Raw genomic sequence first — 71,258 nt, 5'->3', positions numbered from 1 at the left:
ATGAACAAGCATATGGTGTATTATAGACACAAAATAAAATAATATGTTTTTAAAACTCTCCTATAATTTAATTTCTGTAGCTAAAGAGGGGAGGAAATCACTCTGCATTAGGCTAGGGTGGAGTTTCTAGGCATTACTCTTAGGGAGCACTAACAAAAATGACAGGAGTTGTGCCAATGATTGCAATTTTAAAAGATGCTTGGTGTTTTCATGTTGTGGAAGGTGAAAGGATTAAGAAAGAGTGAGAAGAAGAAAGGAAGGAACTCTGCAAATATTTTCCATCATTAGTTTGTGTTCTGTGGTGGAACACATTGTTCCTCAACCATGTTGTCCACATTGTATTTGGCAAGTAGTGATTTCTTTGTAGCTTGTTTACAATAAAGCATGAAATCAATACATTTTGCAGGTGTCTTGCTAATAATTTTTACCCCTTTCCAAGTATGTACAATGATAAGCAATTGAATATACTTAAATTCTCATACCTCTGAGTAGGACATTCCCTCAAGTGGCTTGGACAGGTGTTCTGATATCTAAATTGCTGGGGGAATGAAACTTGTGGCTTTGGTTTGTCCATTTATGTGGGCACGGCTAAGGGAGGAGTTTTGGCTAGAACAGGCAAGTTGTCAGTATACTGGGCATTTTAGTGCCATGAATGTTGAAGCTTTTAACTAATTTTGCAAGGGCTGTGTTCTCATATGCAGTAGTGCCTCCTAAGTTTGCAGTCTCAAGGTGCCTGGCTTAGGAAAACCCCAGCAAAACTGGGTCAGACTGTGGGGAGAAGAGGATTATTGGATTTGCATGTAATATGAAAAAGGATTGTTTATTTTTCTTTCTTTTTTTTTTCTTTTTCTCTATAAGTAATTCCAGTTTTTCTGTATTAGATCTGATCTGAGATAAGCTAAAATGGAAGGCCTTGGCATTCCTAGGATGAAGAGGAAGAAAGCTTATCTACTGAGAAGAAAACAACTATCGATGAAATCTCTACGCCGTCTTTCAACTTGAGCAGAAGCCAAATGCCTTATTAAAACTGGAAACCATCAGAAGCGCTGTGATTGATCATATCCTTGATGTCGCAGAGAGTTGTCTGGCAACCTGCAAGACTTGTGTGCTGTTCTGCAGCAAAAATAAGCAAGCCTGAAACAAATAGGAATATTTTTTAATATTCCTCCCTCCGTTACACGGTTGGTAGAAGCAAAGGAATACAGTCTTTCTTTTCCCTTCTGCTCTCTACTTTTGTTTCTTACAAGGTCTTTGTTGTTTCCTCCCTTTCTTTCTAGCTAATTTTTGTTCTGTTTAGTTTTGTTTCTTTAGGTCAGATTTTAACAACACAACATAGAGTCACTATGTTTATTTGCATGGATCCAAATTAAAATCAGCACTGAGGGCAAATGCTAGACTCACAAATATACAGCCCTCAAATTTTACTTAATATTTATGACTACTTCAGAGAGATAATGTGTAAAGCAGTGGTTGACTGGAAGAGCCTCAGATGCTGTTTTTCCGTCGGCAGTTTCCTACTGGTTGTGTGCTAGTTTCTTGCAAAATATTAGACCAGAACAATATTGTTCTTGAAGGGGGTTCCAGCTGAGTGTTTATTTCCTCATCTCCCAGTTTCCTCTCCTATTCTGGCCCTTTGTACTGGGATGCAAGCCACAAAGGCCAAGGAGCTGGCTGCCCTGTTTTCCTTGCCTACACCAGGGACTTACCAGTCCCTCAGCTCTCTGTAGTTGAGGCAGATGCAAACTCTCCTCTAGTCAATTCAGCATTGCCTAGGATTTAATTTTATCCTCTGAAATTTGTTCTGAATTTGTTCTCTGTGATAACCTCATGAAGTTCAACAAGGCCAAGTGCAAGGTCCTGCACGTGGGTTGGGGCAATCCCAAGCACAAGTACAGGCTGGGTGGAAAATGGATTGAGAGCAGCTCGGAGGAAAAGGACTTGGGAGTGCTGGTGGATGAGAAGCTCAACATGAGCTGGCAATGTGCGCTGGCAGCCCAGAAGCTAAACCGTATCCTGGGCTGCATCCAAAGAAGTGTGGCCAGCAGGTCAAGGGAGGTGATTCTGCCCTTCTGCTCCGCTCCTTGTGAGACCCCACCTGGAATACTGTGTGCAGCTCTGGAGTCCCCAACACAAGAAAGACCGGAGCTGCTGGAACGGGTCCAGAGGAGGGCCACGAAGATGATCCAAGGGCTGGAGCACCTCTCCTATGAAGACAGGCTGAGAGAGTTGGGGCTGTTCAGCCTGGAGAAGAGAAGGCTCCAGGGTGATCTTATTGCAGCCTTCCAATAACCTAAAGGGGCCTACAGGAAAGCTGGAGAGGGACTTTTTACAAGGGCGTGTAGTGATAGGAACAAGGGGTAATGGCTTTAAACTGAAGAGGGGTAGATTTAGATTGGATATAGGGAAGAAATTTTTCACTCAGAGGGTGGTGAGGCAGTGGAACAGGTTGCCCAGAGAAGTTGTGGATGCCCCATCCCTGGAAGTGTTCAAGGCCAGGTTGGATGATGCTTTGAGCAACCTAGTGTAGTGGAGGGTGTCCCTGCCCATGGCAGGGGGGTTGGAACTAGATGATCCTTTGAGGTCCCTTCCAACTCTAAGCATTCTATGATTCTATGAAACACACCTGTGCCTCCAGTGCTCCGAAAGGCAGCCAAGGGCAATTCTATACCTCGAGTGGGGAGCATCTGGGTCAGACTTGGCTATAAAATGGTATTTTTTTGTTTTGGCTGGCGGAAGGCTTGGCCATGAGCTGGCACGGAGCACAGCCATGTCATACAAAAGGCAGTATCTATGTGAACTGCTGTCTGCTCCCCGCCGCTATCCTGGCTACATTCACAAAAAGAGGTGGAATAAGATGACTGGAAATATTCTCAGTCCAAATATTCTCAATGAGTAAGTATCTTTCCTGTATTTGTCTTCTGCTTTTTTCTTTTGATGCAAGAAACTCATGATAAATTCTCATTGTGCCATTTACTCCACATCTGGGGGAAAAAAAAAAAAAAACCCCAAACATGAAACATTGTCGTTCTTTATAAAGTTTGGAGGTAGACCTGCTTTAAGCAGGTTGTGCATGTGTATTTCCAAATGAGCATCTGTTTTCCTTCGGCAGATCACCCCACATTTCTCACCACACTTTCCCCCACCCTGAAGCCTAGGGAAGTTGCCTCTTCTGCTAACAGCCTGAGGGGCAGGTGGGTCTGACCCAGTGAGATCACTTCTGCAGTTGACTTCTAGACGATAGTGTCTGTACAGTGACTTGCTAGGGCAGCTTTTTGTTGCCCACAAGCAAGAGGAAGTTAGAATACCAGCAATGGCAACCAGGGGGGGATGATAAGAGGCTGGGAGGAAGTAGTCCTTCCCAGAGGCATTTACGTTGATGCTTTTCCTGAGATGAGCACAGATAGGAGGGGCCGAGTTGATGGTGAATATTTAAGAAAGCTATAGCAAGGTGCCTATCAATGAAGTCAGAAGAAAACCAAGAACAGCAGAGAGGTAATTAGGAGAAGCAAGTTTGGAAAGACCAAGACTGGTGGGTCTGGCACTAGTGACGGTGGTAGTGTTACTGGGGAAGGACTCCTTTCCTAACAGCTGGGGAGTGTGTGTTCTAATTACACACCAAACGAACATTTCCCATTGGTACTTGGACAGCAAGGGTCCGGCTTATTTCTGTGCCAAAAACGTGCAAGTTACTGTGTATCAGCTGAGTTTCACTGACTCTACTGTTGGTTCATGTAAACACCGTATCCTATAATCTCATTCTAAGCTAAATGCTATCACTTTGCTTCCCAGTGCTCTGAGATCACTCTGTAGATGGCTTACACCAGGCCAAGGAACGACAGGAACTTGTTCCTTGCCAGGGATTCTCCTGCCGCTACCTCCCCTTGGCCCTGTGGCCTGGTTACACGCAGATGTTGTGCTGATATAAGTGCCATTTAGCTGGGTAATCTTTTACCAGACTAAATATATTGGTACAATCTCTAGTACTACTGTATTATGTTGATTTAAAGCTATCATACGTTAGCGTAACACATCTTCTTCCTTAGAACAGGCATAAGTTATCTATATCCCCTCCTAATGCCAATTTAATTAACTCTTTGACAAGGCTTTATTATTTTAGACACACCTGCATAGTCAGAATGGTGGTAAGACTCTCATGCGTAGACAGCCTCTAGTACAGTGTTTAACATGTCAATGGCTATCAGTTTTAATTGTATCAATACCCCATTGCTGCAAATAAATTTCACAAGTACTCTTGAGTGAAATCTACTGAACTAGCTGGCCTGTAAACAGAGGAGATGGACAAGCAAACCCAGCTATTGTTCAGAATCCCCTTCTGACACTATATTTTAGGGTGTCTTGTTTAGTGCTTTCAGAGGTAAGTCGAGAGGTTCAGACACCCTCTACTGCCTGGCACAGCTACATCAGACAGGCTTTGCCCTCCCTGTTGCCCATGTGTTCTGTCCTCTTTAGAAGAGCGTATCCATTGCAATAAAGGCATTACAGTGGAGAATTGTGCTATTTTTCTCAGACTCATTCTAAAGTCTATATGGAATAAGCAGTCATGTCCATGTCATGTTTGAACTTACAATATAAATTACATCACATGCACTAGTATATTGGAAAAGCTTTTTGATTGTCTCATAAACATCTGCAAGGCCATTTATAACCACAAACCACATTGTAGGGTGTGAGTGGTGCTGGACTATTGTTGCTTCTTTGCAGTTGGCAGCCCAAACTTTGTGAGCCTACATGTGTGAGTGGCAGCAATAGCTCAGCACCACAAGCAGCTTCTGGCTGACTATTACCTCATCATGAAGCCATGCTGTCTATCGTTCCATTTCCTTCATTTTTTATATTTACAGTGAAGGAGTTGTGCACTTTGGATTGATCTACACGAGGTGGTTACTGTGAAACAATCTGAAGTGGGGAATTGAAAGCCCAGCAGCTATCCTGCACCACTTACTCAAGTAGATGCTCTTATTTTCCGTAATGGATGCCTTTGTTTGCTTTTAACATAGTTCCCTTCTCATGTGTATTAAGTGAAACCGCATAAACCCTTACTTACTGCAAAAAAGGGTCCCCTCGGGGAGCTGTTGCAGAACAGATACTCTACAGGAGCTGTTTGGAGCTCTTTCCTGTGTAGACAAGTCCTATGGTGTAGATCATTGCTTTGTCTGCTCTTAATGACTTCATGTGAGGTTTATTCATGATAATAGGCAGCCAAAAGAGCTAAGGCCAAGGACAAGCTGAAGTGTATGTTACTTAATTAGACATGCTCTCAGGCATCTGATTGAGTCTCTGGTTTCCACCTGTGGCTTGATTCCTTCTTTCTGACTACAAATTCTAAAACATTTGGGTTTATATTTTAATTACCTTGTGATCACTACTGTTGGATATTAGTGTACCTTCTGTGGCGGGAAGAGTGGTAAGAATCTCTTAGTTAAATTATTACAAAATTCATTGTTCTGACCTTAGGATATGTCGGTACAGCATATTCCTAAGGAGGTTTGTAATGCCTCCTGTCTTAGCCCAGCTTGTGATGTGGAACTCTACCACATACACTTGCTGTGATTTCAAGTAAGCATTTCCATGCTGTACTGTGCTGTGCTCCCTCACTTCGTTAGCACAGTTAAGCAAGAAACAAAAAGTCTTTTTATCATTATTTATTTTCTCAGGAAGTTTTCACGTTACTTAAATAAAATAATATTTAAAAAAAAATTGCCTCTGTGCATTGAGAGCATGGTAGCTGGGCTTGCTGGTGCAGTTCTGCTGATGACACTCTGATTACAGATCTGTTGTGTATATCTGGGGTCCACTCAGAATTGACATTTCAAGGGAGTGCATAAGCAACTCTCTCTACCTGTAGCGCTACCTACTTTTTCAGAGCATGTTGTCTTTCACACCTGCAAGAGTCCAGGCATTTATATACTGACCTCCAGTCAGACCAGTCTCAGCAACTACAAAATTAGTTTCTCACTAAGCACAGGAAACAGAAAGGCATGCAAATTTCAAGTGAGAGCATGCTGCATTGTCTTGATAGTGAGATATGACTGGGTCAGATGCAGAAGATGAAGTTGCTTCCGTTTTTGTGCTTATTTAAAATAGACAGAGTCAACAAGCAGTCTGTAGTATCTATAATTGAGCAGCTTCAGATGGCAAATAATAGAGGATGGTAAGGAAGTGCAGGAGGCCCTTGATTGTTTGAACTTCAGTGCTCCACTAACAGAAAGCATCTCTTAAGTTTGTAATTCTGTCTGAAATTTATTCCAGTGCTGGTGGCTTTATGTATGTACATTGTTCTCCACAAATTAGTACTGCCTTAAACTTCAGTTTTGCTTTTGCAAAGTACTGCCTATCAAAACAAATCACCTCTTTTTCAAAATACAGCATCTATTATTTTAAGAGCAGTTAGTATCCATCATGGGAAAGAGTAAGGGGCTAGGAACAAGCCTGTGATGGTCTCAGTGTTGCAGATTTCTTGCAACTGTGTAAAGAAAAGCAAAATAGTCTATCTGTTCTTTCCAGGTAACATCCCCAGTATATGCTGTAACCATTCTATTCATACGGATAAAGTGCTTTCATTTATTTGCATCATTTTTCTTCAGCCGCTCTACTGCATCCCCAGCCTTGCATCAGCAAGTCAGCTCTGTGACTCTAGTCCAGCATTTACTGATGGCATTGCAAAAGGAACGTTTCAGTAGGTGCTGCTTCAAGGGCTGATTTAGCACAACAACTTCCTTGGAAAGACAGTGATTTATTAATACGTAATCCTTTAATCAGTTTGAAATATCTGCATTTTGTAGAGGCAACATTTCAGCTGGTGAGAAAGCTTCCCAAATCTATGTTCACCAGCATTTGCTGTGGTTCTTCTGTTGCTCTTGCACATATGCACAGCAAGCAAACTGTGCACATTGCTATGGAACAGCTAGTCTGCAATCCCACATCTGCTCCCTGCTGCTACTCCACAGCTGTCCTGGAGGAACTTAAACAGCTTCTGCCTCTTGTTCAAATGTTCAGTAAAATCTTTTGGAAGCCAAGGAAGCAAATAGTAAGTTGGATCTTTAGAACATCATACCGCCACCAATGTGACTAGCAGCCATGAAATCATAAGCAGGAAGGTAACCATGACTGTCCCAAAAGCAGCTTGAGAAGCTGTTCTTTTTTATCAGAAATACTGGCAGGTTAAGAGAGTCCTTTCCAATATCTTTGGTAAGGGATTTTAATATTCTAATGAATGTCATCTTACATACCTACTCAATTTAAGTTCAAACTTTTTGAACTTTATCATGTAGTCGTCATTCATCCTAAAAATACATTTGCAAACTTCAACATGGATCTTGTGTGTCTGCCATGGGATAAAGAAAAACAAAGTCTCTTTATTCAAACCTCAAACTATATTTAAGCAGCTAGTATTGAATGCTTATGTTACTACCTTTATTCCCCAGGCCCACTTACTTCCCTCTAAACAAATACAACATCCTCTTAATGGAGGCACTAATCTTCATGACAGCAGCTCTGACTGCCAATCTACTGGCAGCAAATAAATTAGTCACTAGAAAGCAATGAGCACAATTAAATTCCTGAAGGAGACTTGAGTGACTGGAACCGTTCTTGAGGGAAGCTGCTGTTCACCTTTGAAATTCTTTGGCCACTGCGTGCCATTCTGTTCTTGGGACTGTCTCATCCTGAGTGAAGAATCACAAAGAGATGGCATGCTGGTTTTGGCTAGGATAGAGTTAATTTTCTTCACAGTAGCTATATGGGGCTATGTTTTGGATTTGTGCTGAAAACAGCATTGATAACGCAGGGATGTTTTGGTTGTTGCTGAGCAGTGCTTACACAGCATCAAGGCCTTTTCTGCTTCTCACCCCATCCCACCAGCAAGGAGGCTGGAGGTGCACAAGAAGCTGCGAGGGGACACAGCTGGGACAGCTGACCCCACTGACCAAAGGGATATTCCAGACCATGTGATGTCATGCTCAGCATATAAAGCTGGGGGACATTTGGAGTGATGGCATTTGTCTTCTCTAGTAACTATTACGCGTGATGGAGCCCTGCTTTCCTGGAGATGGCTGAACACTGGCCTACCCATGGGGATTAGTGATTCTGCCCTTCTACTCTGCTCTCGTGACACCCCACCTGGAATACTGCATACAGCTCTGGAGTCCTCAACACAAGAAGGACATGGAGCTGCTGGAGTGAGTCCAGAGGAGGGCCACGAAGAAGATCCAAGGGCTGGAGCACCTCTCCTGTGACATGCTGAGAGAGTTGGGGCTGTTCAGCCTGGAGAAGAGAAGCCTCCGGGGTGATCTTATTGCAGCCTTCCAGTACTTAAAGGGGGCCTGCAGGAAAGCTGGAGAGGGACTTTTTACAAGGGTGTGTAGAGATAAGACAAGGGGCAATGGCTTTAAACTGAAAGAGGGGAGATTTAGATTAGATATAAGGAAGAAATTTTTCACTCAGAGGGTGGTGAGGCAGTGGAACAGGTTGCCCAGAGAAGTTGTGGATGCCCCATCCCTGGAAGTGTTCAAGGCCAGGCTGGATGAGGCTTTGAGCAACCTGGTGTAGTGGAGGGTGTCCATGTCAATGGCAGGGGGGTTGGAACTAGATGATCTTTAAGGTGCCTTCCAACCTAACCATTCTATGATTCTATGAATTCTTTGTTTTGCTTTGCTTCCCTTTGTGGCTTTTGCTTTCCCTATGAAACTGTCTTTATCTCAAACCACGAGTTTTCTCACTTTTACTCTTCTGCTTTTCTCTTCCATCCCAGTGGAGAGGGAAGGAGTGAGCAGTTGTGTGGGGCTTAGTTGCCAGCTGGGGTTAAACCATGGCAGACACCATACAGAAACAGCTGCTTTCATGATCTCTCTTCTCCAGTGCTGTCCATGTTATATTGCAGTGGCCAGGCTGGTGGCATCTTCCAGCTTTTCAGTGTCATCCACAAAGATGAGGGCCAATACACCTGAAGAACTGTCCATTATTAGTGGTTTCAGAAAGATAGTGCACAGCATTGTGAAAATGGTGCGTAGAGTGTTAGCAGCATATTGACTGTGGAGCACCGAACACGGAAAAATGGTACATTGTTAATTTGAACTCAATCCTTAGTATTCCAGTAGGCTGTAAACTGCATCCTATTGGCCAGTGGAAGAGTATATCATTGCAGCATAGTGCATCAGCTGTGAGGTTTTTTGCAGTTACGTGGGAAAAAAACAAACGTCACCTTCCAGGCATCAGTGCCGTTCTGAAAGGGGAAAAACAGATCGCAGCAATCTGCTGTTAAAACACAAGAGCCCTGGGGTCCCTTTAGCCATGAAACTCTCGGAAGATCCGATAGGAGGATGGCACAAGGGTGATTGACTCCTCACAAGACAAAGGCACTGTTGACACCATAGACAACCAGGTGTGCCTAGAGATCTCCCGTGGTTCTCCATCATTTTCTCCTGGTAGGTGCCTGCTCAGCCAGTGCGGGTGCAGCCACGCCATCTGCTGGGGGGTGACAGGGTTGGGTGCAGGCCACTACCTGACTCCCAGGCTGGAGTGCCATCTACTGAATAACCACCACCATTGCCTATGGCAATTTGATTAGGGTCTGTAGACTAAGCCACGGTATTCGAAATAAGAGCGGGTACACATGAGGTATTTTAATTATGTATTATGTCTAACAAGATGTTTAAATCCTTAAACTATATCTTGAACTGCCTCTGAAGGAGTGAAATCAGCTGTAAGCCAACAAATAATTGAAAAAAGGTAGGTTTAGGTTTTTTTCACCTAAATTGAGGTGATAGCGTGTATTTTCTAAATACACACAGTGATGTGCAGAATACTGACAGGCATGAGACCTGTGGGTCTGTGACAACTAAAGAAACAACAGAATTTCAAAGAGAAGCCCAAAAATTCTGCTTTTTATCTAAGGACTACCATGTATTATTCTATAAAAGCAAAAGATTTAAGTACCTCCACTTGGATCATTAATACTTCTGTAGTTATCTAGTTTAAATTAGCTTTTGGATGTCATAAGTGAAGGGAAAAACACTAACTTTCTAGCATCAGTTACAGAATACTTAGAAATTTGCAACTCAATCTATTAGGACAGACATCACTGAGAATTGTATTGAAAATGAAAATTTGTAATTCCTAACTTGTTAAAGAAGCAAGTCCTCTTTATTCACCTTAACATGTATCTCAGGTATATCTTTGTAGTATCTTTTTCCTGAAATCTTCTCATCTGTAGAGTTGCACTGACCTATTTCTTTGTCAGATTTTATATTGTAGTTAGAGCAATGAAGCAGCTGCCAAATACAAAATCCTGAATTCAGAGAGATGCGCTTAGTAGAAATCAACCATGCTGTGCCTTATCAAAATCAAGAAATGTTCACCAACAGCATCCAAAACTTTAGATGAATCAGATACAACAGATTTCACTCTCATACAGAATCATACAGAATAACCAGAAATGCTGCTTAGTAAAAGCCAGTGATGCTCCAGCAACAATTGTAGAATGTCTGTGACAACAAGGTGAGATGCTGTTTCTCCACCGAATGTCTGATTTTACTGCCTTAACAGGATTTATGGCTTAGTGCAACAATTGGAGTATCGAGTTTCAAGGTTCAGCGTATAAAGTGGTTGCTTTCCTTGCCCTGGTGAAAAATATCTCCTTCTAGTGTCACAGGTATTTGCCTGTTTATTCCAATTAATCAAATAAATGGAAATTAACTGAAAACTCAGGCTGCAACTCTGCTCATATAATTCAAAACAAATTACTTAATAAAAGTACTATTTCTTAGTTATGCAAAGAGGCTTCTTTTGTGTAACTACGATTTCACCAATATACGCTTTTCTGAAATATTAAGAGTTCATGCATATCTGCTGAGGTTTTTTTGATTCAGGTCAATTGTTTCAAATGATGGTAAACAATCCACCGAACTCCAAGGCCTGAATTATAGTGCAGTCATCTGCTGGTCTGACAGAATCGTTAGACCTCATCTGATTCTTTGTAACAGCTCCTTTACTGTGGAGATGTAAAACTGGTATGCAATTCCATGCGTAAAAAACTGGTATGCAATTCCATGCGTAAAACTCATTCAATGCCTGGAAAAAGTACCGAGAAGATCCTGGTGGTGCTATTGAAACACATTTAAAGAACAATGCCACAATCAGGCACAGTCAACATGAGTTCACAATAGGAAAATTCCGTTTAAACTAACCTGATATCCTTCTAGATGAGGTCACCGGCCTAGTGAGTGAAGGGATGGTGGTGGATGCAGTTTTTCTGGGTTTTAGTAAGACATTAGGCACTGTTCCTCACAGCATCCTTCTGGACACATTGCCCAACTGTGAGATGAACAGATACACAGTGCTCTGGGTGAAGAACTGGCTCAAAGGGTGGCAGTAAAAGGGGCTACATATGGCTGGTGATTGATCACTAGCACCTCTCCCCAGCTGCTGGCACGAGGGCCACCTTCATGGAGCAGGAGCAGCAGGAACCTGGCCAAAATGGCCCAAAGGAGCCCTGGCAAGGAGCTGTGCTCAGTGCTGCAGAGAAAGGCAAAAAACCCCTGGAGACACTTGCTAGCCCACCATGGGGGAAAAAAGCCTTCCTCTCCCCAGCTGCAGAGCACGAGAGGCCACCTTCATGGTGCAGGGGCAGCTGGCAGTGACTCAGCCAAGAGGGAGTGGAGGAGCCCTGACCAGTGGTCATGCTGGATGCTGCAGAGGAAGGCAAAAAACCCCTGGGGACCAGGGCCCGTGTGCCCCAGGGGAAAATTCCTTCCTGACCCCAGCGTGTGAGCAAGACCTGCCTCCTCGTCCCACCTCCCAGGAGACACTAGCACTGCCCATCTCCTTTCCTCCTTCAGCCCAGAGGCATTTCAGGAGCTCCCAAGAGTAGCAAAATGCGCCTGGCCTGATGGACCCTGGGGGCAGGAATCCTCCCTGTGCCTGGCAAGACACCAGTGGGAGCTCCAAAGTACTGGGGGAGGGCGCTGGAGCTGCTGCCTCTTGCAACATCTGTGCATCCTGTTTCTTACGGCTGCTGCCACTGGCTCCGCAGGGGATGGGGATGGCAGCTCTGCAGGGCTCCTCAAGTGCCAAGAATGCGTCCCCTTGGTCTTGCCACTGCTATCCAGCTGAAAAAGCCTAATAGCCTCAGACACCCCCAGGGGTTGGTGGTTCTACTTATCTCTTGAGGAGCCTGCTGTGAGCAGGAGTCTGTTCCAAAGGCTGATGCGGGATTTCAGTCCATCAGATGCGCTTTGAATGTGGCCCCATTGGGAGCTGGATTTGCGGTGGAGAATCTGCAGCAGCCTCGTCCAGCCTCAAATCTTCCTCCCTCAGCCCCCTCCAAGTGATTCCACCAGCAACTCAGGAGTTCCTCCACCTGTCCCGATGGCGAAGCCGGGCAGTCTGGCAGCTAGACGCAAGAGAATACCCCCTTTACTCTGCCCTGGGGTATTGTGACCGCTGCATTGCCAGATGGTGACACTGTGACATGGGAGTGATCGGACCTCCCACAACAGCCCCACCTGCCACAGCCCTGGCCATCACCCCTCCGCCCAATGTCCTTCAGAGGAAGGCCTTTGGGGTCCTGGCCCCAAGGCAGCCCCTGGGCCTCCTGTCCCTGCCCTTGGTAGCCACGAACTGGGCACAGCTGCTGGGCATTCCTGTAAATTAATCTGTACTTTCAGACTATGTCAATAAGAGCATGTTGTGATTTAACCCCAGCTGGCAACTAAGCCCCACACAGCCGCTCACTCCCTCCCTCTCCACTGGGATGGAGGAGAAAATCAGAACAGTAAAAGTGAGAAAACTGATGGGTTGAGATAAAGACAGTTTCATAGGGAAAGCGAAAGCCACACAGGCAAGCAAAGCAAAACAAGGAATTCATTCACTGCTTCCCATCGGCAGGCAGGTGTTCAGCCATGTCCAGGAAAGCAGGGCTCTATCACCCATAACCATTACTTGGAAAGACAAATGCCATCACTCCGAACTTCCTCCTCTTCCTTCTTCCTCCCCCAGCTTTATATGCTGAGCATGACGTCATATGGTCTGGGATATCCCTTTGGTCAGTTGGGGTCAGCTGTCCCAGCTGTGTCTCCTCCCAGCTTCTTGTGCACCTCCAGCCTCCCCGCTGGTGGGATGGGGTGAGAAGCAGATAAGGCCTTGATGCTGTGTAAGCACTGCTCAGCAACAACCAAAATATCCCTGTGTTATCAAGGCTGTTTTCAACACAAATCCAAAACATAGCCCCATATAGTTACTGTGAAGAAAATTAACTCTACCCCAGTCAAAACCAGCACATTGGGTAAAAAACTGGTTGGATGGCCAGATCCAAAGTGTGGTGGTGAATGGAGTTAAATCCAGTTGGTGGCTGGTCACAAGTGGTGTTTCCCAGGTCTCAGTATTGGGGCCAGTTCTGTTTAATATTTTCATTAACAATCTGGACAAGGGGAATTGAGTGCACTCTCAGTAAGTCTGCAGATAACACCAAGTTGGGTGGGAATGTTGATCTGCTTGAGGGTAGGGAGGACAGGCCTGATCTGGACAGGCTGGATCAATGGGCTGAGGCCAATTGTGTGAGGTTCAACAAGGCCAAGTGCTGGGTCCTGCACTTGGGTCACAACCACCCCATGCAACGCTACAGGCTTGGGGAAGAGCGTCTGGAAAGCTGCCTGGCAGAAAAGAACCTGGGAGTGTTGGTCAACAGCTGCTGAGTATGAACTGGCAGTGTGCCCAGGTGACTAAGGTGGCCAACAGCATCCTGGCTTGTATCAGAAATAGTGTGACCAGCAGGACTAGGAAAGTGATCACCTCCTGTACTCGGCACTGGTGAGGCCGCACCTCAAATACTGTGTTCAGTTTTGGGCCCCTCACTGCAACAAAGACATTGAGGTGCTGGAGCGTGTCCAGAGAAGGGCAAGGAAGCTGGTGAAGGGTGTAGAGCACAAGTCTTATGAGGAGTGGCTGAGGGAGCTGGGGTTGTTTAGCATGAAGAAAAGGCGGCTGAGGGGAAACCCTAGCACTCCCTACAACTACGTGAAAGGAGGTTGTAGAGAGGTGGGTGTCAGTCTCTTCTCCCAAGTAACGAGCAATAGGACAAGAGGAAATAGCCTTAAGTTGCACCAGGGCAGGTTTAGGTTGGATATCAGGGAAAACTTTTTCCCTGCAAGGGTTGTCAAGCATTGGAACAGGCTACCCAGGGAAGCGATTGAGTCACCAGCCCTGAATGTATTAAAAAGACTGTAAATGTGCTGCTCAGGGACATGGTTTAGTGGTGGACTTGGCAGTGTTAGGTTAATGGTTGGATGAGGATCTTAAGGGTCTTAGTTTCCAATCTAAATGATTCTATTCTATGATTCTAAGTTTCTTTAACATATCTTTTCTTTATAATGACAGAACTTGCTGATTATTGACTCTGCTTATAACAAGTCAGGCAACAAAGCCCAGTGGTTTTTGACAAAGATTTTGATGCAAAAATACACACAGATTTCAAATGGGAACTCTGTGCAGAGCCATGCACCTGAATAAGAAAACCATTTTTGGGAAGGAGCAATCAGACATAGAAGCCAATGACGCCTCCACTGGGCTAGCAAATCTGAAGGGATTTACACATTCAACCAAGGAAACAAACCCAACCCTGCCATCCCATCCCATACCCAGAAGGGCTACCTTTTCCAGATTAAAATCATTTTGCAGACACTGCAATGAATGGAAGTACCTGACCACTTACTAAAATCATTATCTAGTAAGAAAATCCATCACAAAAGGTTATTGCATTTTCAAACACCAGCATCTTTAGACATAAGAATATGAGCGCCCATCTGGCAGGTGCCATCTGGAGCCCTGGGAATCATATCCCATTCTCTCACCACGTTAATAAATCCCACAGCACTTTAAAAGGAAGAAAAGCACCATTCCTGCTTGCATGGGAGTGGATAAATTGCAGGCTCTTTCTCTGGGACAAGTGCTGCAATTTTGCTTGGCATAATTTTTTTTTTTTTTTTTTTTTTTAGCTTAAGCCATCTATTGTTTATTTGAAATGAGAGCTCAGAGTGCTCTGATAGGAATCCCTGAAAGGGATTTTGAGAATTGGAAATTTTCCATTTGAATTTCAAAAGTATGTGATGTTACCGAAGCTGATGGCTGGGACTTAGGACCACAAAGATGATTAAGGGAGTGGAGCATCTCCCTTATGAGGAAAGGTTGAGGGAGCTGGGTCTCTTTAGCTTGGAGGAGACTGAGGGGGGACCTCATTAATATTTATAAATATGTAAAGGGTGACTGTCATGAGGATGGAACCAGGTTCTTCTCAGTGGCATCCAATGATAGGACAAGGGGAAATGGATATAAGCTGGAACATAGGAGGTTCTGCTTAAACATGAGGAAGAACTTCTTCACAGTGAGGGTAACAGAACACTGCAACAGGCTACCCAGAGAGGTTGTGGAGTCTCCTTGTGCTGCTCGTCCTCTGAAGCGTTGCCACAACTAAAGGCCGGGAGGACAGCAAACCAGTACCACTGCCTGTGAACAGCCGTACATCCAAGGCAGATAAACTCCACAACAGCCAGCCAGCAGCTATTCGCTCTGCGAAACAAAGCAGAACTTCTTCAGCTAGTGGAGACACAGCTCCATAAATCAACAGGGAAAAACGTGGCTCCGTTTGGCCCCACAACATTTTGGTGCAGGAACCATACTGCTATTTCCGTGGTATCTCACTTCAGCTTGTAAGGTGCAGCAAGTCTGTGCAATAAGACTTTTCACTTTTGGGGAGGCACCTCAGAAACAAATTTGAGGGCGTCTGTCTTGGCTGCTAGCCCATGTTGAGGCCTCTGTCAGCAGAGTGGATGTGCCTTAACGTAAGCAGCTAAAATCCAAAGTTGAATAAATGTAAACGTACTATCATCTATTGTTCATAAACTGCCAAGCAGTTTTGAAGAGAACTGGACCATAAATCCAGAATTCCCACGAAGCATGCAGAATCCGTTTGTGCCGAACTGATAAAATTCACTTGCAATGCTGACGGCTTCTTTTGCAGGTACTAAGAACATTTGTTTTATTCCATTTAACAGCAATTGTTCTTTAGTCAATTTGCAATTAATTCAACACTAATGGACAAATTAGGAGTTTTATTCTTTCCCAGCGAAGAAGTCAGAACCAGGCTGTGAGAGGATGATGCCATAACTGATCGTGGTTTGAATTTTGCATAAGCCAGCACTTCCTGGTTACGTTTAAAAGAAAAAGAGTGTTATAAAAAGTATATATAAAAAGAATTTTCTTCATTCAGCGTGAGGAGTAGTATTGGAGCAAGGACAATTGAGTGAGGTTTTGTTGTGGTTTTTTTTTTTTCAGGACAGCAGCATCAACACAGAGGGATCATGAAATGACAGCCTGAGACCTATTTTTTTTTTTGGTGTAAAAAAGGACAATGACAAGAAACCTCCGCACAACTCACTAACTACAGAAGATATCTCATTTATTTAATCAGTTAATTTTAAATTAATAACATTTGTTAACTTTTTGCATATGTATGCAGCACATTCAGCATAATTTTACATAACTTTTAAAGTGTTGCATTTTATTACTATCAAAATGCAGTTAGACACAAAGTGAGGGGGGAAAAAAAAAAAAGGAACAAGTACCAGTCAGCATTTCTACCATCATAATGTAAAAAGTTAGAAATTTAAATAATTGTCTAACAAGCTGTAAAGTTGTTTAAATATGAATACAGTTCCTTTTTATGGATAGTCAGAAGGAAGAACCAAATATAATGTAAAAACTGTATCTATTTGCAAATCTATATTTTAAAGGTTACAAATTGAGACTCAACCTTTCAACAAAAATCTGCCTACCACTTAAAATAACCATTAATTTAAATCAACTGTTTAACCTGTATCGCTTCGAATCAGCAACTTCGTATAAACGTAACATCCACACTTGAAACAAAGTACAGAAACTGTAAAGTTTCAGACGATAAAATGCAAATGGTAGAATAATGGTTTTAAGACTCTTTAAAAAGCACTCCATACTGAAGAAGCAGGCAGGAGAATGTACACTGCTTTGGAATTCTTGTTTAGCCCACATATTTCTCAAGCTACTGGGTAAAAAAGCAAGGATTTCAGAATCCTGTATACTAGGTGTATAACTATTCCTATTATAGGCCTGAAAGAATTAAGTCATGAATTCTGTAAAGACTGTCACATCTGTCAAATTCAGGGTGATTTGTTTAAGGAAGAGGCAAGAGAAGCCAGCTAAGCTATGAAATTATCATTACCGGGTGCAAGGGAACCCCCACACTAACATGGATATCAGACTTTTCCGAGAGCGACAAATAGGTGTCGACTGAATTCTGCCCAAAGCCAGTAGCAAAAAATCTTGACAACACAAAGCAATTACACTTAAAAAGGTAGTTTAGCATCAGTTTAGCCACCCCAGTGTTTAACCATAACGAAGTGTTTTACAATGACAAGTGTTGATTCACAATGTAAATGGCTTTTGAAACTATGTTAGGACAAATAGTAGAGCTGTGAAACACTATCGAAAGAACATGAAGCACAGCTCCTCAGCACAGGGTATGAGGGTTTCCAGGAATACCTGTCTGTTGTAGCCTCCTATGAAAACAGCTTGGCAATCTTAACTGTCTCACCTAGGACTCTTGACAGAAGTGTATTACAAGATATTTTTTTTAGTCACCACTCTAAATTAAGGTGAATTCTGAAACAAGCTTGGCCATTGTCATATGGAGAGGCACAGCTCAAGGCAAACTATACCATGGTAGTCAAAACGCAAATAAAGGGTGGTGTGTAGGTGAAAGTAAGTGAAAAGAGGAATGGCAACTGAAGAATGGAAAAAGGCAACTCTTTTTCTCCTGAGTTCCCTACCCCTTAGTTCTGCTCTTCTGAAGGCATTTGCCAAGCAGCTGATTATAGGACTTACTTTAAAATTCAATCTGAAATAGAAACAAAGTCTTTTGTTTCAAGTATATGACTTAGTATCTTCATGAAAATATTCCACTTTAAAGGCAGAGCTATGTTAGTATTCTTCAGGCCATGGCCTGAATAATTCCATCTACAAGACTGCTAGTTATAGTACAGCCGAGCATTAGGACCTGAAATTAAAGCAAAGGCTGACACTGTTAAATATTTCCTAGCATATCTGCAAAGGCCACTTGGCCTTGTGACCAGCAACCATACCTAGGCAGCACTGTTGCCATCTGTGACTTAAACACGAACCCAAAGCACACTCACTTCACAGGCCTGACTGAAAAAAACTACGCCTCAGGCATTGTTCACTGAAAAAATACAAAAAATCAAAGCCTGGTATTTGTCTGGTATTGTGAGTACAGAGTAGCAATGGGGTAATATTAATTAATCAATCTAACCCAAAAAAAACAACTTACAGTTAAATATATTACGAATTGAGAGCTTAACATATCAAAAGTTCAGAAATATCATACCGCTTCAAAAGAGTCACAGCCTATCAGTATAAAGGAAGAATATAAAACTATTTTATTGACCACTGTTCACCAGTATTTACAATAAAGTAAACAATATACAGTCTGATAACATTCAAATTACTACAAAGTTAGTTTTCACCTGGTCTTCTTGGGACCAAGTGATCCCAAATACTAAAAAGAATGATTCTACAGGTTTAAAGGGCTAGGTTTGGGTAAAGAAGATACATGCACATCAATAGTATAGAAGACTACAAAACATCTGTGAGCTTGTTCAGACATTCATTGTGATTCTGTAATAACTATGGAAGTTTATGAATGTTTTATAAAAGCTTTTACCTAATATGGAGGAAGTAGTAGTATCAAATGCTCTCTTGTGATAAATGAAACAAGTTGCAGAAAGCTTTTATTTACTTGCTGTTGATGCAAAACATACTACTTCAAAAAATATCAAATTTAATTCTTGTTAGAATGTATGCTTCTCACATTGCTAATAAATCAAACTCCAGGTCTTTAATATTCATATATATAAAAAAGCAACGCAAACAATTATTGTGCTTCATCTTCTGGGCATGAATGCCAAGTTAGTCGCTCTTCATAAAAAGCGATTACGATCTGAGGACACTTCACATTAGCTTCTTTGGCCAGGACCAGATCTGCCTCATCAGAGTCTTTCCTGATGTAGAAGAGAGTGGGATTTAAGAAAATGCATAATCATTAATTCAGTAAATTTAGCAGCTCTTGATATTTATGTCGTAAGTTCTTAAAAGAATGTCAGCTAGAACTCAGTTTTCAGTATACCTTTCACTATAGCTACCAAGAATTTCCATGCTAATGGCAAGGTTTCACAGCTGTATCTTTCTTCCCAAGTTTTTCTTCTCTTTGAAATAGAAATGCTATTCAAAACGAACCATTTATAAAGTTACCTGTTACAGTATGTAATGAAAGATGCAAAACTTTGCTAATTTTGTCTTTTAAAGCATAATCAAAACTTCAAAGTGAGACTTGAAAATCAATAGCATCGGTCTTAAACAGGTGGTACTTACATCCAAATTATATTTACTGTTTATGCAAGTAACTTGCTGTATTTCATACCGCCATTCTTGATGCTGTCTTGGGGTAACAGAACAAACTTTCCAGTCTGACATGCTTCACATTCCATCTTAAAGTGTATGTTGCCTTCACAAGTCAGTTTTGTGCACACATATTCATACCTATGCTTGTCGTCTACATCCAACTATGAAAAACTAATCAACTGCAACTGAACTAAACAAACAAAAAAAAGCTTCTTTTTGTACATTTCCTTTGTGATTGATTTTGCCAATTATCTCTACAGAAATTCAAATAGTCATGATCTATACTTTGCAACTCTCTAAGTTTCACGTAAAATTTACAGAGAATTTGAAAAGGCAGAAGGGAGACAGGACCTTCCGAAGCACCAAACTTCAGCAGTCCAGGCATAACACATGACAAATCATTTCTCTGGAGACCACTCAGTTTGACTCCATTCAGAAAACTATGCCTTTCTCACAGGCTGTGGAAAGCTATCATTCTTCTCATCCCACCACCGTAAGAAATCTGACCCCCAGCAAATGTTAATTCAATCTTTTGTATTCTCAACACTGGGGGAAAAAAAAAGTAAGTTTATCCTACTTGTTCACTGAGAAGAGCCAAGTCTTGTGTCAACGCTGTAGCTAATGAAGCTGGTCTCCCTCTACCCTCCCAACAATGCAAACTTCCCCCATCACTCTCCCACCTTACTAGCCCATCACTCCTTCACATTGTTTTTTCTTCATTTCAACCTCAGCTTCCTCCACTAGTTCCTTCCAATTCTCTTTCCACTTGGTTGCATGCAGAACAGCTGGCACTATGGTTGGTTAAAAGGTTGACTATCCAGCAGCTGGCTTCTGCTTATGGAAACATGTAAAGCTGGAGTTCTGCCTGCCACTCCCTCAGCAAGGACACTGCTGAGATCCAGCTTTTCCATACAAATGCCAATTTTTCTGTATTTTATCTGTCATATTTCTACTTCTGTAAAACCAAACCAATAGAACCTAAAGTTATTTTGGCTTTGGAAGGACGAGGGAATAAGTCCTAACTGATGACACAAGCTTTGTTTGTCTAAGAATGCAAGATTAATAAGGAGATCACCAGCCGTCTTACTCCTGAAATGAAGTTGTCTCATTAACCTAAGTGCAACTGTCTGCCCTCCTTCAATATGGACCAGAACTGTGGATGTTAGACTTACCATTTCATGAGGAACATAAGCTCTCCACTGCTATCCGTAGCCCCAATTATCCGCTCAGGGTCAAGACCCCTTGCAAACCCTCTTGGTTTATCAACCTGTTGAGTAAGTCAGAACATTGTTATCTAGCTTAAGTTAAAATTATTTTTTGGCATTAGAGCTAGATATATACGTTCTTGCGTGTATATATGTATACAGATATCGGAACAAAAAATATAGCCTTACATAATCATAAATGCTATAATTACATATAATTGTCTGAAGATGACATTGATTTTATTTTTTCATGACTGATCTTCAGGTACAGTCATTTAGATGTAGAGTAACAAAGAAGGAATTTTACATCCATGTTTCTAGCATTTATTTCTGAAAACTCAATAGATGAAACAAGTGATCCAAAAATCCTTATAGTAGATAAACAAACAAGCATGGCCAGTAAAAGCAACAAAAAAGGCAAAGCAAAAGCGCACTCCTGGAAGTGGGAAAAACGCATCCTTTTCAGCAAAACAACTGGCTTGTGTTGGCTTAACCCAACTATGAAACTGCACCTTTGGGGAATGGAATGCCTCAACTCTTCCTGGCTCACTGAGATCGCACTAGTGGTAAGGAATATCACGACTATTTCCTCTATTAGTTCCTCTAGTTTCACAATACCCTTTTTGAGACAGTAGCCACTACTGTACCAGATGAAGACACACAATTGACTATACGGAAACTAAAATATTCTTTGTATTATTCATCAACTATTCTTTCTGATGTCTTCCAACTTTTTTGACATTAACCACACATCCAACAGCTGTCTTCAGTAAACCACTGACACTGCCAACCAGTTTCATGTCAAATTGCTAGTTTGAAAGGTTACAGAGAAAAATGTGAACTCCTGAGTGCATTATTATATGTGCATTATTTTGTACATATCAGAAGTAAATTTGTCATGCTGTTCATTCATTTAAATTGTAGGAGAAACCCAGACCTTTAAGAAAAGGTAGGCTTCTTCAGTCGCCCTTTCTACCTTCTCTCCACCATCGTGTCTGCTCCTAATCTAAGTAACCGCCTGGCCTTCACATTTTGCCATCTTGCCACTCACCTGTTTAAAGCCATGCACTAAATATGAAAGCCAAAACAGAACTTCATCTTTGTTCCATTCATGAACCTTTTGCTCTAACACAAACTGACCACTTAAGATCATTCATAAATAACTCTTAACCAGTCTTTCTTTCAATTACTCAGTAAACATCATGGGACAATGCAAGAACTTTTAGTCATCATGTCAATCAATCATCTTTTCCCCACCATTTGGACAGTCTCATTAACCACCATGAATAACCATCCTTTTCAAAACACAGTTCCAGGTGTTCCAGGCTGTACAATTCTTACAGTTTAAAACCCATGTTTGGTCTCATTCTCAAAGTCACAACAGGATTTTGGGGAGGATGGGGATACACAAGTAGGGGAGAGAGACAAGAAAAACAAAGCTTATCACATGAACATATACTTACAGAATCACGCTTTTTCTTTGATTTACTATCATCAGATTCGCTATCTGACAAAGATTTTCTTTTGGCACCGTCTGTTTTTTCTTTACCAGCTTTCTGAGAGTTCAGAAAAGCCTCGATTAGCTCTGGACAATCTAAGTTTTCTTCTGGTTCCCATGTGTTGTCAGCACTGAAACATACACACATTTATGTAAAACCCGGAAAAGAAGAAAAATGTTAAACTAGCCACATGGCTCACCTTAAGCAAGTTTTTTTTTTTTTCCTCATTATGCATGGCAGCTTTCAGGTCTAAGAATGCTTATCTTGCCATCTTTAGTAACCTTCATGTACTGCATTTGATGACAAAGAGGTATGCTCTGCTATTGTTGAAAAACAATGTTCTTAAACTGGAGATACAGAATAAGCAGCTTTACTAACTCCTATGATCTGGGTGGGAGGATAGGAGTTAAAACAAGCAACCCAATCCCCACCCTATCAAAACCTACCTGTCCATTTAAACTGACTCCCTTCCCTGTTCTTCTAAAGACTGTCCATGCATCAACCATATGATATAAGCACTAAGACTTACAGAGAAAAATGTACACAACACCCACTACAAAAAGCATATGTATACATGCCTAAGCTTCTATATACGAGGAATGCTCTCCAAAGCTGTCTCTGAGCACTAAGATCAACTATATCTAGAACTATCTCTCTCTCTCATTTGACTACAGGAGGGAAAAAGGTTCCATGTCCAGAGCTGGGCACTGCACGTGTTCCACTGAGCATGCATATTGTTAACTAAAATTGCAGTAAGTCCATGAATGTTTCCGACAACAACTAAGGACCTCATCAGACGCCCTCATGCACAAATACTGCCACAGTGCTACTGCACAAGCAGGATGCCTACAAATTATTTTCAGTTACTAGAACATACCTTTACAACTTCCATCAGACCCTCAAACACTAAACACATTGTGTTTTGCATTTATGCAAAACTTGTCACTACACAAATTTCAGATGCTAGAACGCAGAATGTTGCAACGCAATCACATTGGGAAGTACGCAACAGCAATATGACTGCATATGTAACGACTTATGTTCAAATGCTACGTGCATCACCTTTTTTCAGTTAGTAAAGTAGTCTGTCAGAAAATGTCACAGGAGGGAGGGAAGAGGCACGACCATGTGCCTTCTGTAACAATCCACTGTAAGGTTTTCTTGCACTTCCATAAGTCCTAAGAAAGAGACTCAAAAGATACCTTTTGGATATGCCTAAAGAAGGCAACCATGCCACAGAATTCCTTATGCAAATTCATCTAATTTGAGAGCAGTTCAGCAAATTGAAGAATAAGCAAAATATCTGCTTCAAATTCATTGCTTCAGAGCTGCCTACAGTTCAAATCCCCGCAAAATTTCTTACTCAGAAGTAACATTAATTCCACCACATATATAACAACTGTCAGTCTAGCTTACCTTGATAGATATTGATGCAAGCTAAGTCAAAGAACGATCATTAAGCACTTCATAAAATTCTTTAAACATTTTATGTAGCACAAACACTAAGCTACGTATCTTCCATCTTATTTTCATACTTGACTGCCCCACTTGAATATGCATTTATAGATGTCCTTCCCTTGAGGTTCTTTAAAATGCGTCCTCATCATCCAATCCCCTCTATGCATAGGTACTTCAAATAAACGGTTAGTATTTAGCATTCTATCAGAAAAAAATAACAGGTAATGCCTTACTCTGTAAATCCTTTCCACTTCAAGTAGTATTCCACCTTTCCATTTACAACACGTCTGTCCAGGACTTTTTCCACAACGAATTCTTCAGGCTCTGCCTCTTCAACTTTTTTACCTTTGCCATTCTGTTTCTTGCCCATTTTGTGCTACAAAAAGAAATTCAGAATGACATCATTCATTCTTTTGCTTTATGCAGTTACTTCACTGGCCAAATCCAACTTTGCTCAGTAAACAGCAAAGAATCATGTACTTATTCACACTAAAGCCAGAAGCTCAGACTCCTTTTACATTAGTGCTTGTGGTCAGGTAACCTGAGCAAGACATGCTAATGTTCTGGGTTTTTTTCAGTTCCTTAATGAGATACCCAACATCAGTTTTTAAAAAGGTGAAATTACTTTGTTCATACACTCAGTGCCTCCACTCCCCTTATAAATTTAATTCTCAAGAGTACTACATGCTCAAAAATTTATGAAGCTTCTAGAAGTTAACTCTATGCCTGTGAAAAGGCAAGAAACAGCATAAGGCAGAAGCAAAGAAAAGTAATAAGGGAACTGTGAAAACGCATAAAATAGAAAAGGGCTACTACTCAAAAAAAGGTGGGTACTACCTTTTCCAAAAAAAGGAGAAGCTAATGGGAGCAAAGTTTATGACGTATTGCTACAATAGGCAAAATACTCAACAATAACCCGTAACTGTCGAACAGGATGCATGCTAGGAGCATTCCATTACTGCAGTCCCTTCTCCTCTTAGCCACGCACCGATGTAACTTGCTTTCAAACAGATGTCACAAAGGTGCAAAAATTTAAGACAGCTACACTTAAGTACATCACTTAACACGTAAATGAAATTTTGCTAACTTAAAAAACTTTATAAGTGTTTTAAGTTTACATTTGATACTTCAAATAAGTTCTTAAAATATTACATCCACATCATCCTCAAGGCATTCCCAGTTTAATAAGGCACAATTAAATAGTAATAGAAGGACACATTTCAGAATTTCCTTGTTTGTAATCTTATAAAGGTTGGAACAAGCCCATCATGTTGTCATATCACATTTCTGGAGCACTAGCAGACCAAAAGCAGTTTGTTTGCCATTTTGGAACACGCTTTATAAGGAAATTGTTAAAGTGGCAGCCATAAACTAATGGGAGCAGCATTAAGCTCCTAAAACATATAGACATGCAGCACCCTAAATCAAAGCGGACAAAACTAATTCCTCACTAATGCACTTCCTATAGAACAGAAAATAGACAAGCACGAATCACAGAGCACCTCTATTTGCTCCTCTATTTGGCCTTTCTCTAGTCCTCTCTAGAATTAATGCAGGTTTAGTTAGCGAATGCTGCAAAACAATTTTGAAACTGTCAAATTTTTAGGTTTTTGTCTTGATGTGGTGAAAGGTAAAAAAAAATGTTAGACACAATAAAAACTGTCTTCTTTATGTAAACTGAAGATTTGAAGCCAATTCTTTCTTTCCGAAACCCTGTCTTTGAGTGCCTTATTTTTTGTAATTAGTTTTTTTCTTATCTCCCCAAAATAGCTTTACTCTGGTTGGCAACCCATAAATTGAAGGTGCAAACAATGAAGATCAGGAAAAGTCTCAAGTCTCTCTTTCAAACAGTTAAGTTTTTGCATGTGATTGTATCTCATGTGACGTTTGTTTTGATTTGGAAGCATGGAAGAGAGATTATCTAAAACAGAGCATGTATTTCCAATTGGGTTTTAACTACCTGCATATCTCAAGTGTATTTTGACCACAGCATTCATGTCTGAAAAGTGTCATCTTAAGCACACTGGCTTTTTTTGCCTCCACAGGAAAAAGAATGTAGGACTGAAATTGAAGGAAAATAGAAACATGAGGATGTCCAATGCTTCTATGAAGGCAGCTTCTTTCAGGAAATGGAAGTGTGAAAGAGAGAAAGGGGTAGATGAGGAAAACAAACAAAAAAAGAAGTGGGCAGAGGAAGACACAGACTCACTATACCATAGTAATAACATTGCAATTACTGGTGAAGAGGCAAGCAGGCTACAAGTGGGGATCATCTCTGTGTTCTCCGTTGGACTAAAATTCTTTGATTCAATGGAAGATCGTTTCCTGGTACTTTTTTCAGCTTCACTAATTCTTGCCACTTAAAGATAACTGCTTTGGATTTCTGTATCAAAGCAACAACTTATATCTATATAGCCTTCCACAGAAGAAAATGAATGCCATGGAGGTCTGTATTTTTTTCTTGAAGTACAGTAAGAAATAAAAAATTGAGAGTACGTTGCTTTTTGGTTTAAATATTAGAGATTTAATTAGGTCTTGTGTGCATCAGCACTGCTTTCCAAACTCTTGAGCCTTTCCAACCTATTAAAACACTACTTGATTGCAGATGCAGCAGAAGTAGTGAACATCTGTTAAAAATCTGTACATTCCGAGATTACACAACCCGATGTAAATCTCGGCCCACAAGTGAATGTGGCACCTGACTGAAGTTAAGGGGTACTAAACGTCCACTGGACCCCTGAAGCTCCCTTCTCTAGGGTTGCATGTTGTAAGCACCGACTTGGGCGTCTGACCACTGAATGCTCATCTATGGCTCGTTTCCCTTTCTGCGTTCAGAAGTCACGTACAACAGGTGCAGATGCTCTCCAGTGGATAAGCGCTCTTCCTTTAAGGGGCAAGAGTAAAACACTGATGTGACACTGTGGTGAAGGGTTTTAACACTCAAGACGTAACGAAATTGGAATTACAGTTCCAATCTCTACGCTATCTCTTAATATGTTTAGGTTTTGCAAGCAAATACATAATGAAGCAGAATTAGTTATGGTTCCCATGGGAACCATAACTGATTTTCCTGACCTGTGCAGCAAAATTCTTAACATCATCAAAAGATTAAAAATATTGCATTCACAGATTCTTTCCTGTCCCTGAGGCATCCCCTCCCCAGGCTGGCTAACTCCTTTTCTTCCTCAAGTTAGGGAAAAGCAGCCAATCACTTAACTAACAGAAAGTTCAGACATTCACCTTGGTGAAATTTTTTTAAATAGTTACCGTACAACATAAAGGAAGCGCTCCATTGCACTTCTAAGCCAGGAGTTAATGCAAGATTTTAATGTACCTCAATCTGGGTCAACCAGTAATCATTTTAGGAAGTTTAAGAACAGGACTTTAGAGTGCATTGTAAATCAGTTGTTCTGCTATCCTATTTTTGAATCGTACATGCGTATTTTTGCTTACTTCCCCCCCCTTAACCTCAGATGCATCTCATTATATTTTTTCAGTTGTCTTTCACAAAACTATGTATTATTATTAGTTGAATGGTAACCAGCAACAAACTGCCCTTAGAAGTCCATATTTTAATGTCAAGCAAAGCTTTACAGGACTTGAGATCCATGAATGCATCATTAAAATGGTCCAGGAGGGGTTGACATCTGATAATCTCTGCTCCTATGAAATTCAAAGAAACTGTTATTTCTTAAAAAACATTTCAAAAGGCATCTTAACTATGCCACATCATTTCCCAATAATGTTATTTTTCATCTGTAAAGACCGCCTTTACTCAGGCAATTGCTCTTCCCAAATATACTGGGAGAAATTAAATGAATACATGATTTGGATTTTATTTTTTACATATATGATGAATCACATGGTGTGCTGAAAGGAGGCTAAAAAAATCCTTAGTGTTTTCTACCAAATGACAGAAGAAATAGAGCAGAGTCCTTTAATATTTTTTTTCCTCAACAAGTCTCTTTAGAAATGGCAGATTTATTAAAGCCAAAGACAATGTCCTTTCTAGTAGCCTTACTTTCTGGATCTGAAATTTTGGTCAGAATAATGCTGGGGAGGGGAGATGTGGATGTATCTTTAAATGGAGATGCCAAGTTATAAGTTTGAAGAAAAATATGTTGATTAAATCCTTATATACTTTAGGTGTGCATGAACTTACCAATGTAGTTTTATTGGAGGCCATTTTTATTGCAGACTTGCAGAGCTTTTACTAGAAAAATGCATGACAATTAAAAGGAAGTTTACATTACTCAAAGAAAGGCATCCCAATACAAGCATGGTCCTTGTTCCAACCCCCATGTATTCACTGTACATAACATTTCTAATACGGATTAAATCCAGAACAAAAAGTAGGTTACTACTTTGTCCGGTATAACCCAGTAATGCACCATTATGCTAGCCAGGATAAATGATACTGACAAAGTGGTATATAGGGTTGAAAAAAGGTTTTTCCCAAGGCCTTCTAAGGCACAGAGGTATTTCTAGGGAAAAGGGGGAGGACCATCAGGGATGCTTATTTCCTTAAACCCAATAGAACAGGAGTTCAGATTCTAGCAGTTAATCGACATATACCTAGGTATATTAACTGTGAATCTGGTGGGGAGCAGCTACATATCTGTGGTGTAATAACGAGTCACCCACTACTCTTACATCTTAGTAAATGCTTATAAATAGCAAATATTTATCTTAATGCAACTATAACGTTGCCATCTGATTCTCCAGTTTGCAAGAATTCAGGTCCTAGAGCAATATTAACTCAGCAAAGCGGTATATACTGCATATTTAAACTGCATAAATGACGTTGAACACAATCCATCCCCTTTTCCATGTAATTTCTCATACCGGCCACCTCCTTAGGCATGTATCATCCCCGCCCCACTGCAAACTATAGAACTATTAGAATTTCCCATATGCCTGGGCAAGGCAAAAGAGAATGTCCTTCAAGGCCAGACAATCTCCCGGACTCAGCAATCCCGCCCAATTCTCCCCGGACATGGGAAGTGGATTTTGGCAATCCTATAGGCGGTGGGGTAGGTGAGGCGGGGGAAGGGCAGGGGCTAGGGCCCCAGCGCAGAGGGGCCTGTCTCGTCCCCGTTTGACAGGCAGGAGAAAGGGGAAAAGAAACAACAACAACAACAATAATAATTAAAAAAAAAACAAACACCCAACACAAAAACAAAACCAAAACGTGCCACCCCCACCAGAAAATAAAGGCAGCCCTGCGGAGGCCTGCTGGGGGAGGCTGCGCCTCGGGCCTGCGGTGGGCGCACGTGAGGCCGGCGGGGACGCCCCGGGCGAGCTAACGGGACTGCCCCGGGCGGCGCAGCGCCGGCCCGCCACCCCACAGCGAGAGGCCGGGGGAAGAGGCCCGCCGCTCCCGCCCCGGGCAGCCGCCGCCGCCCGGCGGGCCCCGTGCGCCGCGCCCCCGCCGCCAGGGCCCCTTCCACGCCGCCTCCCCCACCCCGCCACGTTTCCCCCAGGGCGCGCCACACGCCACCGCCTCCTGGAGCAGGGACGCCCGGTCACCGAGGCCGCCCCCTCGGTGGCGGCGGGATGGCTTTGTCTCCCAGCGCGCCCGCCGCCGCGCGGGTGCCGCTGCCCCCGCCCCCCGGCGCAGCCCTCCTTCCCCGCGGCAAAGCCCGCTCGCTCCGGGGCCCTCCGTCCGTCCGTCCGTCCGTCCCTCCCTCCCTCCGGCGCGGGCCGCCGTGCAAGCGCCGGGGCCGCGGCCCCCCGGCAGCCCTGCTCCGCCCGTTACCCCCCGCCGTCAAGGAAGCGGCGGCGTATTGACGCGGGGTGGGGGGGAAGGAGTGGGGGGAAGCGGGCGGCCGGGCTGCGTCCCGCATCTCCCCGTGGCGGCCCGTAGGCGAAAACCGCGCCGCGGGGCGCTGCGAGAAGGAGAGTCAGGGGGAAGGAGGCGGCTGGAGCAAGAGAAAGAGGGAGAGAGAGAGAGAAGGATACAGACTTCAATGGTGCCCAGCCGCTCGGGTCTCGCGTCTCCTCCTCGCTCTCGCCCTGCGCGCACTGAGCAGCGGCGGCAACAGCGACATCTGAGGGGGGTTGAGGCGGGGGGTGGGGGAAGGGAAGGAGGGAGGGCGGGCGGGAGGGGGTGGGGAGCGGCTGGGCGGCAGCGCGGCGCAGGGCGGGCGCGGCGGCTGGCGGGGCTGGGCTGGCCGAGCACTGCGCGCCGGCGGCTGACGGGGCAGAGCGCACGACGCCGCCTACGCGCGAGCTGCAACCTCCTACCGTCGTCGCCGCCAGCACAGGAGGGGGGCCAAGACGTCTCTCCAACGGGGGGCTAGCGCAGGACCGCGCCAGGCGTCCAAAAGAAGGAAGATGCCTCGCGGCGACAGAGAAAGCGACTGGGTGAGCCGCGGGCGGCGGGAGGGGGAATGGGCCCGTGGCGCCCGGTAACTGCAGCCGCCATGATGGCCGCCGCCATGAGGGAGCGTTGGGCCGCAGCGGCCGCCGCCCGCCGCGCAGCGAGGCCATCAGTCGGTGCGGGAGGGTGGCCCCGGCGAGCCCCGGGCGCGGGGAGGGCGGGCAGGGAGCGCCGGGCAGGATCTGAAGCTTGTTGCGGTGTGGCTGAGGGGGCCGTTTGGAGCGCGGCCATTTCCCGCGTTGCGGCGGGGAGGCCTAGTCGTTAGTAAGGGCGCAGGAGATGGGGAGGGGGCTTGGAAAGCATTGAGGGAGGGCTCTCGAAAACTCTTCTGTTAGTAGGGAAGGGGGTCGGAGTCGGCTGGGGAGCCGCGGGTGGATCACCGCTGGCTTTCCCTGGCAGCTGGGGGGAGGGGGGTAGAAGAGGGGGCGGGAAGAAAGGAGCAGCTCCAGCGCCATTTCCCTGGTGCGCGGGGCGGCAGCACTCACCCTTTGTCGCGGTGCGTGCGGGACCGGTGGAGAGAGAAGGGAGGGAGGGGAGGAAGGAAGGAAGAAAGAACAGAGTGTCGAAGCGGGCGGCGCGCCCAATGTCGGCGGTGCGGCGTAGAGCGGAGCGGGCTGCGGCGAAGTCCGCCTCTCTCCGCTGGCCGCCGGGGCCCCGCGGTATGTCGGCGCTGGCGCCAAAATCTAGGTAGTTTTGACTTCCTCCTGCCCGGGCGGAGGGAGAAGGGGCCAGGCCGCCAGCAACAGGGGGAGATTGCGGGGGTGCGCCTCGCTCCGCTCCCTGCCAATACCACAGGTGGCCTCAGGGAGGGCAGCGGGGGGGGGGGGGGGGGGGGGGGGGGGGCGGTAATACGAGTATTAATTATAGCTAATTATAACCGCTCGCCTTGAGGTTTGAGTCTTCGGGGCCATTCGGCAATTTCCGGAAAAAAAAAAAAAAAAAAGTGACACGGTGCCAGTCGTGATCGGCGCCGTTTCGGCTCCGCTCGGGCACGTATTGCGAGTCTCTTCCGTTGTCGGAAATTGCCGAACGGGCTGGATAGTCGATAGCTGCTGCGTCTCTTTCTCCGGAAATTGCCGAGCTGCTGCCGAGCGCCATTGCTTTCTGGTTCGGCAAATTCCGGAAATAGCCGAAGTGAGTCGAATGGGCTTCTATTCCCGTTTCGGCTCTTTCCGGCGACTGTCGAAGCGGATAAGCTCGACGACGACGGCTCCTTCGGCTCATTTCGGAGACAGCCATTACTAACGGAGTTGATGACTTTTTACTACGTGATAAAAGCACGTAGGGGCGTTATACAGAACTGCTGCCCCTTTGAAGATATTTAAGCTCCAGATTCAAGCATTTTTTTTTTAAAAAAAACCTAAAACCTCGGAAGCGAGCCTGAGTTGGAGAAGGAGGGCGCTAGCACTACGTGGAGCTGAATTTCAAATTACGTAACAGTTAAGGCAGCCATTACTGACCAGTTGTACGGTACTCTCAAGCCGGAATACGTAAACCATGAAGAATATGGTACGTGGAAAGGGAAAATTCAGAGTTTGCTTTTTAAGGAGGGAGGCTGGTTAGTTTTTTTACGTACGTAGTGAATTTTTCCGGGTCTGGGCATTACGAGCGGGCTTGAGCCTCTCCTCAGGTGTGAGCTGGGCTGCTGGCTCCCGGTCGGCGTTCCGCTGGTAGGGCGCTGGATGTTTTTCCGCAGAGGAAGCGTTAGCAGGGAGGAAGGTTCTGGAAGCGGCGGTTGGGGCTGGTGCGCAGCCCGCGAGAGGAGGCGGAAGCTGCGGTACCCGTGTTTGACGGGTGCGAGTGCTTCAATCAGTTGGCGTACCGTTAGCCGAGCTGCCGTTACGGTGGCGCTGGAGGAGGGGGGCACACGGCTATGGAGGTCAGTCAGTCCGGCTCGATCCAGGGAGGCGCCTCTGCCCTGCGAGGTGCCGACCGGCCGGGGTGGCGCTGCTGGTAATGGCGGCGGCCAAGGGGAGGGGTAAAATGGCGGCGCCGAGGTTCGCTGGTGCGTGAGGCTGAGAGTATCAGGCCGGGGATGAGACAGCGAGTAGGGCGGGAGGGCAGTAGGGGCTCCGAGGCGAGCGGGCAGGTAGCTGCAGTCGTCTGGCATCTGCGGGGGCGGAAAACAAGGCTTGCAGGCTCAGTCTGGTGCCGTGTGTGTAGGTGCACGCTGGAAGCGGTTTGCAGCGCTTGGTTTCTCTTTAGCCCGAGGACCCGGGTCTTACCTATCTTTTTTTTTTCACCTGGGGTCGGTACTTCCAGAAGTTCTTTTCTTCCTGCCGCATCGGTGTCCCTGTAGGCAACAGCTGCTTCTGGGCGCCATTTTCCCTTCTCGCTGCGGGGGCCGCTGTTTTCCTGGTATCCGCCACATGGCGGAGCCGGCGTGGTAACGCCTCGCTCCTGATAACAGCGGGCTGCGGGGGGAGGGGAGAGCCGGGCTGTTGGATCGCAGAGCCCTGTAGAACGTACAGGGGCTAACGGGAGGCTGGGCAGGGGGAGAGAGAGCGGTGCCCTTGTAGTTGTGGACCGGTAAACCCAGCCGTGCTTTGGCAGGCCTAGCCATGGTAGTGAGAGATCCCACTCCCTTGTCTCTGTTAATCATTCTTGTTCCTCGGGTTCTTAACTCTGCAGAAGTCTGTGGTCAGCTTGGAGTATTTGTGCACACGTTATTGCAACATGAAGCACATTGTCTTGCTCTGGAGATGAATTTTGCAGCAAAGGCTATGCGTTTTCCAGTCCTTCAAAGTGTTGCTTTAAGCCTATGAAGGAAGGCTTAATATAAGCACTAAAGAAGATTCTACAGAGTTCCTAAAGATTTCCTCTCGCACTCTGTTCCTTCTTCAAAGTGTGCTATGGAAATCTTGAAAGAGGTTTTTCTTCCAGCTTTTATATTGTGGGCCTTGGCAGGGGCGGGTTGTGTGTGTGTGGGGGGGTTGTTTTTACCAAATGAAGATACGTCTTCATCAAGATTCTGAGAGAGACTGGAGTGACAATAATTTTTATCATACATTTTGCACCTTCAGCATAAATTTAAGATCGTCAGAGCTCTCCGGACTAACTGGAGCTTCTTAAAACTGACACATTTAAGACAGAGATGGTCTCTGTACATCCAGAGGCTGTGCATGTAGTAGTGGAACAACATGTTTATGATACTTTCACAGTGGTTTTACCTGAAGAACTGGTAGTGAATTTTGTTATGTTGTGACGCGTGTGGTGCCTAGGTGGTTGTGCTGGGTAGGCCATGCACCGTATGACAACACATGGTAGATTATACTTTCTGAGAATTCATATGTCTGTAACGTGTGTTGTTATTCTATTTCATATTTATTAGTAATGTGTGGTATATGTTTGTCTTTTAAAAAACAAATTCCGTTCTTTCCTTGAGTTTCGTTTAAATGCTTATAACTGTTTTCAAAGGTAAAACTTTAGTCGAAGTCTGGTATGCAGCATCCTTTCCTTTATTCCTTTTAAGACATGAGGTGAAAGAAAACTTGATATAACACTAGCTTGCTGCTTTTAAACTCCTGTGTCTAATTTTGCCTGTCTGTAAATGGAGGAGACAGTACTAGCTTCCTCCGTGTTTCTTAGAAGAAAGAATACTAGATCCAACAGCAGATTCCAAGTGTTTTTAAGAGAGATTTTAACTGATTGTTCTCAAATACAGTATTTTGTTGGGGGAGGAATGTGTTTTTCTAATGATTGACTTCCTTGTCAGACTGCAGTATCACAAGCTGGTAATAGGGTGATGCATTTTGAACAAAAACTGATTCAGTACTACCTGCAGTAATTGTCTTCCTGTTACATGTATCTAGATCCAGGCCAGCCTTGGACAACCTGAAAACATGTTGGTCTACAGGCAGATTGGCTTTTAAAAGCATTTGTGTACTGAACTGTTTTGCTTATTTTGCAAATCTCATAGTTTGTCGTTGGTTGCCTTAACTTCCTTTTTACGTTGATCTTAATGTCTAGTGCGTAGTTGGTCATGTTGTGTTTTGTCAGTTAATAGCTAACTATGCAGTGTTTGGGTTGTTTAAAAAACAGCCACTGTCCTAAAGAAAACACAAAACCAAACACCCAAGCAGATTTTCTTGATTTTTAAAATTAGTTAACAGTATAAAGCTGAAGTAATCCTTGTGTCTGAGTTCTCTTGTCCTTAGCAGGACAGTTCTCATTTAAACAATGTTCTGAAATCTTAAATTTTGTGGGACTACTTTTTAGTGCATTTTTTTAATTTATGCACTTTTACATATGAAATTGCAAAATGTATGATCTAGTGATGCTACAGTGTGTAGAAAGTTACAGTTATGATGCCCGCTTAGTATAAAAGTATTTTTAACTGATAGAGATTGGAAGGTTGTCCTTCAGGCTTTGGTATAATACCACATAGAAAATAATAAATCGAATACCTTACTGGTCCTGGGTTTTTTTAATTATGTACTTGTCATCAGAGCAGAACTTTCTGCTGAACAAGGGCAGTGATAATTTCTCTGAAAGGTAATTGAACAAATTCTTACTGAAAGCATAATTTGTGTTGGTGGATACATATGTGAATATGTATTACTCACTTTTCTGTTTTAAAGGGAATCCACTTAGTTTCGATGCTGCTGCTGTTGAGGGTGGATAGGTTTGCCACTAATTCCAGTGACGCAGGATCCCAGATTAATTTTACAGATGCTTTGGCTTTCATTCATCTTAATAATTCATGAGAAAATACGAATCAGCGACCCATTTTAGAACATCTTTAGCTATATCTTATTTATTTAAATTTTTAATGTCTTGGCTAAATAGCATGATAGTATTCATGTACAATAATTTGAGCCATAATATTTATTTAAAAATAAATGCCATCTAGAATAGAATCAGACAGTATGAATGAATTCATGTTATCTGTTATGAGAGCTTTTTGTTTTGTGTTTATTTTCCTTTTCTTTAAAAAGCGTCTCCTCAAGGTCTTCGAGAGGGACTATTCTGGAAGTCTTTGAATGTGGTCTGTTGTTCTTAGTATTTGGAGGGAGAGACAGGAAACAGTGCATTATTAAAATCTGTATTGTAAAAATGGACCTGTAGAATTCTGTAAATTGCTTAATTTTTTGAATAGTGGTAAAAGAGCCAAGGTAGAATTCTTTGAAGAGTGGTAGAATTTAGAAGAGCCAAGCCTAATTTTGAAAAATATGTCTTACTAAAAGTTTTTGACACTTAGAAAACCTTAGTGTCTAGTTATGCTGATGCAGAAGGGGGTATTGTTAATTATATTAATGTAATCTTCTTTTCTGTGATAGAGGGAAAAGGAGCAGTTCCGCAAACTGTTTATTGGTGGCTTAAGCTTTGAAACAACAGAGGAAAGCTTGAGGAGTTACTATGAGCAATGGGGAAAGCTTACAGACTGTGTGGTAAGTCTGGCATACTAATGCGCAACGATGGCATGGAACATTTAGAAATTGTAAAAGTGAGGAGTTTTTCTGGATAGCTTAATGAAAAGATGGAATATTAAATTTGGTAAGTGTACACTTGGTTGGTTTGTACATAATTCAGTCCATATGGCTATGTACAGATTTTCGCTCGCAAACTGTTGATAGAGTTACAGAACATTCGCAATCTATTTCATGTAAAATCTTCTATGTTCTCTCTAACCAGTGATTTCAACAGTTCAAAATTAACTTGGGTGTCATTGGCTGAAGTGCATTAGGGAGTGCTCACACGCAGCACTGTTACATCTGTGTGACTGATATGACAGAAAGCTGATATGGTAAGCAGCCTCAATAAAGCTGCAAAAGGATGTCTTTCTGTGTGATGTTTTCATAGAATCATTTAGGTTGGAAAAGATCCTTAAGGTTATCAAGTCCAAATGTAAACCTAACACTGCCCAGTCCACTACTAAACTATGTCTCTGAGCACCATGTCTGTACATCTTTTAAATACCTTCAGGAACAGTGACTCTTGCAGAAGTTCCTCCACTGAATTTGTTTTGGGAGCAGTAAATATGTGATGCGTAACACAAATTTAAATCTTGTCATCTTCAGAAAGTTTAAAAGAAATTGTGGGGGTGGGTTTGTTTGTTTGTTTTAAAGAAAACAAACATACATCGCTGGTATAGCAGCATTTCTCAGTTACCGGTAGACTCTAAGAGGACAACAATGGCTTCAATTTCTGTGACGCCAAGCAGTGCCGTTCACACGCTTGCAGCCAGCTACTTTATTGTAATCGTGTTTTGAAATCAAATCAAGGAAAATATAAATTAACAACATTTGGTGAAAATATGTAAACTTAGTTTTAAGCTTAACATGAGACAGGTTGAAATGGTTTAAACGTGTTTATTATTTTCAGGTAATGAGGGATCCTGCAAGCAAAAGATCAAGGGGGTTTGGTTTTGTAACGTTTTCCTCCATGGCTGAAGTTGATGCGGCCATGGCTGCAAGACCTCACACGATTGATGGAAGGGTAGTTGAGCCTAAGAGAGCTGTGGCTAGAGAGGTAAGTATGGCTTTGAAAGCAGGTACTTTTTCATGCTTTGAAAAAAGGAATCTGTTTTGGTCGGACAGTTATGCTTTGTTCTTGCTCAAAATGGCCCAAGTTTAAATTCTCTAGTTAAAAGGCCATAGTTGAGGCACTATTTCCCACACTTTTGGTCTGTTAAATGACACTATTACATAAATGTCTATTATTGCAGTGAATTATTAAGTTATTCTGGTTATAGAATCATGTCTGCAAGGGACGCAACTGGAATCTGAAAGTACTGTTAGTGAAAACATGTTGAATGCCTGTAATTATGCAAATTCTAAACTAACTCTTCTCTGGAATGGTTACTGTTAACTACATGTCAAATTAATAAACTCCTGTCAATCTCCTGACTCTCTTCCGAGATCTTTTTGGACATTTCTAAAAGGTATATAATTAAAGTGACTAAAAATAGAGAATGTAGTAAGGAAATTCTTCTTTTTTTCCAGTGGTGATGTACAAAATCATCTTAGGACTTATCTGGTTTTAGCCCCAGGCATATTTTGTTTTAAACTTCAGGGTACAAATTAGGTGTGTGCACAGGAATACAGTGCACCTGCAACCTTTTCAGCCAGGTTACTGTGGCACAGAGGTATTTGAGGAACAAGTGCAGATTGTAGGTAACTTCTGTTTACCATGTTGTGGGAGCTCTGGGAGGGTTTACCAGTTTAATGTTGGACCCAGGTGTTGAATGCATTTGGACTGATGAACTGGAGTTGAATGAGCTGTGCCAGCGGTCAGGGGAATTGAAAATCATAACCATTGGTGCCCCTGTTAGCTATCCCAGTTTTCTTTCCATTCCCTGCAGAGTGCAGGGTTGGCTAGCATTTGGAAAAAGGTAATTAAAGCAGCATGCATGCATACTGTTAATACACACAAGGTTATTGCTAAGCTTTAGGAATAAGTCAGTCCTACCTAGTGCAGCAGCTTGGATGTCATGCTCAAAGTGTAAAAATAACCCATGAATGTGAGGAGTTCTCTTTGTATTTTGCATAGGGGTTAAAATGCATAGCTGTGGATTCGCTGAGTTTGAAGGACCTTTGGTGTTGATACACAAGTGGAATGTGGGTTTCACTGCTGTTGGGGAAATGGGCAGAGGAAGCTGACACATATTTTGTTCAATTATAAAAATTGTGTTCTAATTTAAGTTATTAAATACTTGCAGTTGTTTCAAACAGTTGATCTTGCGTTTTCTCTGAATATGTTTAAAGGCTTTTTATTTACTTTTATGCATTTCATAGCACTTTCATCTCTATCTTGATGCTTTTAAAGCTTTGACATAAAGAAGGGAGGAAAAACCTCCTAATTACCCTGTGTTACCTCCCTCTCAGAAAGCCCCCCAAGCAAGGTTGCAGGGACATGCATCTTACGAGGTCTACCTCAGTGCTTGAAAAATCTTGGTTTATCAGTATTCCATTCCTGAAATCCTGGCAAAATAGTGATTTGTGAAATTGTTTTTCTTTGCGGTAATTTAAATAATTCTTTTAATAGGAATCTGGAAAACCTGGTGCTCATGTTACTGTGAAAAAACTATTCGTTGGTGGTATTAAAGAGGACACTGAAGAGCACCACCTTCGTGACTACTTTGAGGAATATGGAAAAATTGACACTATTGAAATCATTACCGACAGACAGTCTGGTAAAAAGAGAGGGTTTGGATTTGTTACATTTGATGACCATGATCCTGTGGATAAAATTGTATGTAAGTAAGCTTCTTTTCACTCTTTCATTTGATAGTATTAATCCTTGCAGTCATGGTAATTGTGTAAAGCTGAAGTTAAACTAAAGAGATAGTGGGATTAGTTATGTGCATGAATATTTGCTACATCGTAGTTTTGGTGAATTCTGTGGAAGGTGTCCCTGCCAGTGGCAGTGCGGTTGGAACTAGATGATCTTTAACGTCCCTTCCAATCCAAACCATTCTATGAACATGTATTTTAAATAAGTGCTGTCTGCTTTGCTTAAAAATCTCTTGGTATTTTGGAGTTTTAAACCGATACGGAGTACGTGTGGATTCATTTGGAAATTGCTTCATTTTTGGAAGCCTGTTACTCTTACTTGTTGCCAGATCAGTACTTAAACACTGATGATATCTTACTTGATGTGGTTACAGTGCAGAAGTATCACACCATCAATGGCCATAATGCAGAAGTAAGGAAAGCTCTCTCTAGACAGGAAATGCAGGAAGTTCAGAATTCTAGGAGCGGGAGAGGAGGTACGTACAAGTAAAGGTTAATGGTTTGTGGTTGATTTTTGCATTCGCTTTCCACGATCTCACCACTTACAAACGTTAAATTGTTACAGGGAACTTTGGTTTTGCTGATGCACGTGGAGGTGGCGGCAACTTTGGTCCAGGACCTGGCAGCAATTTCAGAGGGGGAGCCGGTAAGACAGGCATGTTTGTAGCATTTATTTTTTTTTCCCCTTACTTATACTGTCTTTCTGTTCTGAGTAACTTCATAAGCTACTGCTGTTTAATTTAAATGCAGCTGTAGCAGTTAGAAAATTCTTGGGAAAAATAAATTGCAAACTTCTTCTGTAGTGCACTAATTGATTATGAGGATATTCAGTAAAATGAAGTGATTTTTTTTTTTTAATGATTCTATTAAAAGTCAAAATTAACCTAAACTTAATTTTGTTAAGGATTTTGGAGATTTCTCCCTTGTAATTCTATGCAGCACTTGCCTGTCCTTTACAGTGGAAGGGCTATGTCCAAAATTAAAACTGGGTACCTTACAAATGAAAGAAAACAGGTGATGTAGAGCAATGCTTGGATGTGTTCTTTCACATATATTTTTCTAAATTGAAGTGCAGGTAGTGCTTAATCAATATTCTCTGAGATTTGGTCCTTAGGGTCATAGGGGTTTGAGAATTCAGTTAATTTGCTACAGGTCAATTTGAAATACTTCATGGGTTTTTTCTCCAACAGATGGATATGGAAGTGGTCGTGGATTTGGTGATGGGTATAATGGATATGGTGGAGGACCTGGAGGTTAGTTTACTTTTTTTGGTAGTGGTGGTTGTTCTTCTCTCATTCAGAAAAATTTTTACATTCACTTAACCGTTTGTATAAAATCTATATTAATTGCCAAAGCCATTTTGTTGTCTTTAAGAAGCACACGTAGCTGTTGGCTCATGTTAAACATTTATATGGTAAATTGTATAGTTATTTCTTGGACAACCATGAGCTTTTATTTTCTTTAGAATAGCAGTGTTTCTTCAGTTTCCTGAAAAGTCAAGATTTTCATTAAGCTTTTCAATTGAGGCTTTTAGCCAGTCTGACTGGTGGGTTTTGGTTACAACAGTTAGAGTGGGTGTTGGCATGTGCCTTTAAAAATAGCATTCATAGAAATTTTTTTTTACATAACTTCTACCCTTTTCATCCCCTGTAGACTTCTAAACAGAAAACCTCTGATTCTGTAGAATTTGATTGCCTTCTACACTGAAAAGTTTATTTTAAAGGATTATATTATCATAGGTGGCAACTTCGGTGGCAGTCCTGGTTACGGAGGAGGAAGAGGAGGATATGGTGGAGGAGGACCTGGATATGGCAACCAGGGTGGGGGCTATGGAGGTGGTTATGACAACTATGGAGGAGGTAACCTATTGGCTTGAAATGACCAAGCATTTCAGTTGTAAATTAGTCAAGTAAATTAGTCAATTCAGTTGTAAATTGCAAGTCATTTAGGATTTTGGGGTGGGGGAGTGGTGGTGGTGTAAATTTTGTCTAAGAAAGCTTTTATTTTCCAAATAGTAGGATAAAGTAGTTTGTTGCATACACTGCTGGAATACCTGTGTGATTTTGTACTTTGTTTAAAATTCTAATAATGAGATAACTTCATAAGTGCTCTGTTTTAGCTCATCTAGGTATTTCTCCACTTTTGTATTGATAATGCAGGCAATTATGGAAGTGGAAACTATAATGATTTTGGAAACTACAACCAACAACCTTCAAATTATGGTCCAATGAAGAGTGGAAATTTTGGTGGCAGCAGGAACATGGGGGGACCATATGGTGGAGGTATTGTATACGTTCTGACCTGCCTTGGAGCCAGACAGAGTGGGTGGGCTTTAGTCTTTTGGGGAGGTGGAAGGGAAGATAAGGACAAGCGTTAACCATTTTGAACCAAAAGAATGTAGATTAAGTTTAGGTATAAGGAAGAAATTCTTTACAATGAGAGTGGTGAGGCACTGGAACAGGTTGCCCAGAGAAGTTGTGGATGCCTCATCCCTCAAAGTGTTCAAGGTCAGGTTGGATGGGACGTTGAGCAGCCTGATCAAGTGAAAGATGTCCCTGCCCATGGCAGATGAGTTAGAACTAGGTGACCTTTAAAGGTTCCTTCCAACCCAAACCATTTGATGATTCCAAGATTGATATGTAGAAATCGGGTAACTTCTGCAATAGATGGACTGCAGTGCCTGTGCTCCTTCTGCAAGTTGGCTGCAATTTCTCATCTTGAGACTGTAAAGCTTGTCTTAGGGAAAATTATTACTATTTTTCAAAAGATAAATTATAAGATACTAACTTTTCCCAGAATATTATGGAATATTTTCCACTTTCCAGTCTGAAAAGATTTTAGCCAAATTTAATGTTCTTTGCTGTCAGCTCACGCTAATTGTAGGGAGTCTAGTTAACATCCACTAAACTTGGCTGGGATTTCTTTTTATCCCTCTTACTGTAGTGTCACTTTTTTATGACACTTTCTGCTTTTTGTTGTCTAAATGTTTGGTGTGTAAAGCTTGTAAAACGGAAACTGAAACACAAAGGCCTTTCTTGTAAGGTTTAGCTTGTAAATGAAGTCAGCCCTCACAGGCCCAGGACAGCACAGTGCATCAAATTAGATAGGACACTGTTGAATCTTTGAAGATTCAACTATGCATGTAGTTCTTGTGACAGTTCTTGGAGGTTATTTAGAGGAACACTGCGAAACATTAAAATCTTTGTTGTATAAGCTGTCTAGGGAAGTAAAGGGGATGTTAATATTCATACAGAATCAAAAGCATTCTCAGATTTAAAGAGTGTGCTGATAAAACTGTTCTGTTTCTTTTTCTGCAATTGCAGGAAACTATGGTCCAGGGGGGAGTGGAGGAAGTGGTGGATATGGTGGGAGGAGCCGTTACTGAGTTTCTGCAAGCATGTCATGGGTAAGTATGTTTATAAGTGTTAAAATTGCAGTGATTCTTGAGAGTAGCTGCAGGAGTTAAAAGCTTTTTAGGATCATATTATCTTTCCTTTAAAAAATGGTTAGATGAATAATTTCATAACCTATTTTTTTACTCTTTACTTCTGTTGAAACAGGCTTCACTGTATAAATAGGAGAGGATGAGAGCCCAGAGGTAACAGAACAGCTTCAGGTTATCGAAATAACAATGTTAAGGAAACACTTATCTCAGTCATGCATAAATATGCAGTGATATGGCAGAAGACACCAGAGCAGATGCAGAGAGCCATTTTGTGAATGGATTTGGATTATTTAATAACATTACCTTACTGTGGAGGAAGGATTGTAAAAATGCCTTTGAGACAGTTTCTTAGCTTTTTAATTGTTGTTTCTTTCTAGTGGTCTTTGTAAGTGTAGAAGCATTCCTTTGATAATGTTAAATTTGTAAGTTTCAGGTGACATGTGAAACCTTTTTTAAGATTTTTCTCAAAGTTTTGAAAAGCTATTAGCCAGGATCATGGTGTAATAAGACATAACGTTTTCCTTTTAAAAATTTAAGTGCGTGTGTAGAGTTAAGAAGCTGTTGTACATTTATGATTTAATAAAATAATTCTAAAGGAAATATTGTGTAATTTTAGATTTTTTTTTTAATATTGTAAAATAAGGCAAGGAGTGGGTAGTATAAGGTCCCACAAATAATATAAAGCTATTGTTGTACATGTAAAATTAAATGCTGGTCAGAAAAAAGTATGTTGTCTGTAAATGATCAGGTTTAAAATATCTAGATAACTTAAGGGATATCTCTGCAAGGAGAAACACCTTTTTAGATCTTTTAGATGCTGCTTCTTCAATGGCAAGGAAAGGAAATATCCCCAGCGAGGTACTCTTCCAGGGACACAGGTCTAGTACAAGAGAACTCTTGAAAACGTCACTAAGTTCAGCCAGTCTTAAAAAGCTGTGCTGTATTTCTGCAAAGCTTTAACTACAGTAGTTTATAAGGATGCCAACGAAGGCTGAGGGTGTAGAGCAAAATAGTTCTAAGCTTCAGTTAAACTTCTTTAGGTAAGATCTTATTTACTTTTCCTTTCTTATTGTTCCAAAACCAAGAAACTAATAATTGTTTGACAGTATTCTTTCAGTATAGTGATTATCGTTGTGTAGTTTAACATAGCAATGAATTGAGTTAACAATTACCAATTGAAAAGAAACTTGTGAATCCTGTTTTCTTGTATTATTAAATTTTTTACAAACAAATTTTTGTTAATTTCAGCTACTTAACATATTTTTTTCCTACTGGAATCTAGCTATGATATGAACCCTGGACAAGCATAGACTGCTGCCACTGTACACTGCTACAGTTGAACAAATGAGACCTGCAAGTGTCCATTAGTAAAGCTTTGCAAGGGTTCCATCCCTGGTGTTGGTAGTTAAAATGGTAGGTCACAAGTTAATTAAATCGTACAACTTTATTTTTGCATCCTGCAACATTTTATTTTTTCTTGGGAGTCTATGCATTATGGTGGTTGCAAGGTAATGCAATGAAGGTAGTTCTGTGCTGTTGAAAATGAACTATGTTGTTACGTGTCTTGTCTCCTGTAATCTATTTCATATAACACGTTTCATCCTGAAGGTTCCCAAGTAACTGTAGACTGTTTACGTGTAAGGAAAAAAATTGCACCACAGAATACATCTGCCTCTGTGAAGGAATGTGTCGTCTATTCTTTTAACAACTGCATAAGCAGTTCTTTAGGAGGGGAAGTGAAAACTTCAAATGAAACTGCAGGTGGTATTTCATAAGTGCATAATGTAATTCTGTAAATTGGAATTTGGCTAGAATGTTGAGGTTTCCACCATTTTTTATAGTTCTTGCAGCTAATAAACCTTAGTGCCAAATTCAGTCAGCCTTACTCTCACTGCATTGAATGTTTGCACCTCAAATTAATGAAAATTCATCAAGTAATAAGTTACACAGAGTAAGGGTGGCATATTCTACTAGATTTGGTTTTTAAATAAAAATTAACAAAACCCACCCAACAAAAAAAGGCAACCAAAAAATGCCCTGATTTCAAAGTTCCATTGCCTTTTAAAGGCTTCCCACTGAAGAACATGGACTCAGCTAACGAAAGTCCTGTTCCTTGTTGTGTTAGACACACCAGTGAACTGCTTATACTTTTTTTAAAAAAAAAAAAAAAAAAAAAAAAGGCTGAAGTTCCCCTATTGGTAATTTGGTTTAGACATATGTGATAAACATCTTCAGATACACTTTTTTTTTCTTTGGCAGGAAGGTGCCATGCTGCAGGTAACTAATGAAGAAGTGGTCAACCACAGAAACGCTTCAAGAAATAAGAAATTCTGTATCATCAGAAAATAGTTGTTTTTGCTGCCTTCATTAAAAATCTAGAGGTTAAATGAATACTGATAAAACATCACAATTAGTACAGCTCCCTGTAATGCTGGGTTTTTTAAATTATAGTAATAATGTCTTGTAAACCTTTTGAATAAAATTCAGATTCGTTAGGAGAAACAAATCACTAATGTTAAAATAGCAAACATTCTGTGAGTAGAAAGTTTAACTACATATTTTTATAACTTTCATAGCTTTAAAATAAAGTATTTTTTATACCAAAGTAGTTCTAGTGTAATGCTTAATAAAACTTAGTGTGTGTCTAACATTAAATAATGTTTATGTGCAGCTTTTAGACCCTTTCATGATTTGAAACATTCCATTTTGAGGCGGATTTAAAACAAAGTCAACTTGGCAAATGTATTCACAGAACTTGTATCTCTGACCATAGGCATCTGTTCTCTGTTGGGAGAAACAGTGCTACAAATTAAAAATGCTGATATTTTTGCTGTTGGACACAATTGCTTTAAAATAGCTTTTTGGCTGTGTTTTATATCACTTTATAAAAATATCTCCTCCTTTCCTGTTAATGAAACTAACCACTTAAGACAGTCCGTCAAAGCATGATAAGACAATAGCTTTATCCTTTTCACCTGTAAAGACCTTTTAGCATCAAGAGAGAAAGACTGAATGGAAACTAGAGTTCCTGCTGTACCAGAACTGCATTACTGATAGCTGCATCTTCTGGGGGGGGGGGAAAACCAACAAAACAAAACAACAAAAAGCCCAAAAATTTAAAAAGGAAAAAAAAAAAAAAAAACAAACACAAAAAACCCAAAACCCACCAAACCAAACTCCAGTGTGATCTTGGGAAAGCTTCAGTTGGGAATGTATTTAAAGGAAGGCGTATTCAGCCTGTACTGTTTTAACCTGTTACCTACATACGCGGTTATTCTAAACTTGAAATTTATGTGCTTAGCTTTGGCAGAATCACAATGTCTTTAACCTTTTTTATATAATTCAAAAATACTATGTAAGGATTCACTTCTGATTTTTTTCTGTGTTTCTTAAGTTGAACTTTGAAATATTTGCCTAGGTAACCAGTGGGCTGCAATGGAAGCAGAAAATGAAGACACACAAAACCTGCTTTACTTTTCTTCTTTCCAACAGTATGAGTTGACCAGTTGATAAGGAATTTGCTTTCTTTCCTCGAACTTATTAGTTAATGGAAGTTTTTCCTTTACAGTTGCTAAGTCCACATTCATATGACATAAAAAACCCCACCATGCTTCAAAGGGGAGTAATTCTCTGAGGTATTAACACTTTTTCAGTAGTTTTGCAACAAGGTTTAAAATTTCTTCTATTACATGTGTTACATTTTCCATAATGAGGACCATTTAACTTTCATCTGCTGGTGATGGGGGAAGGGAGTGTATGGGGTACAGCAGTACGCAAAAACAAAGTTATTGGGTATTTAAAGTCTTGAAAGCTTGGAGTATTTTAGTAAGTTTCCTGTTTTACTGTTTAATTTTCATGACTTTTCTCTGTTGGTATGTTCTTAAGAATTAAAGCAAGTGATGATTACAGTGTTTACTGATTAATTCAGTTAGAAGTCACCGTTTTGAGTCAACCTGATAGTGAAAGGTAGCAACATTGAATAAAAACAATGGTGTGTGGTCAATTACTGGTTCTCAATTTGTAGATAATGTGTACTTTTCATCTCTTAATTTCTAAGACGTTGGGTTTATGTCACCCTACAGACTGTTTTCAAAGTAAGGGTAATAACTGCTGGTCAGTTTCAGTGTAATAAAAACTGAGGATCAGGTTGTCAGTACTAGGTCCACCTTACCCCCAGCAAACACTTTCTGCAGCAAACTGAGGCAAGAACATGAAAGACAATGTATTGTAACTTGTTAGTAATGGGTATGGGAGGAAAAAACAAACAAAAAACCTGCAGTGTATGATTTGCATTTATAAAGCAGTGGTGAAGAGAGGTCAATACTAGGGTTCTGGCCACTCGGGCTTTGTGTACTCTTATTTACCAATATAGTTGAATTTTGTTCTCTTATATATCGTTTGGGTACTGAAACTGTAAAATTAGCAGGAATTGAACTTTGTCATGTGTGGGGAAGAAGATGGCATTCTTTCAGTTTTATGATGAAGGTACGTATTGTCTTGGTGATGAAATCATACTGCTTCTGGGGAAGAGAAACCTCCAGAAACAGATCTGAGTTTTGAAGGAGCTGTCAGCTGAGTTTATTTTGGCAACTTGACCACGTTTGCGAAAGAGGATGATTTGCTGAGTACATTCCCTATAGCTTTAGAGCTTCAGTTTGTTTTCAAAGCAGAGTATGTGATGCAAGTGCAATCCACAGTAGTGCAGTTACTTTTCTTTTTTTCTCCTAAGGGAGATGCAAGGTTCTCTTCTCACTCATACAGCAGTAACTGGTAGGAATGCACAGGAGTGGAACATGAAGGGTGTTCCTGGGGAACGTTGATCCATTTTGCCAGAAGTCATACTGTCCCTTTCAACAGTTGTATTCTTGCTTCGCAGCTAGTGTTGATTTGCAATGCAGCAAAGTTACTCCAGTTAATGTAAGCAAGAACGAACTAGTTTTTTTATGAACAGTATAAGGAAATGGTGTTTAACTTGAGATGGCTGTGAGACTTGCCTGGCAGATGGCTATGAATGTACTAGGTCAGCGGCGTTTGAGGACCATGTAGTTCACAAACTAGCTTCTGTGACCTCCCATGCTGTTTTGTTGTAGGAACAAGGTGACTTTGTGGGCAAGTCCTACAAAATTGCTGTTCTCCTTAAGTTCTCGCCAGCACATGATTTTCCCACACACACCCCTTTTCTCCCTCTTGACTTGGTCTGCTCTTTCTTGGTCTGTTTTTAGGCATTCTTGTATGAAAATCAAAGGCTGAAGCATTTAATGGGGTTCTGGTAGCTGTGTAGCAGGTACCAAGTTGCAGTGCTTTTATGAGGTGCACTACGGTAATAAGACTCACATGGTCACGTGTGTCATCTCTGTTTGGTTTAATAAATAGTTTTTCACTAGAACCTGGTGCCAAGTGTCTTGTTGCCTCATTTATAGGCCTCTACCTACTCTGTCCTTAAGATTCTCGTTAGAAACATTTCTGACTCCTATAAGGTACGAATGTAGTGTGTGTTTTGGGACAAATACTGAGCTGTTTAAACTGGCAAACTGATGTTAAGTTGCTCTGTCCTTTGTTTTCTCTTTGACATTTGTTAACTCCAGTTTACCCCATCTAAAACTAGATTGTAAGCTCTTGAGCAGGAACACACATAGTTTGTAAAATTTAGCTTCTGTAAAAAGCGAAGTCTATGAAATAAAACCTAAAACACGAAGCTAAAGCTGCCCGTCAGCACGGTGCTGTTGGTGGTCATTCAGAGCGTGTGTAGCGTTACGGCAGTATGGCATGTCTTTTCTCTGAGGGGTTGTTTGCAATATGTCTCTACATGAGTGTTGCACCTTATGTGTCATAAACTATACTTAGAGTACTGCATTCTCATAAAGCACTAAACTTGTATTTGTTCCTCATGGATGCTCCTCGAGAAGAGGTACAGATCTGAGAGCAGCTTGTGGTGAATGCTGTTCCGTAGTGCCTTTGCGCACCACTGCGAGCAATAACGGGGAAGGTAACGCGTGTGCTTTGTGATTTCCCCCCCCCCCCCCCCCCCCACTCAGTGTTTTTCTCTATACTTAATCTAACCTTTTCTGACCTCTTGCAGATAACATCTATTCATGATTAATGTAACAAAACCACAGTTTACCACTTAAATGCTATGGACCACTTAATAGCTTTACCACGGGAACGATATTTTAATGAGAACTCCCACGTTGGATATGCCTTTTTTTTTTTTTGTTGTTGCTGTATCTACAGCTAAATCTATGATTGTCAGCTTTGCAATTTTACAGCAGTGTAACAAGTCTTAAAGTGTTTTCATTGTTCCTACTTCAGAGAGATGCTTTTCTCCATGTTGGTATTCAGTGAGGAACACAGCCCTAATAGTTTTTTCACTAGACTTCTGGCTCCACAGTAAGTTCGATACCGCATCGTGTCTTTTTACACAGCGTCGTTCCCGGTTTGTATGCTTAAGATTTGGGTTTCTTGAAAGTTGGGATCTATCAATAAGGAGCCTAAAATCGACTTCAGTTGGGATTTTCCCACCTTTTACAACCGTTTCGGTTTTAAGTTTTCTTTAACAATGCTGTTTTCCTGAGTACCTCCTCAACTGCTGTACAGTGTCTTCTATTTGTGTGTAGGTTGAAAATACAGTCTAAGGCCATTGCATGAAGCATATTGAAAGTAGCTTCAGGAACCCTTTGTCTTGGGAGGAAAGCTTGCTACAAAACCTCTTCTTTCCTTATCTGTCTAGCCTAACTCACAAATAATTTAAGGATGTGAAAATGTAAGGCATAGCCAAGACTAAGCAATGTTCAGGGTTGGTTTTTTGTTTTCCTTTAAACATAGGCTAGTCACCAGTTTTTGGACGAAACATAATGACAGTCTACTAAAATTGAAAGTACAACATTGTTCTGAATTCTGCCTACAGTTTTGTCTTTTCTGTGGGTAGGCAGCTGATAGTTTGAGAAAATTACATAGTGCATCCAGACCTAATGCTCCCCATCTGTGCCATCAGCACTGTTAACAACTCCAAATTCACCCGAGAGGTTTTGTTACGGGTGTAGTTGCTAGTCGAGTTCTCAGAAATTGAGATTTATACATAAACTTTTTAAAGAAAGAGTTGTTCAACAATAACGAGTGGAATTAGCTGAGGGCAGTTCATGATACTTTCCAATCTGCAAATTTACAGGGAATGAAATGGGATTGGGGCTTGTGTCTTAATTTTATATGGATCGCATGGAGTACACTGCTGTCTTTTGGGATTTTTCTCTGAAACATGCTTCCTTATTTTCAGCATATGCCACAATTTAACCATGTAACTGTTACCCAGTTGGGTGTATGCTTTACTTCGTTAGTAGCTGGCTTTACAAGAGTCAACAGAACTCGCTCTGCTGCTGAAGGAGGGCAGCAGCAAGTTTAACCTCCCCCCCCCCCCCCCCCCCCCCTTTTTTTTTTTACTTATCTCATAGGACTGTAGAAACTTGTGTTGCAAGGCCCTAAAACAGAAATACCTGGGTTTCTGGTTTTATCAGTTATGGGCCTGCCTGTTAATCAATGAGAATTTGTGCACATGGGCCATGAAGTAGACTTAGGGACCTGGTCCTGCAAAGGCTACATGCATAATGTTAAAACGCTTATGTCATTTGAATTAAAAGATGACAATCGTGCTGACTCAAAGGTGTCCATTCCCCCCTGCCCCCAGGAACTAGGAGTAAAGTTGCCAGTTCATCATATGCGTCTCTTACCTGTTGCATGTTTTGGTTGAAGTTCATGAACTAGCAATACGCTTCACACTGATGCTTAACCAATAGCAAGAAATTTCAGGGCCACATTAATGAGTTTCCACTATGAGTTTACCCTATCAAACTGACATATAAAAATGCACACATTTAGTTAAATCCTTTAGAATGCAGAGCAAATTGGCTGATTTTGCTATCCATAATTCAGTGTATTATGCACTACGAGGCAGTGCTCCCTTGATGTTACCAGTTACTGTAAACACAAGTGCAAACAACATGATTTACATGCTAGTGGCATCATTTATATCTTCAAAAGGTATAATTTGGCATTTAAACTTGTATTGAATGTATGTGTAGTTTTTGTTTGGTGCAAGTGCATTTTTTTAACATACCTGACCAAAGTTGCTACGTTGTCATCCTGCCATAACCAATGAGATTTTTTTTTTAATACCAGTTTTATGGAGTTTGTTTATGAAAGATAGCAACAAATACTTTTTCTATCTAGTTGCTTAGTAATTATTTTAATATCTTACAATCTAGTATGCCTTTTAACATTCCTTTCTTATCATTCATTAAATGCTTTTTAGACCTTTTGCAGACCTTTTCAAGTTCTGAAATAGATAAGCTGTTGTGAATAAGCATGTAAGTAAAATACCTTCTTTTTTAATAGCACAAATAAATAACAAAAAAAACTTCATTCAAAGCCACTGTCAGTGTAACCTCATTATCACAAGTACAGATAAACATTAATTTGGTTCAATTTAATTTACTTTAAAGATCTGTGGAAAATCTAAAAAAATATTTAAATCCATAACATTGAAGATACTTTAAAAATACCAGTTTTAAAAAGCTGAAAAGAAAAACTTTAGTACTGCTTCTTGAGGCATCCCAATGGAGGGAAAAGGAAAGGTACACAAGTAAATGTATCACAGACTAGGAAACGAGCTCATTCACCATTGTGTATTTTCATGGCAGAAAGTTGAGAAGGATTCAGTTGCAGAAGGTGAAGGTAAGACAATATTGAATCAGATACGAATTATTTTTCGGAATCTATTTGCAGATTGATCATATGAGCTGTAAGATTAATTGGTACATTATGTTTGCTTGGAGCTATGATGGTGAAAGGAGTGAGGAAGAATGCCATAGCTTCCTGGGCCTCTCTCCTCAAAGGAAAACTAGGAAAAGCAGACTTGGGAACAAATGCAAAGAATAGAGTATCTTAGGAATACATAAATCCACAGTGAACTGAAGATGTAGATGAACTTGAGCTACAATTTTTCTTTCAGTGCTAAAAAGAGTAATAAATTAAGGTAACTTTGTGTAAGATGAATCAAGACTAAAACACAATTTTCTTCCGCGTGTAATTGATCTAAAGCTTGCTTTTTTTTTCCACTGATGTTCTCCATCACCAGAAACTAAATTCCTAGTTCTACATAGGCCTATATAACAACACTTAAACTGATGGCCTAGTTCCTTTAACTAAAACTAAACATTTCCTTATTCAGAAGCCTCAGCTGCTAGACTTTCTAACATCACAGTTGGCTGGGTTTGCCAGCCCCTTGAATGTGCAGTCTTCCTCCTCGAATGTAGTCTTTTCTGTTTGTACTACTGTATAATCACTGACTTACAGTCTTCACACAAATATCCTTATTGTTCTTTTGGGAAAAAATAAAACCTAAGTGATCTTCAGCCATCTTATTTTTGTTTCTGCTCTTTTTCCTTATTTTGTTTCTGTTCTGATTTGACCACGTGTTTGGGTATTATGAAAACACTGCCATCGCTACTGCAATGAATGATATATTGGCACAGGTTAATAGGTCTACCCTGGTCATCCCTCAATCTACTGAAAATGTCACAGTACAAGTTGTTTAACTTTTGCTTCATCTGGCTGATTGATCTACTACACTGACAGTGCTCCTTTTTAAGGCTGTCCTTTTGTGTTTGAAGATTACATACGTCGTCTTCCAAATTTAAGAATTTTATTCAGTTTACGACAAATTTGGGCAGCAACTTGGTTTTTTCCTCTTCGTCTGATGTCATATAGGATTGATACCTGAGTGTCTGTCAGATGGTTCTTTGCTAGCACAGTGTTGAAAGAGTTGATGGGCATTCTCACAATTTCATTTACCAAAAATGTAATTCTCAGAGCTTTTGCAAAGTATTCATCACTGCTAAGGTTTGTATCAGTGGAATTATGGCACCTATCCTTTACTTTGTTTGGTTTCTTCATCCACATCTGCTGTGGATGCTCTGGAGTGGATGCTCTGGAGTGGATGCTGCTTGACTTGGCAGCTGGTTATAAGTGTGGTTATGAAGAAACTGCTGAAGTGTGGCTTCTCTAGAACACTGAATCGCCTGGATATTCCACATGGCTGTATTTACTGTCTTCTTGGCCATGGCCACAAACAGCTCCTAAGCCTTGTGAGGAATCAGATTTAACATCACTGCTGTACCCAACAGCACCTTCACTACAGACTAAGAGGTGGTGCTGTGACTTGAATTCAAAGATGGTCCTGAATCTGAGCCAGGTTCTCCAAAGAGCTGAGAAACTTCTACACAATGAAAGCCTTCCTCCAAAGCCAAAGACATGAGTTTAACTTCATCAAAATTATCATCATGGGCCATTAGGTCTCTAATGTCAGCAGCTGAAAATAGCCCTGTTGGATTTGACCCATGAAGTAGCGATTCTGGATTTCTGATATTAGAGCTTGACTGAGGAGAAGACTCTTGCCTTTGTAAGTGTCTTGTTTCTCAATTTGATTGAGTGAGATAGTCTGTTCTTAGTAGCAGGTCATGAGGATTGAAACAGTGGCAAAGTGTCTGGGCCAACCTTATATTGTGTGACAATGATGGGTCTCAGCCTCTACTAGAAGTAACAACTTGTGTATCTTCCCGTAAACTCACCTAAAAGATGATGGGGGAAAAGTGGGATCTTTTATAAAATTCATGCCTCTACGTTCCTCACCTACACAATCTTGATCAATTTATTTTTTAATATTCCACTATTTGAATCTATTAAAGCCAACATTTTGTATATTGAACTCTATTTCTAGCTATCCTGAGTACTGTTTCCCATTTGTACACAGCATAACCTGCACTGGCACATGGCAAGAGGGAAGTGTGCAGAAGAAAAGCAACTGAAGGGACAGAAGGACAAGGACTTGTGAAGGACAGTGTGGGACTGATGAGTGCTAAGAGGTGGAAATGAGACTTTGCTAGGTGTACATCAAACTACGGCCTACGTGTTCATGTGATCTGATCTAAGGAAAGGTCCTTCTAGGAGGGGCAGTCCTGCCCCTCCCCTGGTAGTGGTTTCAGTGATCATCTGATTCCAGGATGAGGTAAACTGTTAGAAAATTAATCTTGTAAAGAAGATAAATAGCTCACTGGCAGGACTTAACCAGTGAGAGCAGTACTGTAAGAAAAGAGGGGAGAAGGACAGGAACATTAAGGTCCTGCTGGCACATTCTCTCTGCTCTTCTTTCACAGTTTATAAAGCTTTTGGAGCTGTAAGCTGCCACATTTGGCTTAGCTCCTTCTTAACTGAGGTCTATCATGTTCAGATTTCATCTCAACTCCTTTACTAATCAGTTTGGAGGAAACATTCCCCCCTGCCCCCAGATCACACCTTCTATGGATGTCTTGACTTTAAGTTAATACTCAGTTTTTCTTTACAAAAATAAAGCTGCTGTATAATCCCTCAGCTCTGAAGTCCAGATGATAAATGAGTGCTGCAGTAGCATTAAGGCCCACCTTTTGTGGGCCTGGATTACAGTTGCTGGGTTGTAGAAGTACAAAGTCACTGCGCAAGGTTATGTCAAGGCACTTGCTGACAAGTAGAGTAGTCATAAAATACATGGATTCAAAAAACTTGAGGATGTAAATACATCAAGTAGGAAGCGTACAATACAATTCTTCCATAGCTGAGCATTCCTACTGTGGTGCAGGACTGCAGTTCATTGAAATAACAATGTGAAAAGCACTTTCTACAGGGAAGGAATGTTGTACCATAAAGACCAGAACATCTTAAGTTCTCTACTATGCTTACTGGGAGCTCAGGTAACAGAAGAACACCTTCCTTTATTTCTCCTAGGGAGTTACCTTGTACCAGACCATCTGTAGCCTGCGAGAGTAAGCTGGTATTTTCAAATAAGCCCTTGAATAGAAATATTCTTAGCAAGTTAAATATTGAAAAATCCCCCACACTGTAAAGACTTTGTACCTGGAAAAAACAGGCAATCAATTTTCAACAGATAGATTGTCACAAGATGGCAGTGCATTAATAGTCTTAAATAAAATATGCAAGAGTGTATAGTTAAAGCTGCCTAAAGGCTACAGCCAAATTCCTTTCAAATTACGAAAATAACAGAGAAAACTAAACCAATGAACTTCTGAACCTTGTTAGCGTGGAATCCACTACCAAAGCTGAACAGAGGAGGCTAATTCATGGGCTGGGAGGCGCTATCCAACCTAGAGATTCCCAAAACTATGTGTTCCAGAGATAAACATGAAGTTATACAGAAAACACTAATGACCCTGTAAGGCTCCTATGATGGGAAGTGTATGTCAGATGCTCTTGGAGTATTGCAAAAAAAGCAATGTAGAGAGTAGTTTTCATGGTAAATGATTGCATCTATAAGCTGGGGGAGAGGAGGCAGACTCCAATTAAGATAACAACTGGGTTTTTTTGTGAAGATGGGCACACAGAAAGTAAGCAATAATATCAGAAGCCCAGAAGATAAAAAAGAAAACTAAATGGTTTTGCTGCTAATGCTGACTGACCTGATTTGCAGCGAAGATGGGTCTGATCTTCTTGAGGGTAGTATCTTTGTAAGTGCTTGACCCAAAATTTATGGCAAGTTTAATCTTTGGCTGCAAATGCTTAATAGCTGCTAGTGCTTAGTAACTCAGCGTTGCTCTAGAGAAGCACACCAAGAGCTGCTGTATAAATACAAATTGGCATTAGGTTTCAGAAATGACATTATCAGTTGAACTAATTAAGCTGTCCAATGGCTCCATCCAACTTTGAACACCAGGTGACAGAGAAGACAGGACTTTGCAGTTTTCAAATGACTGGGGAAAATTTTTCGAGTCAGTGACGGCTGCTGTAAAAGGTGGATACTAGCATCTTTAATGTCCTCAGGTAAGTTTTACTGCATTGATTTGCTAATATATTCACTGTGGGTTTTTTTAATTAAGTCATTATCCAATAATTACTCACTGAATCCCAATCTATTAGCAATACAGTGTTTTCCCATTTACCTCTAGCATGTTTTCCATCTGCGATGACAGAAGCTGTAAATAGCCCTCTAAGGAGAGACTGGAATCTACATGGTTGCAGTTACTCTGCGACAAAAGAAACACTTTGTAAAGCACCATTATTTTACATAAAAGGAGGTAAAAATCAAGTCCGAGAGGAAACAGAGCACAGCTCTGTGAAGCACTGCTGCTGACCCTGCCATCAAGTCTTCCTCCTAATGGGAGACATCACACTGCTAGGATGAGCAGAATAACTCCATGGCAAGAGCACCCTACTCTGCCCCACAACAGCAGAACTGGGCTCTCCTCTGAGGCTGCACCTACCCACCATTGTGGAAAAAATCAAATATTTTTTCAAAGCCTAGCTGCCAGGGCAGTGGTGAACAGAGGGGCTAGCAAGAAAACTGGATTTTGATGGTCTCGGCTCTCATAAGGTCTTCAGAAGAATGAATGTTCTTTTCATTGTAGCTCTTGGCAAGAAAAAAAAACCCAAAGTGCACGTATTTCAGTTTAACATCATTAAGATTATTTCTCTGCCGTCTAGTTACAATACACATGTTAAGATCTGAACAATCCAGTTTCCCAAATGTAATTCTACATCTGAGCATGAAGCTTTACATAACTGGTGAAGGCTGTATCATCTAGCATCCATGTCTCAAGTGTCTGTAGGCCAAAAAAGTCTTTGCCCACAAACACAGCACCTTCGCGATGGAGAAAATAAAACCTAATTGAAAAATGGTTTGTTGCAAGTGATTTCTGTAAACTTTAGAACATTTCAACTATATAAGCTATACTGGGAAGGGGCGGGGGGGGGGGGGGGGGGGGGGGGGGTGCAATTTTCAAGAAGGTGAACAAGGTCATCATTCACAAAGTAGAATCTGAAGCCACTGTTCCTTTCCTGCCCTTGCAAAGGATGCTCGAAATGAAAAGAGGAAATCAAATATTCCTTTCAAAACCATTCATTCAATTTCTTTCACTACTCTTTATCTCAGTGATAAGACCTATATCCTCCCTCCCTTCCTCTTCACAGTTTTCCCTTCTTCCATTATTTTCATTATTTACTTGATTTATGTCTTCCTCCTCCTGCAGTTCCAGCTGATCACCTCTTTGGTGTGGACAGCAGTCATCCAAAGCTTCCTGACATGCCTCCAGGTCAACATCCTGAACACACAAATAAACCAGTTCTATTAAGCAACACGCTATCAAAATTCATCTCCAAAATTCACTTTTTTTTTCTACAGCTACAGCATTTCAAATAAAATATACACTGAACAGTTCATTCATGTGGATGAACTGACTGTGTAGACTTTGGGGGCAGAACAAGACCGATGTCAGTTCCAGAGCGTGGACACTGCCTCCTCTTTCCATGCCCAGGCACTAAACCCATCTGGGGTAGAAACAGAAACTCATAAACACTGGGAACAAATTCTTCTAAAACGGACACATGATGACGTGATTTCATGGACAGTTTGGGCTATCAGTGTCTTCTGGACGTCATTTCACAACAACATATCCAAGCCAGATATACGCTTAGTGATGGAATCTTAAAATAGGCAATTATACATGGCAAGTTAAAAAAATCCCTCGCTTTTTCTTTCAGGAAAACAATCACATTAACATGTATTGTAATAGCTCTGTTTCCCCATCACTTCCATGTGGCCATTACCCAGTTCCCATTTACCCAAATGATGGGTTTTTTTTAATCTCCAGCAATGAAATTCTTCCAATTTAGTGGTCTCAGAAGCAATTTTCAAGTTATCTTTTATCTATAGTTCTATCAGTGGACTTTTTTAATTTTCATTATAGGGCTGGGGTATTGCTAGGGTAAGAAGGAATCACTGGTAAGGACTTTGCATATTTATATTTAAAAAAACATTGATGTTTCAGCTGTTATAGATCAAGTTTGTGTTATTAAAATGTGAAACTTGGTGGAATGGGAGCCAGAAAACCAAGTGGCCACACTGCATTAGTTCCATATATCCCCAGCAAAATGTTACAGCAGGAGCAGAAAAGACAAGCTCTCAACAGCAGCAAACGTAAAGAGTTAGTGTTCTGCTCTAAAAATCACAGCAAACTTACTTTACAGGTTTTATATGAAAGCATAAATTATATAAAAACTGCAATTTTAACAGTAATGAAAATGTGTAGAAGATCTTTTTTAAATTATTGCTTCATACAAAACAGTAAAAATTAAATGTAAGGTTTAAAAATAGGACTCAAGTAAAATTATATTTAATTTGAAAATAAAGTAATATTAATTTCTTTTTTGTTAATTCTGTGAAAAATCATTTTTAAAAATAATAAAAATGAATTTTATTTTTAACTGATTTTATTTGTCGGCTTTCCATTTTTCTGTACTTTCTTTGCCAGGATTGGAAGGGAACTTCAATTTTATAAACAGTCATTTCTAACAACAAATAGATATACAGGGCACTCATCTATCACTCTGACCTAAGAGTCAGACACAGTTTCCTTCAGTGATGTCCAACAAGATTACTAGCTATTAAAAATTGTATTCCAATATAGTATGTTGTCTGTCAGCTCCAGTTGGAAATGACCAGATGTCTTATTATTGCTGAATATAAGAAAGCAAATTTACTTTTCTAAACACACGCACAAAAATACAGTTTTCTCTATGTAGTGAAACAGCAGGAGAGGGAATTTAGTGTACGGGACACTGAGTACGTGGTAACTAGCTACTTGCAAACACTTCAATGAGTTCAATGGAGCTACTCACAGGCATGAGGTTAGTCCCATAATTACATGTTTGCAACATCAGGGCTACTCTTTAATTTTACAACCAATCCACTTGTCCAATGCATATGACCTATTATCATCCTAGTTAATAAAATTAATCACCATCAAAAGCAGACAAGCAGTCAAGGACAATCGCTATTAAAGACCTCAAGCAGCTCCTCTTGAGCTGAGCAGCCTGAGAAGCTGCTGCTGCAGAGCATTCGGCTCCTGAATAACACCACAAATTCACCGCTCCACCAGCTGACAAAGAGGCAAAGGCAGGAAATATTTAGAAATGTAGTATCTATAACGTGATGCCTCGAAAAACACCTGTGAGCACAGGTTTCAAATAGAGAAAGTACATGGGTGATAACTCCATGGTTCCTATTGAGATGACCGGGGTACAAGCCTACTCTTCCGTCAGGGAAAAGCTTGCGGTAACTTTGCGTAGAGCCCATGGTGTGCGCAGCAGATCATCTGAACCCTCACAGTTCGACTTGCTTATGGTGGAAATCTGCCCCTGCAGACAATGCCAGTCTGCTGAAGTCTATGATGGAGATGGTCCTTCCTAGCACCATCATGACAACAGAACTTCTGATGTGCCTGATGGGACAGATTCTTTCTGAGGAGAAACTAAATGCTCCTGAAGCTTGTAGAAATTCGTGAATACTGTCATGGCTTCAGGTACCCCAGGAAGTCAGACACAACTGAATTTTCAGGTCTTTTCCTATCAATATATAGAACTATTGACCACTAAGGAGATGGGGAATACTTCCAGCCATAAATTTTAGGATTTACCTGGAGTCTGCATCGATTTTTATGCATCTTTTCAGAGAAAATAACATCTTTGACTATTTTCTCTGCTAAGCTGTAGACAGTATTTTGGTACCCTCAGTTTCCAGGCTGAGAGCCACCATCCTACAGGATCACATGCCATTTTGTCCCAACGACCCTTTGGCTTCAGAACAGCACAGAGGTCAGAGCCACCCCCCAACCTTTGCACAAAGCTCCTGCGGATGTGAAGGGAGGTGGTGGCAGGGACAGGAGGGAGGCAGGGTCTCACGTTTGCAATCACGACCGTTCACTGTAGTTTATCAAAGGGAACGTATCATCTCTACTGAACTAACAATGCTGCACTGTTAGCCACTGTGTGGCTTTGTAGATCAGTCTTACTACCACCATTTCTTCCTCCAGCAGATGATATTAAAATATACTCATGCCTGCTCACACTGATTATTACTGCAGTAAGTTATCTAACCTTTTAAAAAAAACTGTTTTCACTGCTACCAGGGCAGTTCCTGAAGGAGCATGGCCCTGCAACCAGCTTTTCACAACAGATACAGTGGTGCAGATACAGCGCATGCAAGATTGTACAGAGCACCAATTTCTGCATACGCAGTCCATTCCTATATGGATATCACATAACACAACCAGAACCTTTTCCCCTTAATTTCTCACTTTTGGCTTTTAAGAAAAATCCCCTGCATTAAGCTGTTAAGGAGTTACTCTCTGACATTACACTTCCCACTAGCTTGTTAGTCTTTCCCAGTGATGAAGAACAGCTGAAAAATATTGCTCAACAACTGAACACTTCTTGCCATGCCCCTTGGGATGATCGCTTGGGATTGATTGCTGGGCTACTGCTATGGGGAGAATAGAGGGGATGCGCCTCTCCCAGAAACAGCCATATCGTGTTTTTGAATAAGGTATTTCTTTAAAGATAGCTTAATTTTGCAGTCTGAATATACATCTAACACAAAAGGGATCAGGTGTAAATGCTACTTACTCAGTACTGCACTGCCACACTTAGTGTTTCTGTCCTGTTGCTTAGTTAGCATTAATTGTAGCAGAAGAAACAGTAATTGAGTTACAGTATTACCACTGTGAGCCCAAGAGCTAGATCAGGAACACATCAAGATGGTCTCTGTACAGAGAAAAAGATTGATTCTTGCTGATTGTAGAAGACTTGCTGTTCCACCAAACCCATTTATTGCAGCAGCCTTTCCACTTCTGCCACTGGAGGGTGTGGAAGTTCACACCTCCCACAGCAGGCTGTTTCCAAACAGTAAACTGCAACTCTACCTGACCACAACCTTTTGACTTGCATTTGGCAGGATTTCTGTGCAAGTACAAGGTAGGAATTTACACTTAAAAAAAATAACATTAAAAAAAATAAATCCTAATATCTCAAATTCTAATCTTGCTTCTGCCATTTACTAGTTTCAGTTGGGCTATAGAACACAATCTGAGACAAAGTCTGATTTACCAAATTATCCATCAGTCTTGTAGGCAGGAGAGCTGGGCTCTAACTGTGCATCTGCCCTTTCCCTGAGGCACAACTTACTGCCGGTCAAATATCAGCTTCAGTTTGTCAGTCTTCAAAATATGAAAAATAGTTAATTTATGTCAAACCTGCTACTTAAGGTGGTCCAAGAATCAATGAGAAGGAAAGAGAAAGTATGATTTTGTGGGTGCCCCTGCCTGCGCATAATTGAAAGGATGCTGCCTGCTCTGGTAGGTTTCCTTACTACATTAAAAATAAAGCCTTTAATTTCCAATTAAGTACATCAGAGTACAGATCTCAGCGTGAGTTGGGTGCACCGTACATCAAACTATGCCGCCCTGTATCTCCTCCCCTTGCTTCCCACACCATATATTATTTGTTGTCCATAAAACAATGCATAGGGAACAGAACCTGTAAGGAAACCAAAATCCAAACAGGTCTACGGTGCTGCACTGGGTGGGTAAATAAGACCCCTCCCTAGCAGCGGTGGAAAGCATAGGCAAGCTGTTTTCAGCTATCCATGAGCATGCGGTCGGCAAACAGGGCTAACACTACACAGCTCAGGGCTACAAGTGCACACAGGTATCTGAACCAGCTCTGGAAGAACACAAACGCCTCCCCACAGCAGAACGGGGCAGACAGGGGGCTTTGCCCAGGGCCACAGACAGCACTCAGAGGCAGTGGGTACCAGTCCCTGCAAAGCTCTGTTTCACCGCAGTCAGGCGTTGAGTTATCTCCACAAATATCCCAGCGTGGGAGCAAAGGTGTACGACCACCATTATTTGCAAAATGACATAATTTTTTGTGCTGATTACTCATGTATCCTGTTCACGTGCTATCTTCTAACTCCTCTACGCTACATTTTCTTTATTTTGGTTGGCAAGCTTTACATTGCTCCATTACTGTCATTAACCTTTGAGATGCTTTTCTGCAAACTTGTGTCCCTTCTCCTTTATTAATTGCACTTCACTGTAGAACTGGCCCTCTCTTTACTACTAGCTGAAAAGATGCAGCACAGGCCTGGTGATCTTTGCCACGTTTTGAATCATTAAATAGCGTTTCCAGAAAATTGTCTCACACCAATATAAGTCAGGGAATAGAAACGCAGTTCTAGTAACATAACCAGTAGTTTCACTTCACTACTTTGCAGGATTATATACAATTAGTAATTAAATATAATGATGGATAGCTGTTTTCATATAGCTCTAAGGTTACTGATGTTGCTCTCTGCCTGTGTACTTCAAATATGTGATGATAACTAATCTTACCAATTGATATCTACTTAATCTCAGCTAAAAGGCAAAATGTTCATTGCTGTTTCTCTATATTCACGAGTCCTAAAATATCCTGAAAACACAGGAACAGAAGAGTACTTTATTATTTGAAATGTAGCCAGGGGTTAGAAAGCATGGAAGGTGGAATGGTGGATGGAAATACCAAATATCAAAGTAACTTTTCTGTTGGGTATGGCTAGGCTTAAGACTCACACTAAACCATGCTGACTGAGCAATGCAATTGGGTAAATCACATGGCCCACGGGTGTGACTCCAAATGTGGTGCCTGTCAAATGCCTGTGACGTATCTAGTCTAAATCACAATAATCCCGTACGGGCTGCAACCAAACCCATGGGGCTCAAGGTGCTCGGGCTTGTTTCAGTGAGCTGTTAGCACCTCCTTAACCACATGCATTTCAGAAGCAAAAACACTGGAGCTTTACATAGCACAGCTTGGCTATGTCAGCTACTACAAAACACACATACTCTGTGCACACTACATGTCCAGCATAAACACAGAATTGACACCAACCTGCTCCCCAAACGGAGGCAGAGATAGGTACAAAATCAAGACACAGATAGGATTGTCACTAATTTAAACTGAGACATACTTTTGTACGCTGAAGATGGCTTGATATCCCCTTCAAGACGAGCTTTTAAAACACTCCTAAAACATAAACCAAACAGCTTTGCACTCCAGCCATTTGGTCTTGTGCTGGAAAATTGTGACAGAATCTAATTTCAACCTAAAGGATGCAACATCTCTGACAGTAAATCTGATGAAGGTTATTAAATTTATTCACTCTTTCAGATAGAGCACAGTTGAGGGGAGGGGGGAGAGGCAAAAAAAAGTTCTTTCTATGCCTCTTTTGTCCCAGGATGTATGTTTTCTATTGTGGTCAGCGAACTACACAACATCAGGGTTCTGTAAGAGACTCCTTTCTTTCTCTCTCTACCTTTACCCAGGCTAGATCAGTAGTATATCCTCCTTGGTATGATGTAGTCACTACTGAATACACATAAAACTATCCAGGGACCACCCTCTCCGATAAAACTTTGTCCGCAACTCCATTCCAGATGTCTTCTATTCGAGCCCTCCCAGGCAAACATAGTTTCTCAGGTATCCAGCTCTCAACTTTAAGCTACCGGCCTCATTGCAATACCAAATGTCTGCCAGCTCACAGCTCTGAATAGGAAGTGCTGCTAAAATCCACAGTCTGATGTTTTAGCTCCTCTGGGATTTGAATATCTTCACCTTCCCTCTGCCACCATATGCAATTCCTATTCTATTTTCTGCATTTACCGCACTCTAATTCCTTCTTCTTTATGCCCAATATTGCCCTCACCTCCTCTCACACAAACTTGGCATGCACCAGGAATACCTTCCCCACTCTCCAGGTAGCAGGAAAAAGCTGGTGTAGGTCAGCCCTGCACCACTGACTCCCTCTACACCCTTTCCTGGCCACTCATTTGACTTGGCTTTTTCAAACCTTCGTGCCTCCCGCAGTGCATCGCAACAAAAATCAAAATCACGGTCTTTCAAGACAACACGTACTTCAATGCTTGAAGTTCTTCTCTTACTCCACCTCTCTCTGAAACACCATGCAGTCCTTCACAAACCCTCTTATTAAACCTAGGTAAGTTCTGTCTAATGGGTAAGAGCCATCCGTGAGTAAGGACCAGGCTTATTTACCTATTTGCAGATGTCCCTCCCCAGCAATATTGCCATGTCCTAGTGCTCAATGAGTTCACAAGAAGGAAAAAAAAAAAAAAAAAGGAGACTAATTTTAAATATGGTCTGTAAGTTAAGCACACAGCTTCGGAGAGACTCTTAAACACACTGGAGAAAAGCCTTCAGAGAAATGCCTACCTGGTTTCTACTTATGTTTGCTTTACCAAACTTTTGACATTCATGAATTAAAAAAAAAAATCCGTAACTCAAACTATTCTAAGGCAGTGCAAATACTTCAAATGGTGCCCAAAGTCCGGGATGGATTCACCCCCTCCAGTGCTTTAATACTGTGAAACTCTGCCTCTAACAGTCTTCAAAGAACTGTGCTTGTATGAGGCTTTACATAACCTGACCCAAACTGGCCTTTCTAAACATGAACATAGAGACTAGAGTACAAACAATACAAATTATCCACTGTGCATCATCTGCCTTAACTTTTGTAATTCATAAACAACAGCAATATCATGCTGTTAATTATTAATTAGAGCAGGTGCTCTTTAATCAAGCACAGGCATTCAGCTCTTGGGAAGGGCTTCAAAATCTGTCGTAGAGAACGTAATACATCCAGATATAACAAACCTGCTTGGTTTGGGTGGGAGCAGAGCCTTCCTTCTCTGTCCCACCCCAAGTTGGAGCGTGTCCCACGTACGGCATGACGGCCCAACACAGCGACTGTTGCCCTCATTCAGCTACTGCCTCTTCTGCAGGCATGGGCAGCACCAGTGCTTGGGGGTTCACGCGATCTGGAAAGTGAGAATATTTCTACTTTAAGATTCAGGCCACAGACAAAAAACTGAAGAGCTACGTAGTCCATTCCTGCTAATCTAAATATTTCCCCATGTATATTCCATGAAAGATAAAGAACCCATCCAATTTTTATACTCCCTTCTTCAAATATATACATATATATACACACAGAGAAATACCGATACACAGAGAGAACGGGAAAAGGAAACTGCTCAATCAAGTAGGGCAGCTCGTAACCCTTGTGAGATCTTCAGCTAAGACACTGTTGTACTACAAGTGCCTTGAGACTTTCTATGTACTTGTGAATACTATTAGCACACACACAGGACTGATGGCACACCTTGCAGCACAGAGGCCTCTCACTTCACCTCCTCCAGATTTTAAGATGCTTTGGAAAACACATCTCGTTCATTTTGCATATGGACATATGGCTCAACAGAGCAGCTTTTAGAAGTGTTGTCGGGGCAGGGTTACCGTGAGAAGCCTAAGGAAAACACAGCCTTCAGCTGGCACAGTGGGGCACGAACTGTGTCCCGGGTTAATGCCTGTGGGATGGCTTCTCTCTTTTTCCTCCTGGCATGACACCTATGCCCACTGCCAGCTGCACATCTTTTTTCTTTTTTGTTGCTTTTTCTATGCTTAAAATTCCAATATTTACACAGCCACACGGCATCTCAATTTAGCATTTTCTTTAAAAACGCATTCCTTGAGCAACTAATAATAATTTACAATCACATTGGCAAATATTAAGCAGACATGCCTAACTACCTGTGTGATTAAGTTAACGTTATCCAGTTACATATGGCCTACCCAACGTGATCTACTTGTGTGAGTAGGTTTGAGTTTTCAGCAGTGGATGTCGGCATTCAAACAGGTGCCAAATACACTGTTAGCATTTAAGGAGTAAGCGGTGCTCCATTATAAATTCTTCCTTAAAAAAACAAGATTGCAATCTCCTCTTTTCAGCAAACTGTGAGGAAGAAGACGAGGTGGTACACAAACACTCTTGTATCCAGAAAAAAAGTACCATGAGAAATAGTCACCTCAAAGAAAAGACTAGGTTCACTCTTACGCTTTTTATCTATTTCCTAGTCACACATGCCCACTGGAGCCTAAAATCTTGGTCTGGGGTATTCTGCAAACGTTAGGACCTGAATCAGCTTTCATTACTACAGAAATTATTTCATTTCCTTGCATGAACTGATACATGTTTTTCTGGCTATTCAAAACAGAAGTTCATTGCTTTTTTCTTTTCCTCTGAAGACATAACCGATGGCTCCCAGGCAGGAACCCTGGTACCTTAGTCTCCACCGTAAACACCCATGAGAACCAAATCTACAACCTTTAATTCTGCAGCTGACCCAGATCTGAACAGCACAGAGGCATTAAACTAATATTCTAAGTCAGAGCAGCACATCTTCTAGTGACCACACACTATGAGCTGTTGTAGGTAATGTAGGCCAGTAAATTATGGATAGGACTTAGAATAAAAAACTTTTTTTAATATAGTCTCCGCTCTGGTACAAACACTTTTCATCCCTGGTCCTGTTACACACATCCAAGAAAACAGGTAGCAAGACTCTTGGATCATATGATTATTTTCTGCCTTGAAAGACGTATTACAGAAGAAAAATATTTTATTTTTATTACTATGGCAACAAAATATCATGGAGTTTACATTTCATCAGGAAACTTACATTTGCTTATAGAAAGGGACTGAATGAAACAGAATCACAGAATGGTTTGGGTTGGAAGGGACCTTAAAGATCATGTAGTTCCAACCCCCCTGCCACGGGCAGGAACACCTTCCACTACACCAGGTTGCTCAAAGCCTCATCCAACCTGGCCTTGAACACTTCCAGGGATGGGGCATCCACAGTTTCTCTGGGCAACCTTTTCCAGTATTTCACCGCCCTCAATGTGAAAAATTTATTCCTTAGATCTAATCTCAATCTATCCTCTTTCAGTTTAAAGCCATTGCCCCTTGTCCTAGCACTACACGCCCTTGTAAAAATCCTCTCTCCAGCTTTCTTGTAGGCCCTTCAGGTACTGGAAGGCTGCTAGAAGATCACCCCAGAGCCTTCTCTTCTCCAGGCTGAACAACCCCAACTCTCTCAGCCTGTCTCCATAGGAAAGGCACTCCAGCCCTATGGGTTTGCTGGGAACATAGTGGATATAAAGGTTAGATCTGATCCCAGTCTGTCAGGCAGCAAGCTGAACAGAGGAACCCACCTGTTTGTTTTACTCATTGTCAAAGATAAAGTGATCAGGCTGTCCTGACAACCCACTATGCCTCATCTGAGCACAGAACAGAAAAATAGGCCAGGCAACCCCACACAGTTTGGCATGCTCCAACAGCGTGCTTCAGCCACTGAATTAATTTTCTTCTTCATCTGCGGTTGTCTTCCAGAGTGGTTTTAAATACCAGTTCCCCAAGGATGAGGATCAACAACTTGCACTGTGCTGCTAGTGATATTCTCAGCAGGGACTGGAGCCCAGTGAATAAAATTAATCCAGGGGTGGGTGAACCCAGCTGTTAACTTTTCAGAATGTCACACAATCAATCCCACAATATGGAGCAGAACAAAGCAATCACTTTCATCTGTTTACACAGGCACCTCGTCCTGATCTAGCGTGGATAAGAGAAGCACTAAAAATAGCTTGGGTCTATTTTTACAAATGGCAAAACGAAGGTTATAAATCAGCTAAACCACTTTGAAATCCATTATACCATTACAATAACATTTTGACAGCACAAGTGGACTTACCCAAATCTACAAAGGTCACCTTTAAAACTTAAGATCAACTTTTTCCTTGTGTGTTTCAGGTTTTGGACCTGTCATGCACTTCAGAAGAAGCCTGGTGGAAGAGACACGGGGGTTTTCACTTAAAAGTCCATTAGGTTTTAGGGCAAGAACTGAACACTGCCTTATCTTGCTCCAGTCATTCTTTCACTTAAATAAAACATGCTTAAGAGAGAGGCCCAGACCTACATTTAGCAAAGAAATGAATCATCTTCCCTCTACAGAAACGAGCAATCCCTTATAGTTAGGGTATAGAAACTAGTTTTGCAATTTCCTTACAAAAATAAGCAAGCTAACACATGGGAAAATAGAAAAAAAAAAACCAAAACAAAACCCCAAACAACCACCAACCAACCAAATGAACAAAAAAAAAGAAAAAAACGAGAGGAAAAAGGAAGAAAGAAAGAAAGAAAGAAAAAAAACCACACCTACCATGCAAGGCAAATTTAACAATTAGCAGTTGATGTTAGTTCGTTAATTCATAATAAGAACCTTCATAACGGTTCGAAACCAACTTGAAAAATGTTGGTAGTTTAACGTGATATTTCAAAACGTACCGACCACCAGAGTCACAAAACCATCACCTTGGCATTACTGTCTCTTTCACACCCGCACAGTGTACCACAGAAGCCTCAGGTCATAAACCACTCAGGAAAAATGAAACTCTATGCCCACTAGCGACTGAACTCGGAGAAGCAATCCCTGCAGCCGAACGGCGCGGGGCTGCCCTTCGAGTCACGGACACGCACCGCTCCTGCGCGGGGCGAGGGTCTGCGTGGGCGTACGCGGACAGAAGCGCAGTCCGGGCTGCGCGTTTCGCGAGCGAAACACGGCCATGGCTGCCGGGTACTTACTGCCCGAGAGTACGGTTCAGGATGCCCCCCTGTCAACAGAGGCCGACACAAGGAGGCTGGAGCTCAGCCCTGGCACGATTAAGACTCCCAAGACGTAAGAAACGTTCCCAACAAGTGCAGTTACCGGACGACGACACACACGCGCCCTTCCCCGAGGTGAGGGGTGTACTTCTGCTGCTCATCGTTCCGCGCTGCCCAGAAGCTGCATTTCTGCAGCCGCACGACGCTCTCCAGCTGCCCGTGTGCCCACGCGAACCAAACTGCGCCGATTCCGGCGGAAACGCCAAGCGAAAGTGACGGCCGTGGCCTCGCCGCCCCGCCTGGCAGGTGCCGATGGGCGCGGGGGCCACGCGTGGCCCCCGGCCCGGGCAGCTCCGCAGGGTTCACTCCGCTCGGGTGCCCGGGGAGCCGCCACGGTCAGCAAAGGGCTCCGGGGCGCTTCTCCACAGCACGAACCTGCCGCCCTCTGTGCTTTCGCTCCCCGCGACCCCCCTCCCGGGACGGGAGGCCATGGCCGGTGGGGGACAGCGCACAGGCCACGCGACCACCCGAAGTCTCCCACTCACTTTTCTGCGGGAGCTTTGGCTCAAAAAAGCGTCCGCCTTGGCTTCCCCGCAGCCCGTTCCCCCCGCGCTCGGCCGAGGCGGCGGGGCAGACCCGCAGCGCTGCTGCCGGTGCCGCTGCGCCCCCCCGGGGCTGGGGCCGCCCCCCTGCTGCCGCCGCCCTTACTCACCTCCGCCGCCAGGCAGCCGCCTCCGCCGCCCCATCCTCCTCCCTCGGGCGGGGCGGGCAGCGGCGGCTGCCGCCGCTCTCCGCGGGGCCGAGGCGGACACTCGCCAGGGCAGGTCCGGCTGCCAGCGGAGCCCGAGCAGCAGCCCCAGCGCCCGCGCCGTGCCGCCGCACCGGCACTTCCCACGGGCGGGAGGCGGAACGGGGCGCGGACGCTCCCGCATCCCGCCACCCCAGCGCCGCTCCGCCGGGGCGGGCGACCCACCTGTGGCCTGGGGGCTTCCTGCGTGCCCGGGGGGGAGTAACAGCCTTCGGTTGCTGGAGCGAGCTGGAAATACGGGAGAAGAGTTAGAAAATACGGTAACTAGGGGCGGGGAGAAATGGAAGAATAAAAAAATGTAAAGAGATTCTCCACCCGCCTCTGGCAGTAAACATTCTTTCCTCCCCCTTACCCAATTTTTAGAGATCTTCCTCACAAAAAAAAAAAAAAAAACCCCACAGGTAGAGGTTTTAATTACAGTCACCTGCTGTCTAAATATCTACCCAATGCATTTGCTTTCCCACCTATTGAACTGCATTTTCCACAACACATCTACTTAGCGCTACCCGAACTTACTCTCCCACATCCTAGAGGTATCTTTTCCAGCTGTTTTGTCCTCTGAAAAGGCCTTTTATCGCTTCTACTTATCTGAGTGTTTCCAACTTGTTTTGGCATTTACAAGGCATAAGACTGTTTGAGTAGACCCTGAAAGCGTCACTTGGTCAGTGGTAACTGTATGCGATGGGCACAGTGTCCCATTTCTCGGTTAGCACGGACAACATTTCCCTTTTTTCATTGTGTCCGGTGTGATACTACGCAACAGGTGTGTTACAATACTTTTAGTCTTTTCTTGCATCCTGTTTCTTCAATTCCAACAAAATAAGTTTTCTTTCAAAAATCCAAATGAACTAGACTCTATACTGGAGTTTCCCATTGTCTGCCTTTTTTTTTTTTGTTCCATGCCATACATCGCTGGCTTTTTAATTGGAAGCATAACCGAAGGTAACAATGTTTGCTGTTGCAAAGAAAAATGGATATGTGTCCTAAGCTAAATGCAGGAGACTTCACATTATGATTCATGACGCAAACACCAGGATAGACATCCACCACAAGAAGTCCTTATATTCCACGTTATTCATTGGTGTTAACTTTTTTTAAGCACGGTCAAAAACTTTGTGAATAATTTTTAAGCTTGTAAATCAAGTTTTCTAATGATAAGAAAATATATGACAAATGAATACAGCCTATAGACTTTCTTGCAAGAGATGGAGAAGAAAAAGTGTTTTGAAAGTGCTGGTGGATGTGCTGTGAGAGAAGAATTTGGGGGATGTTTGGACACATCTCAAGGCTAGAAACCGGTGTTCTGTTTCCTTTAAATTTTCGTTGACGATGTCCGGTGCGTCTCTAGTAGGACTTGAAGCACAGGGGTTGTATGTCAGCACAGGGCACAACCCCGCCTGACCCAGGGCTCGGTGTGCAGCTTGACACGTCAGTCCTCAAGGGAGACAAGAGCCTCTTCGTGGCCACTGTAGGCCACTGCAACCACATACATTAAACATGCCCATTTAATCACTTAAGTCTTTTCCTTTAACAAGGTAGTGGATTTCCAATGCTTAGGAGTGTCACCCACCAGAAGAAGGCTTCAGGCTGCAGCTCCAAAGCAGGTTATCACTTCTCCCACAGCCAGGAGGAAACAGCCCACCTTTTGTAGGAAGTGCCTTAACTTCAAGGTAATTGATTACAAATTCCACAATTCCTAGCAGCTGGATCAGCTGGATCCACAATTCCCCCTTTTTTGTTTACTAGTTTTTAGAACTGCATGGTGAGCAGAGACCCAGTTAAATAGAATTCTCTTCCCTCTTTCGAGTTAAGTAGAATTCTCACTTCCCTCTTTTGAGGTAGCTTTACCTTCTTTGTTGAAGGAATTCTCACTCCGGCTGGGTCTCTTTCAGGGTCCCTTTATTATCACATCGGGGTCACCAGATGCCACTCACCAGAAGAGGGCTGCAGCTGTAAAGCAAGCTGTCACTTCTCCCACAGCCAGGAGGAAATGGCCTGCCTTTTGTAGGAAGGGCCTTAACTTCAAGGTAATTGATTACAAATTCCTAGATCAGCTGGATCCACAATTCCCAAGGTAATTGATTAATTGATTACAAATTCCTAGATCAGCTGGATCCACAATTCACCCTTTTTGTTTAAATTTTAACTTCATTGAACTTCATGGATAAATTTTAACTTCATTGATAATTGTAGCAGCTGGATACACAATTCACCCTTTTTGTTTACTAGTTTTTAGAACTTCATGGTGAGCAGAGACCCAATTAAATAGAATTCTCACTTCCCTCTTTCAGGGCTAACTAGAATTCTCACTTCCCTCTTTCAGGATAGCTTTACCTTCTTTGACAAAGGAATTCTTGCTCTGGCTCCAGCTCTGACTCTTCTGGCACCAGCACTGGCTCTGGCAGGGCCTCTTAATTGTTACATCAAGGTCACCAGATGTCGCTCACCAGACAAGGGCTGCAGCTCCAAAGCAGATTGTCACTTCTCCCACAGCCAGGAGGAAATGGCCAGCCTTTTGTAGGAAGGGCCTTAACTTCAAGGTAATTGATTGCAAATTCCTATATCAGCTGGATCCACATAGGAGGGTACAGAAGCTCTGTGCTGTTGCAGTTGCTTTTGGCTGTTAGTTTTTCATCTGAACTGAGTTTGGAGTCGTGGTCCAGTGCACATGGACTACTAGAGAGGGACTGAAAACCCTCAGCAGTGCACATGGACTACAGACTGAAACCTCTGTCAGGCTGGCCCATCTACCTTAAACTGGAGATAACCTTCACTCAGAAGAGGTTTTTTGATGGTAGATTTAGGGATGCTGTTCAGGTGTCTGGCTCTCAGTACTCAGAACTTCAAAATCCTGCCCTCAAGCACTGATGAATGAGGGTGTGCTCAGTGAGCAGTGTCCCATAGAGAAGGCGTTGGTGTCGGGGAGCTCCTGTGCCCTCTCCCAGGCAATGCTGTGGCTGTTTTGCATGTCAGACACTGTCTGCCTACAAAGACAGTCAGCCCCTTGTCCTGATCTGCAAAGTCAGTGTTATTTCTGTGCATGTTTACTAGTAAATCAATGCAAAGACCACTACATAGATGGTGTCATAGTGTGAACACTTCTTTTAGCATGAACCCCTTAAACAAGAGATCTCCTCAAACCTCTCAGTCAAATTCAGCACAACAGCAAACATGATGGTTTGTATTGGTTTGCCCTGCTCTGGTAGCTCATTCATCAGGGAAAAGAGATGACTGACTTCCCTAGGTCTGCCTAAAAGCTTGATCCGAGTCTGTGAAAAAT

The 71,258-nt window shown here is 42.1% G+C and overlaps 3 protein-coding genes across 8 annotated transcripts; 1 reads left to right on the top strand and 2 right to left on the bottom strand.

The window, feature by feature from the left end:
• Positions 1–16,447: 16,447 nt before the first annotated feature.
• Positions 16,448–31,944, bottom strand: CBX3 (chromobox 3). Of its 5 annotated transcripts, XM_086614243.1 has the most exons (6): positions 29,649–29,740; positions 27,846–27,896; positions 23,917–24,059; positions 22,190–22,355; positions 20,694–20,788; positions 16,448–19,121 (listed from the first exon to the last, which is right to left on the bottom strand). In XM_086614243.1, the coding sequence occupies exons 2-6, from the start codon at positions 27,867–27,869 to the stop codon at positions 18,995–18,997; spliced, it is 555 nt and encodes a 184-aa protein (XP_086470369.1). In that variant the 5' UTR covers positions 27,870–27,896; positions 29,649–29,740; the 3' UTR covers positions 16,448–18,994. The 5 variants fall into 5 exon arrangements, with proteins under 5 accessions (XP_086470369.1, XP_086470367.1, XP_086470371.1 ...); XM_086614241.1 differs by lacking the exons at positions 27,846–27,896; positions 29,649–29,740 and adding an exon at positions 31,642–31,944; XM_086614245.1 differs by lacking the exons at positions 27,846–27,896; positions 29,649–29,740 and adding an exon at positions 30,551–30,684.
• Positions 29,891–44,819, top strand: HNRNPA2B1 (heterogeneous nuclear ribonucleoprotein A2/B1). 2 transcript variants are annotated; one of them, XM_086614240.1, is made up of 13 exons: positions 29,891–30,049; positions 35,345–35,455; positions 36,390–36,536; positions 38,052–38,262; positions 38,674–38,775; positions 38,865–38,945; positions 39,490–39,552; positions 40,039–40,158; positions 40,459–40,581; positions 41,623–41,705; positions 41,860–42,784; positions 43,027–43,157; positions 44,004–44,819. In XM_086614240.1, the coding sequence occupies exons 1-10, from the start codon at positions 30,020–30,022 to the stop codon at positions 41,682–41,684; spliced, it is 1,050 nt and encodes a 349-aa protein (XP_086470366.1). In that variant the 5' UTR covers positions 29,891–30,019; the 3' UTR covers positions 41,685–41,705; positions 41,860–42,784; positions 43,027–43,157; positions 44,004–44,819. The 2 variants fall into 2 exon arrangements, with proteins under 2 accessions (XP_086470366.1, XP_086470365.1); XM_086614239.1 differs by having other exon boundaries at positions 38,865–38,954.
• A 6,335-nt stretch (positions 44,820–51,154) lies between these two features.
• NFE2L3 (NFE2 like bZIP transcription factor 3) lies at positions 51,155–63,429 on the bottom strand. Its single transcript, XM_086615152.1, is given in 8 exon segments — positions 51,155–51,433; positions 51,435–51,734; positions 51,737–51,791; positions 51,793–51,937; positions 51,940–52,363; positions 54,722–54,805; positions 55,781–55,879; positions 63,328–63,429. Coding segments are annotated over 8 exon segments (1,488 nt in total).
• Positions 63,430–71,258: the final 7,829 nt, after the last annotated feature.

This window comes from Tauraco erythrolophus, chromosome 7, assembly GCF_009769465.1.
Source record: "Tauraco erythrolophus isolate bTauEry1 chromosome 7, bTauEry1.pri, whole genome shotgun sequence".
NCBI classification, from domain to species: domain Eukaryota; kingdom Metazoa; phylum Chordata; class Aves; order Musophagiformes; family Musophagidae; genus Tauraco; species Tauraco erythrolophus.
This window is presented reverse-complemented; position numbering and strand designations above follow the sequence as displayed.

Coding starts and splice junctions, on each gene's coding strand:
- CBX3 (XM_086614241.1), bottom strand. CDS start 31,668: ATGCCCAGACCCGGAAAAATTCACTAC. Junction 20,789..22,189: donor CAAAGAAAAAGCGTGATTCT/GTAAGTATATGT, acceptor CTTACTCAACAG/GTTGATAAACCAAGAGGGTT. Junction 19,122..20,693: donor CTTATGTTCCTCATGAAATG/GTAAGTCTAACA, acceptor CTTCTACATCAG/GAAAGACTCTGATGAGGCAG.
- HNRNPA2B1 (XM_086614239.1), top strand. CDS start 30,020: ATGCCTCGCGGCGACAGAGAAAGCGACTGG. Junction 35,456..36,389: donor GAAAGCTTACAGACTGTGTG/GTAAGTCTGGCA, acceptor TATTATTTTCAG/GTAATGAGGGATCCTGCAAG. Junction 38,263..38,673: donor TCCTGTGGATAAAATTGTAT/GTAAGTAAGCTT, acceptor ATGTGGTTACAG/TGCAGAAGTATCACACCATC.